Source organism: Cannabis sativa, chromosome 8, assembly GCF_029168945.1.
Source record: "Cannabis sativa cultivar Pink pepper isolate KNU-18-1 chromosome 8, ASM2916894v1, whole genome shotgun sequence".
NCBI lineage: Eukaryota > Viridiplantae > Streptophyta > Magnoliopsida > Rosales > Cannabaceae > Cannabis > Cannabis sativa.
Genome location: NC_083608.1, coordinates 50,779,780 through 50,845,082, shown reverse-complemented (window position 1 = coordinate 50,845,082; position 65,303 = coordinate 50,779,780). Strand labels below are relative to the sequence as shown.

The following is a 65,303-nucleotide window of genomic DNA, read 5'->3' as shown; positions in this document are numbered from 1 at the left end:
TTTTTAAATTAAATAAGTATATTTTTATATATATATATATATAAGAATAAGAGAATTACTCTATATACTATTTTTTATTTTTTTTTTCAAATTTACGGTTTGAGTTACTCAAATAATTTCTATGTGGATTGCTATAAGAATTTTAGTTACGATTTAGAATTTTTGTGTGGAATTTTGTAAAAATGTAAAAAACAAAATGTTTTAAAATGTAAAGAAACCTCATAAGAATATTTATATATATTAATAATATATATAATTTATAAATTTTATTATGATATAATATTAAGAATATTTTTAATTATCATTGTTGTTCTATTGATATTTTTTTAATGGTGTAACTTTATTTAGTTATAACATTTCATGAATTACAATATAATTTATTTTATCTCAGTATAGAGTTTTTACTGTATATATATAGGGACACGATTTTGTCTCATGATGTACTTTCACAGAATGTATTCCGTGATGTACGACAGCCGTTAGATGAGGGAGTTATTTGATCTGAGGGCTGGGGTTGATCTAGGGATAATTAGGGTTAAAAAAAGGTAACGTATCCTGAGACCCATCTAATGTACCACGGAATACATTCCGTAAAAGTACAACACGGGACAAAATCGTGTCCCTATATATATTATTTTTTTAATATAACTAACTTATCTATACATAATTATTCCTTAAATTAATTTATAGCTTGAAAGTTTGGTCATAGATCTAGTTATTATTATTATGTATTTTAATATATGTAAAAATAAGCTTAGAGTATAATCAGGTCCAACCTGGTGATAAGTATGTTAAGTTTATGCTTAGGGCTCACTTAACTTAAAGATTCATAATTTTTTTTTAAAAAAATTTTAATTTTTTTTTACTAATTTTAAAAAATACTATATTTTTTTTAAACAAGATCTTATTTAAAAAATACTATATTTAGGGTTGGCTTTGAGATATATCATTTTAAAAAATATAAAATTTAAATTATCATTTAACAAAATCAATGATCTATATCGAGATCTAATATATATATTATGACACTAATAAATATATATTATTGATGATTTTTTAGTAAATTAATTATTTTCATGAGTTGTTTTTATATTTTAATTTAATAATTGTAATATATATTAACGTTAAACATTATAAGTTAGAGAAAAAAACATCGAGAGACAAAGTGAAGAGATTCTTTCTATTTAAAAAAACTTATTGTAATCTATGGGTCGCAACTAGGGATGCTCACGAGGCAAGAAATTTGCGGGGAGTCCTACTCCTGTCTCCATCCCCTTTAATAATTTTAATTCCCATCCCTGCCCCACCCCACTTATTTCACATTGGGGATGGGGAGGGAAATCCCTGAATGTAAAAATAAAATTTATTAATTTTAAATATTTAAATATATAAAATTATTAAACTACCTAAAAATTAAAATATTACACATTATTTATTATTTAATATAACACAACTTAAAAAAATATAAAAATAACACTATTAATTATATACTGAAAAAATACAAACACATATTATAAAACATAAAATATTAATAAAAAGATAGTTAATAAATTAAACGGATCCTCATTGAGGTGGGGGAGTGTCATTTCCGTCCCAATCCCGTTCTCTATTTAGATGAGAATTATCTTTATGGGAAAAGTATACATTCTTAATTACAATATATTAACGTTAGGATTAACATGAAAAATAAATGTGCTCGGAAAGCTAAATAATAAAATTTTAATATAAAAAAGATTAAAAAAAAATTATATTTGTGTGACCAACAAATTGGACGTAATGAAATTAATGTTGGAAAGTGTTTTATGTATTATTAGTTAGTAGTTGTAGTATTCCTCGGACAAACTGTAAAGTAAAGTGAAGTAGTGAACTGGAAGTGGACCCATATTCCCATAATTTATTATTCCTATTCATCACACTTTTTATTTTAATTATTTGTTTATTAATATTACTTTTTTCTCAAATCGCAAAAAATAAAATCTCACAGAATGAAGTTAATTTTGGCAAGTGTTACGTAGGTACGTACTCATCAAAATTATATAAAATTAATTTCCAACAAATTTTACTATTCATTTCACTAATTTATAATATGCGTAACACGTATATGTGTATATATAGATATATTCCATTTTCCATTAAATAGTATATATATCTAGCTAAACAACCCATGCAACAATAATTTATATGCTTCCATAAATATAAATATAATGGTCTTACGTACATACATACATAAAATGTACGCGTGAATATATATGTGTGATTATTTTATAAATAATACAAAAGTGGTAGTTTTTTTTTTTTAACATTTTTACCAATTTAATCTTTTTTTTATATATATATAAAACTATGGAACGTTCTACTTTTATGTTTGTTTTTAAAGAATCGTAACCGTAAAAGCAATATGATTTTAGAGTAATTAGAAATTTTTTACATGTATCAAATCATGCTTTTTGAATTTTTAAAGTTGTTAAAAATTCTCCTTGAATTATTGAAATTGTTGGATTTAAGAATTTTCGTCCAATTTTAGTAAGGAAAGTCTAACACGAGTTGAAGTCTAGATGCATGATTTACTACATGTCAAAGTTTGAGGGCCATAATTTAGTAAATATCAAAGTATGGGAAGCATAATATAGTACATGGACAATCATCAAATTAGTAAAATTGAATGAAATTAGACAAAAATCCTTATAAATCAAACAATCAATTCAAGGAGAATTTTTAACGACTAGAAAAAGTCAAAGGGTATCATTTGGAATAAATCAAAGTTCAGAGCTTAAAAATTCTAATTAGCCATAATTTTATTTTAACTGTTGTTTCATAACAATGCTATTTTGATGTTATTATTACGGGAAAGTAATTTTTTTTTAAAAAAAATAAGTAAAATATTTATAATTAAAAATTAAAATTGTAAGAGTTTATTTTTTTATGGCATATATAAATAAATAATACCATGGGGTTATGGGTTTTTTCTTTTATTTTTTTATGTCATATTTTTGTAAAAAAAAGTAGAAATCTCATATTTGTAAAACAATAATAAGTTTCGCCGGAAAAGTCGTCGGTGTTAAAAATGTCACTGGAAAAGTTATTGTCACCAAAAAAGTTGTTGGAAAATTCGTCGGAAAAGTCATCATTGCCGGAAAAATTACTGTTATCGGAAAAGTCACTGAAAAAGTCACCAGAAATTTATATAGGAAATTTATAATAAATACATATATATATTAGATATATATAAATATTCTATTTTATTAAGAATAAAGAATAAAGCTAAAAAAAGAGGGATATATGCCTTTCTTTATTATAATTTTATTTTTTAAAATTTAATTTGGAGCCAGTTTGGTATTGTGAGAAAAAGTAGTTGTACTTGTGGTGTGAGAAAAAGTAGCTACAACAGAATTATAGAAAAAAACTAAGCTGAGTGTTTGATAAATTATAAATTTCAAAGTACTTTATTGAGTTGTTAAGATCTATTATAATGATATTAATAATGTTATAATCTAATTTATTATAATTTGTAAAAATTTATTTTATATAATATTTTATTTTTTTATATATTTTTAATTTTTCGCAAGTATAAATTTATATGCATTTGATAAAAATAATTTATAGTATTTCTATATTATATTTTATCAAATAAAAAAAAAAATTAGAAACTCAAGTATATAAGAAAAATTCTAGATTGATATTGTTTGTTAATATTAAAATAAAATATAAATTATTATTTTTTTAAGAAAATAATAGATTTAATAATTATTTATTTTAAATATTTTTTATTTTTTTAATATATAATAAATTAGTAAATATAGTTTTAGTAAAAAAAATTATTATAGTCTTTTAATCAAAATAATTTTTTCTAAAGGTTAGGTTGGAGCAACTTTAATTTTTAGATGTAGCTTCTCCAAAAATTCTTTAAAAATTATTTTTTAACTACTTACCAAACACATTTTTATTACAGTTTTTTCAGGAAGTAGCTTTTAACTTTTTAAAAGCGGTGCCATTTTAATCTTTAAAAACTATATGTATATTATTTATATATATATATTAGTATGAATAAATAAATAACATATTTATTACCTGGAATTATATATTATACTTAATGATCTTGTCTCATGAACTTTTCATATTTTTTTAAAATTAATCTTTTTAAATTATTAATGTTATTATTAAATTGTGTCTCTTTGTTTGACGTGACATGCTTAGAAATAATTGACATAATTATTTCAAATTTTCAATATATCATCGCTATTGCATGCTTTCAAAAAAAAAAAAAAAAAAAAATTATCGCTACAAATTTTGTACTCAAATATTTTGGACTTCTCAAGTTTTACATCTAAACTATTAAATTGTGTTTTTCAAACTATTATAATTATTACCTTTAAATTTTGAACATACAATTTGTACTGAGCTGTAATATTTCAAAAAATTTCAAAACAACCTGAAAATTGAAAACACACAACCAAGTAGTAATTAATAATTATAAGTCGAGGACAAAAATATTAATATATATTGAGATTGGTAGATTGTATATATATATTAAACATATGTTGTATTACTAGCTAGGGTTTAGCAATTCTCAAGATATTTACACAAAGTTGTTGACCATTTGCTAAGTAGTGCCAACTTAGATATAATAAACTAGTTTCTAAATAATCTCATATTTTATGTATAAGAATATCCAAGCACTAATAATTAAATAAGTGAGAGTTTTTTCTTAAAAAAAAAGATTAAAATATAGATTTATCAAGACACTTTTTTTTTTATTATTTTATTTTTAAAATAGCTTCTTAAAAGTTCAAAATATATTTTTTTAATTTTTTATTCAAATAGAAAGATTTTTGTAATTTAAAAAACTTAAGAAAAAGAAAGAATTTATAGAAGGTGGAAATTATATATTTATTAATTGTTGGAAAAAGGTTGAAATTATTATGTTAGGAAAGATATTTGAAAGGAAATTAAAGTTGTCATATGGATATAAATATGCGTACCACTTTATAGGAAGAGATAGATATGTTTGAGAGGTTTGTGGTTTTCATTGAAATAAAGTGTGGAGTTTTATTGGGTGATAAAAAGGTCACTCAGGGCTCGTTTGGAATGACGTATTAAGTCGTATTGTATTGTATTGTATTGTATTAAATTGTATTTTATGCAATATTTTTATGTAAAACTATATGTGGTATTAATTTTTATGGACACCTAAATATATAATATTCTAGTATAAATTAAAGTTTAACATACTATTATATAAAAATATGATATATAATCCAATTCAAATATAATACAATACAATACAATACGACCTAATACGGCGTTCCAAACGACCCCTCAGTGGCATATATAATATAAATGAGAATCCTTAAAAGATGTTATTGAAGCTTAGTATTTTTTGTTGGGTATCATATCACTAAATGTTTTTAGTGTAATTAAATATTAAACTTTATATAACTAAAGAAAATAGTTTTTAAAAAATATTACTAACTAATCATGAGACATTAGGTATAAAAAATATTGGCACCAATTAATAGTGTTCAGTAATACTCATTATTCAAGAAGAGTTTAAGATTAATGAGGTGGCATCTCATATTTTATTTAATGTAATTTTATAATTTTTTGATGAGAGCTTTAGTAAAATGTCCTACTGTTTGCTCATAAAGTCTATATATAAATAAAATTCTTATTTTTTTTTTACTTTGATGTAATCTAATATTAATTTGAATTATTCAATTAGTTATAACAGTTTTGAACTAACTGAACATTGATGGTGTTTAACATTATCTATAAGTGGCGCACTACGATTATAATAATTGATATTTTTTAAAAATTATTTTATTAAATTATATGAGAGTGGATAAGTAATTATGTTAATAAAATAATAATAAGTAGCAGTAAAGTAGGTGGCTGTCCAATATCATCTCATGCATGTTAAGGATTAATTGGTGGGATTGGCCCACCTCTAATCTAATCTAATATATGTCATTCCCACAAAATATTGGTGGCTGACACTCACGACAACAACATCATAAATATTATATATAAATAAATATATATTCTGGCGAATGTGTGGTGTGGTGATGATCATAATTAAGTACTGCCTCACTCACTTTGGTTAAGTTATCTTTAATTTCTATTGTAACATTAAATATTTTGCATATATGCAAGTGGCCTTAATTCCTTGGAGAATGGAGATAGAGGAGAGGCACTATAGATCGATCTGATCAACACATGACTACTCTTCATTCCTCTTAATTAAGCCTATAACAACATATATAGGAATTATATGATGATTCCCTTTATTTATTTATATACACACATAATATTACTTTCAAAATATATATCTATTAATATATACACATTGGATATTTGGATTTGGCTCAAAAGTGAAACTATTGAAATGGTTTGAAGTTAATACATGGTTGAATGATGATTAAGAGATTTCAAATTTATTATTTGCTTTATTAATCAATGAAGTTACGCAATAGTTATTAATTTATGCTCCCTCGTTAATTATATATGGTTGGAAATGAATTTTTTCCATGAAGCTCTTTGAAGAGCATAATGTATCAGTTCAAGGTAGTGGATAAATTTTAGAGAGCAGCCAAACTTTTGGTTGGAAAAATAGTAAGTGAATATGTGAGTATTTTTATTCAGTTTGTAGAAAAACTTTGAGAAAAATACTCGAGAGATATAATTTGTGTGCAAATTTACATTGTAATTTGTATATTTTCTACTCAGTTTAATAATATCAGTTGCCTCCCGTGGAGTAGGCGAATTGTCGAACCATGTAATTTTGTATGTTTTATTTTTTTTTTGCTTTGATATATCATATCATGCTATTTATTGCTTTCGCGCACAATAAATAAGTATTAGAGTTAAACATAAAGGTATTACATATCAAGTCAAAGCTTTCAACAAGACAAATCTAACACCACTAGAATCACTTAAATCAGAAGTCCGACACACATCCAGTATAGATGTCAGAATGTTGCTTCCGAAAATTGAGTCCACTCATCCAAACAATGATTTTTGGATCGAGTCGGCCCATTTTTCACCCATTGTCCACTGAGTCAGACCTATTCCTAGCTAATTGGACTGTTCTAAAGAAGGTATTGAAATTCAAGAAAACATTATTTTAAGTCGTAAGCTCTAAAGTTCTGTTATTTGTTTGCACTTATAACTGACAATAGAGAAATCGAGAAAGATGTACAAGTTGACATAAAGTTCTGGTGAGTCAAGAGGTTCTATGAGAAGAACCATGTTATCAAATGCAAAGTTTGAGGTAGAGAAATTTAATGGTACCAAAGTTCAGAATGCATGATTTAGTACATGTCAAAGTTCGAGGGGTATGATTAATTTGGTAGATATCAAAGTCTGAGGAGCATGGTTTAGTACATAAACAATCACTGAAATAGTAAAATTGAATGAAATTAGGTAATAATCCTTAAATTTAACAATCTCAATAATTCAGGGGTAATTTTGAACAGCCAAAAAAGTTCAAGGAGCATGATTTGGTACATGTTACAGTTTAGGGGGCAAAAATTCTAATTAGTGCACCAGTGTGTGTATCTATTCTATATAAAGTGTGGCTATGTAACAGAATTATTGGTTTAACAATACTTTTAGGTTTCTACGTTAACTTTAACAGAATATCCTATTAATTAACAGAATATTCTTTATTAAATATTTTATATAAAGAAATTTTAATTTTAATTTAAAATACTTAAAATATTATAGTTTAAATTGAAATGATTGTAATAAGAAATTGATTGCTTTTCATTTTGGTTATGGTAAATCGATTCACACACCATATTTTTCGTAAAATTTGGGAATAAAAAACTTTTATATCAAATTTACGAATCCAGCCTATATATAGACACACGTGAGTTTTGGTTAAGAATATAGTATACGTTACCTAATTAAAAAAAGTTTAAAAATTTAAAAAATACGTATATATAATCATATCCAAATGACACAACAATGTAGCAATAGCTAATTTTTTTTTTCTTAAACATCAAAATCTCAAATTCCATTTAAAAATTAAAAAAAAAAATACATTACCTAATGAAAAAAAATTAAACACATGTATTGTACTTAATATTACTTAATTGAACTTAATTAAAAAAGGTTAATTATACGTGTATTGCATGTAATATTAACCTAGTATATATATAGTGACGGACTCAGAATTTTTACTTTGTGGGAGTTTATTTATCATTAAAAATATTTATACCTATATTATAATCACTGTTACTAGATTTATTTAATTTTATGAGGACTTTTCTATTATTTTGGTCTATAATTATCAAATTAAAAAAAATTATATTTAATTTTTTGAAAAGTAATATTTTTGTTAGTGGGAGCTATAGCCCCCACATCAACACTACTAGGTCTATCACTGTATATATATTGGTTTCGTACAAGTATTACCTTTGGTGAGAAAAAATATATAAAAGTAAATAATAAAATAATTAAGTCTCCAAATTAATATATATAAGCACTACTACTACCACTACTTCTACTTGTATTGTATAAACTCTTCCAATTCATGCTGTATGTATCAATTGTTTATAATAATATTATATTTGTTATCCAATTAATTATATAAAAATAAATGAACAAATTATATTTATTTATATATATAAATTTAATTATTTAGAGGAAGAACAAAATTAAATAATTAGTGAAAGTGGCTTCCCATTACATCCCACGATCGATCGTTTACGTCATGTATTTAAAGTTATATATAATCAAAACGCGCACATATGTTATATATATATATAACTAGCATTAATAATCTTTAGATTTGGACTAATATACTAATATATATATAATGAAAGAAGTGTCTTAATATTTAGGGTATAATAATTTCTGAAGCTGAAATTGATCATAAAAGTGATCAATATGAATAATAATAATAATAGTGTTGTTGTAGTGATTATGTATTATGGTTTATTGGCGTTATTATGCTTAATGATGATGATTAGTACTAATACTACTACAACAGCTACAACCACCGCGGATTGTATCTATCGTAATTCACCACCGTCTCTGCCGCCATCTGAAGCCGGAGTAGTACTTCTACTAAGGCGGCTGATGAGTACTAGTACAAGTACTGTACCAATGGCTCCTCATGACTTGTATCAATCATCTTTATACTACTACAAGTCTCCTCCACCTCCCAAATATCCTCATAATAATTACTAACTAATTCATTATTATATTTATTCTCTTCATCACATTCATTTACTTCCACTAATTATATATACATATATACTTGTACGTGTATTTATAGATGATTTTCTTCTTCTTCTTCTTCTTATATTATGTATATATATATATATACATATTGAATTATCTATAATAAAATGGTATTGGATGAAGAACATGAATTAATTAACCAGTTCAAGATCAATCCATGCATTTACGATAATTACTCAATTTTGTATATAAATCTACACTAGCTAATCTATGTAACTTTAGTATTCGATACTTCATCCCTAATAATAATTTATATACAGTTTTTAATCGATGAGTGTTAATATTATTATCATTACAATACTTCATCATCTTATTCATCATGGAGTTTGTAAATACAGATTAATTTGCGGTAAAATCCTTCAATTATCAATTTACTTGCAAAAAAAACATCCAACTTCATCTTTTGGTAGAAAAATTCTCTAAAGTACTGTTGCATTTATATTTTTAAGGTGTCGTCTGTCTAGCCTCATTAAGTTCTAATTTTGCCCACGTGACAATGACAAGTCACTAAAAAATTATCCTACGTGGCCATATTTTACAAAATAAAAATTAAAATGAGTAATTAAAATAAAAATAAAAATTATCCAAAAAAACCTTAAGATTTGATAGTTTTTTGTAAGTAAATTAATAATTGAGGAGGTTTACCGCAAAATACTCTTAAAGTTTTTATTTTTATTTTAATTACTCATTTTAATTTTTATCTTGTAAAATATGGCCACGCTAAATAATATTTTAATGACATGTCATTGTCACGTGAACAAAATTAAGACTTAACGAGACTGAAAACGAAACAGTACTTTGAAAGATTTTCCCACTAAAATATAAAGTTGAATGGTTTTTTGCAAGTAAATTGATAGTTTGAGAGTTTTGCCGCAAATTGATCTACAAGTTTTATAGACCAAAAATATTGATCTTGAATATGATACATAAGAAATGTTGTGAGAGAATTGACATATTCAACAGCCCTGATCCAAATATGAAAATGAATTAAGATAAAGGAGAGACAAAAAAGATTGAATTGTGAAGAAATACTCCACAATTTTTCAAGTTCTTTCTACTTACAAGAGATGTCCAACAAACACATTCTTGGTAAAGTATTACATTCATGATCAATTTGGAACCCTCAAATATTTTTGATTTCTGAGTTTGAACAAAAAGTAGAGAATTGTAAGTTAGAAGATTTGGAGTCCTCACCATTCTTGCTTTCCAACCTAAACAGCAAGTGATCATTTGTAAACCCCTTTTAATCGTAAACGTTTTGAAGCTTTATCTTGATCGAAGTCATGTCAATTGCACTGCCTGGTTGGTATGGAGTAGACTTGAGGCTACAGTTCCCGCTTCTGATTAAGAGTAGTGTCAGCAAATCACCGAAAACCCAATCTATTCTTCCATGTTGGTTGTGTGAGAATCACTTTCAGGATTATTATTATCCATCACCCCCCTGTTCAAATGACTCTCGGGACCATTTGATTTTGAGTCTTCTTTCATGTTGCTTTCATCTGGTACATTTTCGGGTGCCCCATTCTCGGAGCTTAGTACTTCAGCTGCTACATCAGACATGCTTTCATCTGCTGCACTGTGTTCCGAGTTTGGTACTTCAGCTGCTAAGGACATTGTTTCATCTGGTGCACCATTTTCAGAGTTTGGTACTTCAGCTGCTACAACGGACATGATTTCATCTGGTGCACTGTATTCCGAGTTTGGTACTTCAGCTGCTACGGACATGGTTTCATCTGGTGCACCATTTTCAGAATTTGGTGCTCCAGCTTCCATGCCATTGGGCAATGATATAGGATTTTGATGATCATTCTGCTCCTCCAACACCTCTGTCATTAGAGCAGCTTTTCCTGGATAAGGTGCAAACTTTGCCTGAAATGAGAAGAAAATGGATAAATACACCAGAAATACAGAGACACATATACATATTACATACACACACAGTTGCTTATACTTTGACATAATAAAGCATTAAAAGTAACAAGAGAAGCGATTCATCAAAATATAAAGTAGCAAAAAAGGCCATGAAGAAAGCAACATACCTGATAAAGCTGCTGGTAGATGGTGACCATCTCATCTACACTACTGACCAAATGTGTGGGACCAGTGTCTTCTACATGGCGTTCTGTGTACGATGAAATCTCGGTTAAATTAAGCCCAAGGCGGTCAGGCCTCTGAAGTAGAAGTTGAAAGGTGGGTTGAAGTTCATAGCACTGCTCAAACAGAGAACGACGACAAAACACATACAGGCCAAGTCGAGCACGAGACATGGCGACAACCAATCTTCTAACATCCCTAAGGTGACCAACAAACCGAGTACGCACAAGTGACAGCAATATAAAATCATTCTGCTGACCTTGAAACTTATCAACTGTTGTAACCTGAAAGACATTAAGAAGAGCAGCATTATAGAGATGGAATCTGCAAGTGAAAGTTACAACTAGAATAAAATAATTTCAAAGTCCTGTCTTCAATGGTTAATCAATAGGATTTCATACAGCCAAACTCTCCTCATACCAATATATCATTTCTAGTACTGTCAAAGAAAGCACATAATCCATACCTTGTTAGGAGGACCGATGAAGTCATATGGAACACAACGTCGATTTATAACATCACGAAGCAAGAGCTTCTGCCCATTGTATGTTGTCAAAATAGAAATTTTATTTGCAGGATACCCTAGTAAGCGCATGTATATATAAACGCTGACAATATACTCGGCTTCTCCTTCATTTTGGTAGAACCAAGGTGAAGGGGCACTCTCCCCCTTACCGTGATAATCCGGGACATCTATCAATTGATACTCGTATGAAAACCCGGCATTTGCTCTATGAAATATTGCACCCTCTTTAACATATGAAAGGTCTCCCAAATCTCTGTACCTCCAATTGTAAAGTTGTGCAATACTCGGCCGAGCTCTACCTTGGGCATTAAGTTCAATATAAGGAATGCCAAGACGAACAAATCTTGTAAAGAGACTCTGATCCATGTGGCTATACTTCTGGAAAGCCATGTTCTTAACAACAGGAGGCAATTGATGATGGTCACCAATCAGAATACATCGTTTAAGCCGGGCATAACCATCTTCCTGCCTCTGAAGCAACATAGGAATGAACGTTTCAATCTCCAAAATCTGGGCACTTTCTTCCATCAGCAAATTGTCATACTTGAAACCCAACTGAAGAAAGTCCTTCCTCTTTAAAGCTGCATGAGTGCAAGTCATAGCAACAATCTTGGCTTGCTTTGTCATTAAATAATTTGCCCGATCAGCGGTTGATTTGAGTAATTCAAATGCCCTACACTCTTCAAGTTCTTGGAACATAGTCTTGAGATGACTAAAGCATCCTTTAGCGGCCCACATGTCTTTATCAAATGACTCCCCCGTGAAGACTGGATGAGCTGTGTTGGAAAAGAACTCCTTGAATGGAAACCGGTCCTTAACAAATGATGGTTTATTTTCACTCTCAGCACAAGCAGCCAGAAATAGCTCCCATCGGGAGTACACATGAAGCAGCCAAAAGTACCCAGCTGTTTCACAGGTATAGCCTACATCCTCGGGGAGTTGGAGAGATCTTGCCAACCTCTCCACTTCACTGAGTAATTCTAACCGCCTTACAAGCATCGCATTCACACGACCTTGCCGGCTGAAGTCAAGATCAGTTGCAAGCTCTTGTTCACCTTGACCAAGTCGAAGAAGATAGCGAGCAGGCACATCCCTCTGAAATATCAAATGATTAATTAAAAAGTTACACACACACATATACACAAAACAATGCACTACCACCGTTTTCCCCATAGTAACTAAATTCGAGCAGATACCTGCATTATCTTCTCAAAAAGGTCATTAAGGGCCTGATTGGAATGAGTGATTATCAATGTTCTCTGAGAAGGACAATTATGATAAAGAACATTCAGGATCTGCACAGCAGTATCAGTCTTTCCTGTACCAGGTGGACCCACAACCATAGTTAGTCCTGGCTGAACTCCCGAGATGATTGCTCCAATCTGTACAGTGTGATAAAATACAAGTAATCAGTGAAAAATGGAACACATAACACAAACAAAAGTTTCTGTGAAGTCCATTTTAGTTGACAATTAAACTAGAAAAAATTTAGATGAACCAATGGTAGGGGGGACAATGAGAAAGGAAAAAGAAAAAAGAAAAAGGATTCCTTGGACCAAACAATTTACCAAAAGCAATTTTTTTGTTCAAATTCCCGAAGTTGGTACCACATAATTTGTTTCTAGATGCCAAACATACAAGTAGTACAATATACACCAACAAATTTTATAAAATTTAACCTCAAGAAAACTTCCCACTTATCTAAAGAAAAGTAATATCTTGAAAAAAGAAGATTCATAGAACCTGTATGGGTGTAAATCTAACTGAGTTCAGTCTCGGTTGATCTTGGGGATACGGACCGGGGTCAGGAGGGGTGTATGCCTCAACAAAAAGTTTCTCTTTCTCGCTATCGGCATCAGCCATAGAGACATCATTCTTTGAATCAGCTGCAGACTTCTTATTCCCAGGAAGAGCATGAGTGCTGCTTTTCAGCATCTTGGGAAGAGTAATTCTGAAAGGAGGTCTAGGGTCCAAATTTTCTGTACCATCGGAATTTGTAAAACAAACCTGCAGGTTGGTAAATGGAAATGAAAAATGGTTCATCGGCAACAGCATTACCATACAAATAGATACAAAAAACAAAAAAGAGGGAAGAATTTTCAGCTACCTGATAATCTGGAAAACTTTCTTTTAAATGGTCTGCATCAAGAAAAGTATCTTTGAAATCCACTGTTTTCAAGAGATCAGGCATATTAGTCCATTGTGCTGCAGAAGGATTCCCGTAACCCAAAAATATATTGTGCAACCAGTCAGGAACAATGCAATACTCATTCATAAGATCCCTTATAGATTCTAAAATAGCTTTAAAGTTGTTCTCCTTAGGCTTCCTCCTCATCAATATATTAAAAGTCCCGTAAACATCTTCTTCACCTTTCTCAGCAATATTGCTTACATCCATGTGGTACTGTGCTGTATCTAATGCAACAGTTACAGTTCTCAGTTCCCCTTTCGGTGGTTTCCATTCATCCCGTTTAATTTTTCCAGTAAAATCATTCATTAAAGTTCCCTCCTCATCACGCATCTCAATAACTTCACATCCCCGTACAAATTGAAGTCCAAGTCTTTGTGGGACACTAGCCTTGGCAGCTTCTTCTGCACTTAGCGGCTCAAATGAAGGACGGATAGAAAGTAGAAACAGAACATCGTGCTCTTTAAGAGAATTCCATTCTGATCTTATCTGTGCTTTATAGCTAGAAATGCTAAAAGTGACTTCTGCTGTTACAGAAGATGGTTTAACTTCTCCAATGTTTGGCTGCTTTACCTGAGCAATTTTAAATTCTCTAATTGGAACAGCCATCCTCGACCAGCCACGAAAACCAGCTTCTCCTTCATTATTAATATGGGCCAGAAGATGTGGGACAGCTTCTTGAATATCCTCACGAATTTCATATGTTGATTCAAGACGGAAGAGATTGAAATTTCTCAAAAGATAATCATGAAGTGTTAGAAATTGTAAATTAAGTTTTGGAAGTGCCAGACAACCCTCCCCCGAGTAATTAATGCTAGGTACAACGCTTTCATCCCACATAATCTGTTCATTAGGGTACAGTGGAAGAGCATTTATGGCTTCTTTTTGAGATTGTTGCTTCTCAAAAAAGGAAACCATGACTTCAATGAGAAAATCATCCCTATTGGACCAAGGATCATCTGTTGACACCAATTTAAGCTGCAATAAGGTAAGAGTATAAGCAACACTACCACAGCTAGATACATGAACTCAAATTAAATGTTCCTCTAACAACAAATTACATGAATGAAAAAAATCCACATTATCTGAGGCCACCGAAAGCACGTAGGCTAACGACCAGTTCCAACCAGCATCAGATGCCCATAAAGTAGTATACATTATACAAAATACTTGCATGTTACTTACAGAGGAATATAGAATAGAAAAATCTTAAATAATGCAGAAGAAATGGGTCTGGCCTAAGAAAATAGAGCTTGTAAGAACCACCAAATCATAAACAACAAACCATATTATCGCTATCTACAAAACCAATAAGCAATCCACATTTCACGCAAGAGGAAAATTAAGAGAGAGAGAAAGAGAGAGAAACACAAACAGAGACCAAACAATCTTCACACATTCTTCTTAAGGGGTTTTATTAAATTATGAAGACATAAAGCAGGTACTTATCACACTAAAAGCATACATAAAACCTGGCTATCAATGTGTCATGAAAAATACCTTGTGACAAACCAAATCCTTCAATTCTTCAGAAGAAAGAACAGACAATTTCTTGGAGAGATCATTGCGCTTGTTAATTGCACCAATGTTAGCCAACGCAAGGTCCCTCAACTACAAGAAGATAAAAAGAAAAGGAATTCATTAATAAGTACCTTCCTCCAAATTTTATCTATTATCCAAGGGAGGATGCTTTATAGTTTACATTATTAATCACATCTCCTATACTGACCTTGGAAACCTTTTTAAAAGCAAATAGTTGGAAAGATTGCAGGCGATCATAGTGAGACTGAAGCACCTCATCATCGGTCAGTTGTGTCCCAACATGATCATTAATCTCAAAGCCTTCATAAAACTGTAGTAAATCAACAAGTTGTGCAAAAAGTTTTCCCTTTTCATGTCTATAAAGAGCACTTAAGTGGCATTTGGCAACAACAGCAACATCAGCAACAAGAGGTCTCAAGTACCTGTGACCAAATATTGGAAGGGAGAAGTATTATGGTAAGAAAAGTCAAAATAGTGTATAATAGAAAAAACATCAACTTTTTAATAAAATCAGATTAAAGTGGGTATGCAAAAGTCTCATCTTCTACAGAGAGAAACTAATGCATGACAAACAAGATAACGTGTTTGTACACTTATTTAATAAAAAGTAGAAACTTAGGATTGGTAGAAAGTAAAATTCATGAGTTATTAACTAAAAAAAAAAAGAAATAGCTGATGGGAGAAACAAGAGAACACTCCCAAATAATATCTCTTTCCTTTTTGCTAAGTAATATCTTTCCACACACACACACACAAGTATATTACCTGCACTAGAAGACAACATTTAAGTATTGAAGTATCGAAAAAGAAATCTCATTTTAATAAGGAAAAAAGATGTGATAATACCTCCTTGTAGGCAATTGGCTCAAAAGGTCAATCAGAAATTCCATAAATCTCTCGCAGTACAAGATACATGCGTCACCAACATGACCGATTTTATTAGTATCTCCATTGATACCCTGCTCTGAGGGAAAAACTTTGGAATCAAGTATCTGTAAGGACATGAAAAGTAGCCATTAGTTCCCACATATATACAATGATTTACCAAAACATATCACCAAAAAGTAAGTGTGAAAAACAACCTCAAGAAATTCCTCGATGAGACTTCTCAAAAACTTCACTTCAGGCATGTTTACGGGATCAAAAGTCTCACCGCGTTTTGCAACTTCCTTCGCCTCCCTTTTTAGCATTCTCTTCCATTTCTTGATCAAGTCTGTGTTCAAAGAAAGCTCCATCTACCGATGGGGAAAAAACAAACAAATCACAAACATATAAGTTTTTCATTCATGTATAATTCCAATCAGAAGAAAAAAATCCTAAATGAATATTGAAATTGAAGCTTACCTGAAATCTACCATAGGACAAACTGTGCCAAGTTGGCAAACTTGCCAATCTAAGGATTGTCTCACTGACCACCTCATCTTCCAAACTCTGCGAAACAATACCATTGTTAAAAAAACTATCACAAATGTCCAAATTTTTACGGTGCTAAAATGTAAGATATCATATACTCAAAAATCCAGGTAAATCAGAAAAGACAGAAATTGCCATTAAATATTCAGCATGCCATTAAATATCTGATATGTGGGCCAACGGCCCACACGATATTAAATTAATTTTTTAAAGGGAAAGGCCCATTCAGTAGCTTGCTACTCGGGCCTTTACGTGTCGCCTATGTGTTGCACTACAACATGGGCCTGGCGCACCCTCCAAAAAAAAAAATGTAAAACAGAGTAAGAAAAAATGAATAAGTGTACCAAAATTGTGCAATGTTAAGCAAGTAGTGACATCAAATATCAACATTATGCTACCTACTTCAAAATTAGCCATCCTAGAAGAAACTGAAATCTAAAGTAATCTAGGGTCTAGTCAGTTTTTAAAAGGAAAACAGTAACACGATTATAAAATATAACTCTGACAACATGAAAAACAAATAATTGGCCTAAATATCAATGAAGTTAAAATAGTTAATTGTTTATAAGGAAAACTGTATTGCAAAAGAAATGATACCTGAAATGCATTAATCATGAAGACCAAATAATTTGTTTTCTCTGCGATACTTAGTTCCCTTCCCTGCAACCACGATTGGAAATAACAACTTAATCATTAATCTCAAACACCAACATCAATCATTTGCAATCTTATATCTGACTTGTGGCTCCTTCAACTAAAGGTTATAACTTGATAAATTTACTAAATGTCAAAATAAAGTCAACTTCAAATCAAACTACATTAAGTGACCAAGTAATTATACATCCTTTACAAAGGAGGGAAAAAAACCGACTTTCAAAAATATGGAACAAACCTCCTTAAGACGAAGAACCCTCTGAAGAAAACCCTGAAACACATCTTTCCGATCATAAAAACAAACCCAAGCTGCCACATTTTCTCGAAACTGCAAGTTGAAAAGACAAATAAGTAATCTGACCAAAATCTTTACGTATTCCCTTATGAAAACCTCAATACAAAGGAAAAGAAGTATTAAGAACAATTATACCAATGCATCAGTTTAATTTTCGGTGAAAAATAAAATCAATATAAATATGTGCAAACCAGTCAACTGATAATGTGAAGAGGAGTGGGGCAATAAACTTGGAGTGTGTATGGTAAGAGGTAGATGTATAAGGAGGATGAAAGGCATAGACCTTACTTGATGATTAGAATAGAGTGATTGATAGGTAGGAAGAATTTTCTTAGGGCAGACATTAGGAAATGAATTTCATAAATTTTTTTAAATTTCTATCCTCCCAACATTTCACATTTGAGAGATTTTAGGTGTGAGCTGTTCAATACAGCTAAAATATCCTCATTTCTTCCACTTCACCTTTCCAACAAACAAATTTGGCATTATCTTCCATTCATACCAAACATTACAAGAACAATATACTTCCTTACTTCCTCTCCTCTCTTCCTATTACCAAATAGACTAACTCATAACACTCCTACTAGTTAGAGTCTATATGACCTCATAAGAACAAAATTCTACAACACAAACTCACATAAAAGTACTTCAATTAGCAAATGTGAGCTTACCATTCATAACTCACCAACCCCATAGCCCCAAAAAAATTGAATTATAAGCCTATGACTTCTACTGAAAAAGTTCTCAAAGCCAAAATATAAGTGAAGTTCTCCAAGATACAATCTTAGCTTGTAATTGTCGAAATGTAATACAATACTAAAACATTCAAAGATTAAAAAAAAAAAAAAACTCCAAACCTTTTCATTAATCATGATTATCATCGACATCACATGCTCAAAAGTCGCGGTCTCGGGATCGAAATTGGGCCAAAGATAGTTCTCCAAATACTGACTGACCTCCAAAATCATAACTCTCTGCAAAGGAACAGGCTTTCTCTGACCCTCTTTAACCAATAACTCCGTCTCATAAATCTCCTTAACCAGCTCCGGCTTGAACGGCTTCTTCGACTTGGCTGCTTCACCAGCTTTGGACCAATTCTCCATAGCAAGTTGAGTGAGCCGGTCCTGCTGAATCTCCGACAACGTGATTGAGCTGGGAAGCGTTGTGGAACCGGGTTTGGACTCCACCGGCTTATCGGAAAGCTGGTGCTGTGACCCCACCGGGTACTCAGCAACATGGTGACGCTTGAAATCGTACGCCCCAGTGCCGTACACCTTCGTCATTGTCGTAATTTGATTCAGAACTCAGTAGTGATTGGAGGAAGCAAAAGCTAGGGCTTGTTCTGGTTTAAGCCATACAAAGAGTGAAAGAGTTCATTGGAAGGGTTTTGAGTTTTAGGGTTTTTGAATCTTTGGCTCTGAATCACAGAGCTTAGTGAAAGGGAGGGACGACAGAGGTACTGATTGGAAGTACAAAACGACACCGTATTTTAAACGATAGTACAGCAAAGCTTGGAAGAAACGACAACAATGTGTCGCTTAGGTTAAACGACGTGTCGTTTCAAAAGAGCTTTGTGAAAGAGACGATTAGAATTAGGGGTGTTCATCCGATCCAACCCGCATGGTCAAACAACATCCAATCCGCACTAACTGCAGATTTCATATTTTGGATCCAATCCGATCCGCATAAGAGTTTAAATCTAATCCAATCCGATTCGCAATAGTGTGGATTGGATCGGTTATTTTAGATCGGTTATTTTTTTAATAATAAATTATTTAATATTTCATAGAAAAAAAATTAAAAAAAGACTATTGTATCTTAAACTCCAATAATAATTTATTTCCATCTCTATTTATATACAAATCAAACCAATATACATATATATATATCAATATATATGTACTTATCTTTAGATTTATACTAAAATATATATATATGTATCTATTACTAAAATAAATAAGTTAGTATATCTATTCTATATAAAGTGTGCCTATATAATTTTCTATTCAAAAATAATAATTTTTTTTTATTAAGATGTATTTTAATATTAATTTTTAAATAAATTAATATTACTTTTAAATTTTAATCGGGTTTATGAGAAATTTATGGGTAATTTTTTTTTTTAAATAATTTTCTATTCAAAAATAATAAATTTTTTTATGAAGATGTATTTTAATATTAATTTTTAAATAAATTAATATTACTTTTAAATTTTAATCGTATAAACCTAACCGGAAACACAATCTCTGAAAATTCTCAATAAAATAACTAACCCCAAGAGGATGAGCAACCAATCGTGATTATTTAGGATAATCATTTATAATTTCTTTTTCTAAATCTCAAACCCTCAAACCCTATATTGCTATTGAATTATTGCTTCATCTATTCTCTTTGATCTTTCAGCTTCTATGCTGTGATTCATGGCCTCTCTGTTGCGATTCCTCACCTTTTGTTGATTTGGGTGTAATATTCAGTGTTCTATTAGCGAGTTATCCTTTGTTGCTCAAGTAATTATTTATTTGAGTAAGTCTTCTATTCCCTTGCTATATTGCTTTACTTTTAAACAGCTTTGGGATATGCGAAATATAATGTCATCCGTTAGAGAGTTTGTTGGGCACACCAAAAGTAACAAGATATCATTTTCAATTTATAATCCTTGAATTTTTTATGATGCTCATTTTGAAAGGCTAGGTGTAATTGTAATGTCGGAGTAGCTAGATTTTTCCCAGAAGATAAAACTCACATCAGCACCGCCATTGTTGGCACCCATTCTAACGAATACTATTCTTCTAAGCTCATATCTAACACACAATCCTATGGGAACAACATAAAGTTGGATTGAACCAAGATGAGATAAACATTTTTAAGTGTATTACCTTTTAATATAATAGAAAATATGGAAGAGGTTTCAATGGTTACATTTTTATTGTAACCATCATGGTTACATTTTTTTAAGTCATTGGATTACTATTAAATAGTTGTGATTATTTTGGAAATTAAATAAAAATAAATAATAAATAACTTGTAACCTGAAAGTAACCTAATCATTTATTTCCTTATAAAACTTTAATTAAGATTAATTATATTTTAAAATTAAATTAATTATAATTATTAATTAATCTTTTGCAATTCGTTACTATATAAGGATCTTTTAGCAATTTATTTTTTTATACTTAAATTATTTAAAATTTTATAGCAAAACTTTTTATAATTTAAAATTATACACATATAATTTCATAATTTAAATTTTATTATACTTGTAATCTTAATTTTAAATTATTACACTTAATTATTTAATTTTTTTATTTAAATATTTAAAAAGTAAAAAATGAAATAAGTTGAAAGATTTTTTAGAAAAAAAATGGCTGCACTTGTTATCGATTGATTAGCTTGAGGCCTCATACTTAGTTCATATAATTGTAATAAAATAATTAAATATCATTTAAAAATAATTAATTATTTGAAAATTTATTATAAGAAGAGAATTTTAATTTGTGTCAAAAGAAGTTTAATTTTTGTAAAAAAAAAATAAATTTTATTGTAAATATTATAATTAAATATTAAAATAAGTTAAGTAAGGATTTAAATATAAATATTAATTGCTAAAAGAGGTCTTGTTAAACATTTAATTAATTATTTTAAGAAAATAGTTAATTATAATTAAATAATTCTAAAAAAGGAATGTTTATTTAATTAATTATTTTAAGAAAATAATTAATTATAATTAATTAAATCTAAAAAAGGAAAGTTTACCTATTAGTAACCTGCTATTACAGGTTAAAAAAAATGTAACCATATGGTTACAATAAAAATGTAACCATTGAATAGTCACCCAGAAAATATATATCTAGCATAAAATTTAGTATACGTGCCTCGCACGTAACTTTTTACTAGTATATTTAAATGTGTCTATGTGAATAAGAATTATTTTTCTTGAGTTTTTTATTATGAAATAAATAAAATGCACCAACTCAATATATTACTAAAAAAGATTAAGAAATTAGAATATATTACTAAAAAAAGATTAAGAAATTAAAAATTACAACGCATAAGAGTTTAATTAATATATATTATATATTATAATTTTTTAAAAATATAGATAATTAAGTGAAGATTGGATTGGATCGGTTACTTTTTGAGGTCAAACAACATCCAATTCGCACAAGTGCGGATTCTAGTTTTTTCAATCCAATCCAATCCGCACAAGTGTGTATATCCGCATTTTGCGGATTGGATCGTGCCGATTGGATCCGATAATTTGTGAACACCCCTAATTAGAATAGAAAGACGAGGGAGTTAAAACACTACTGATTTGGAAGTAGAAAGACGACGCCGTTTTTTAAAGAAAGTTTTTTTTTTCTTTTTAAACAACATGTCGTTTTTACAAAGAACGACAATTAATACTGAACCCGATATACAAGTACAAGTCATTTTTTCGGCTAAACGACAGCTAAGCTTGGAATAAACCACATGGTTTTTTTAAAGAAACTTCTTTTTCATTTCCAACATACTTTTTCTTAAATAGCAAAAGAAATAAAAAACATATTTTTTCTTAAAGAAATATATACTAATAATTAATTGATGATTAATAAAGACTACAAAGGAGTTACTTCTTGTATTGTAAATTTGTGTGTGTCGTGTGCTGGTTCGATACATATTATATTGTACTTTTTAAAATATGTATCGTATCGTATTATGCCATAAAAAATATGAATCCTATCGTATTTGTGTTAATATTTTTAAAGAATAAACCCACCATAACCTATAAAGTATAAACTCAATATTTTCATACCGTACTTTAGCTGTACCAATCTATTTTTGTATTCGGTCTTGAATTTATTCATTATTTTTCACATTTATTTATAATGAATGAGCCAAATATTGCTACAAAAAATTAAAAATATATATTTTTACATATAATTTCAAACATAAAAAGGAACTAAAAATACTCATATTTATAAAAATTGAAAAAGACTAATTAATTACTTCTACTACACTTGTACATTTTCTACTATTATTTATTATTTTATTTATGTTCTCAAACACACACACACACTTTTACATGGATTCTCTCCCATTAAATATACCTTTTTGCCCATCTACTCAGACACACTAGAGAGAGATAAGAGAAGAGAGAGTCACTCTGAAGTGAGACTAGAGACTCTGCAAACCACAAAAATGTCCACTAAAGAAGAAACTCAAGCTTCACTTCCCACCCAAAGGTAACAACTTTCCTATCTTTCTCTTTTCCTTAACTTAGATTACTTTTGTTTGTTTGTTTGACTATAATTTGTTTCAAACATCAATCCCACCCTTAGATAATATATAGCATATGATTTGTTTATTGTTTTGAGATCCACTTGGATTGTTCTGATCCCAATTCTGGGTTTTCCAAAGTTTTGTCTTATATGTATTCCAAAAACAAAATTTCCAATTGGGTTTGATTAGCTCAGTGTCAAAAGGTCTAATTCTGACCCAAAATATATTTATTAATATCTGTTCTTAATTTGATTGCAAAACAAAACAGTGTTGATCTGTTGTTCAAGTTTCATTTTTGTTTTATAAAGCTCCAATGTCTAATGTTTTGTTTAATTTTGCTTTATGTTAGTTATTACAGTGGTATTAAGCTTGGATTTCTGAGTTTTTATAATGTATAACTTATAATATGTATTTAGGGAATTTTTCCAAAAAAGTTCTTAACTTTACAAATTCTGGTATTATTGATATTTTAAGTCATAAAACTTATCCTGAAAATCTGTTTTGGAATCCAATTGAGTTGGGAATTGATGGTTATGAAAAGCCAAGAAAAATGCTTACAAGATATTGATATCGATATTGACTTGAGCACAAGTTAGAACCATTCATTAAGATCAAAAATTATGCAGGTGGAGTTTTGAGTAGGGGTAGTGGATCCCACTCACAATTCAATGGATTGTACTTAATTTGCTAAAAATGACAAAAACCAAATGGATACCAAATTTGTTTGCTGTGAAAATTTTATATGACAGGACGAAAAAAGCCAAACGAAAACAGTCCAATTAGTTTTGAAATGAAACCCCATACTGCTTAACAGCTCGGATGGATTAGACTTGTTGTTTGTTATTACAAGATTCGAATACAGATTTGTTTAACTCAATTTTTCTCAGGTTGTTGGGGAAAGTGGCATTGGTCACAGGTGGAGCCACCGGTATTGGAGAGAACATTGTTCGTCTATTTCACAAACACGGTGCAAAAGTTTGTTTGGTTGATATCCAAGACAACCTCGGCCAACAAGTTTGTGAAAAGCTCGGGGGTGATCCCAACGTGTGTTATTTTCACTGTGATGTTACCAAAGAAGATGATGTTAGCCGGGCTGTTGATTTCGCCGTTGAAAAGTTTGGAACTCTTGACATCATGATCAACAATGCTGGCATCTCAGGCTCACCCTGCAAGGACATACGCAATGCTGACTTAGCAGAGTTTGACAAGGTGTTCGATATTAATGTAAAGGGAGTTTTTCTAGGAATGAAACACGCCTCTCGGGTAATGATCCCTAAAAAGAAAGGCAGCATAGTTTCTTTGTGTAGTGTAGCCAGTGCACTCGGGGGAATCGGTCCTCATCCTTATACAAGCTCTAAGTATGCTGTTTTGGGGCTAACAAAGAATGTTGCAGCTGAGTTGGGACTTCATGGCATACGAGTCAACTGTGTTTCGCCTTATGCCACTCCAACAAACTTGGCTTTGGGTCATTTGCCCGAGGAAGAGAGAACCGAGGATGCGTGGACAGGGTTTCGTGAGTTTGTTGGACGAAATGCGAATCTACAGGGCGTGGAATTGACAGCTGAGGATGTGGCAAACTCTGTGCTTTTCTTGGCAAGTGATGAAGCAAAGTACATAAGTGGTGATAATCTCATGGTTGATGGGGGATTCACTAGTGTTACTCACTCATTAAGAGTCTTTAGATGAAGAAAAACATTCATATTGTTTCAAGTTATCATATGAATTTTTACAGTTCAATTTAATTGGATTGGATTACCTTCTTAGATTTGAATCAAGTTATGTTTTAATGTTTGCACTTTGCATTAAATCTGAAATTAATTTTCCCAAAAAAAAAAAGAAAATTAAAGTGAATTAAATGATGGATTACCTTTACCTCCTTAAATGATTACTTTTCATAAAATAAATTATTTCACATACATCTTTATATATTTTCAATAATTTAACAATTTATTATTTACTAATGAATTTTAATAAACATAAAAAAATTATATTTATTTAATAACAAAATATTTTCTATTTTTTTTGACGTAAGATTTCTATTTGTTTTATTAAATATGCATTTTTTTTTAAATATTTTAATTTTTATTGTAAAAAAAAAATTGTACACGCTGCAAAATATTAGATATTTTATTTTTTGATAACAAAATATTAAATATTTTCACTATAATGTATTGAAGATTCTCTTCATTAATAAAATTGCCTCCACCGTTGGATTAGTTGAGAAAACTGATCTCAATATTATAAGTGTAGTCTCTGTTGTGGCCAATATTTAAACGGTTCACATTGTGGAGTTTTATAGGAACGTTTGGTACACTCCATTGTATTTTATTATGAGATTTTTAAAAATATCCTTTTTTATGATTTATTTATAATTTTACGGTTTTAAATTTTTAATTACAAAAATACATCTATAAAATTTTAAATTTACAAAAATACATGCTGCACAACAAACAATAAAAATACAACAAAAAAATCACGATAAATTAATCTCTCGACAACTAAAAATCAACTATAAAACAATAAAAAAAAACCAGAAAAACAAATTCATGATAACTATAATACAACTATAAGTAAACTATAAAACAACAAAAAAGATAGTTTATTATTTTTATTGAAGATGTATTTTTATAAATAAAAAAGTTTTAATAGTTAAAATACTTTTTTTTTCATGATGTATTTTTGTAATTTTTTTTTAAATTTTTAGTCTATTATGTAAAATTTTCTTTTGTTATGTTAATACAATACTAATACTATGTTTGATTTTAACATGTATTAATAGATTGTGTTAATACAATATAATACAATACAATACTAATACTATGTTTAGTTTTGACCTATATGTAATTCTAATTCTGATCCCGACTTCGATCCTGACCCCAAATCTCGAACCGCGGAGCCAAACCTCAACCTCGACTCTGAAATCTAACCCCTACTTTAAACCTTGAACCCCAGCCTCAGTGTCGGCCACGAACCCTAAACCCAGGCTTGGGCCCGAGCTCGAACCCTGACCTTGACTTGGGCTCTGATCCTGGGCCTTATCTCTGACCTTAGCCCTGAGTCCGAACTCCAACCCCACCCTCAGATGGACCCTGGACCTCAATCATAGGCTTAAGCCCCGCACCCAGGCCCCGAACACGACCCCAAACCCAAGTTACCTTATTATAAATTGATTTTCTCATATTTTTTTAACCTTTTTTTTTTAAAAAAAAAAATTTCCCAATAAAATAAAATTTTTGTAAACTTTTGTCAAAAAAATCATAAAAATAAAAATTCCCTTTTAATGGAAATTACACATTTTATTTATTAAATTGGTAATTAGTGCAAATCGTCCGCATTGTATTCTTGTAGTGTGGTTTTGAAGTTTACGTGGTGGTGTGGGTACCGTTTTAAAAAATTATCATAATATACAGTACGATCTAATAAATTAATCAAAAACTACACCCCATCACAAACACTCCCAAACAAAAATATTTGAGAGAATACAAAATAGAAGAAAGAACTTCCCCAAAGAAAATAAATTATACACCGACATATATAGTTAGAGTTATATATGAAGGTTGAATAGTTAAACATTTTATTTATTTATTTTTTTATAATATGTTTTATCATTGTTGTTGTTGTTATTATTATTAGACTTTGTCTCTCTTAATGATAACATAAAATAAACACAATATTGTTATTATTGGATAGTCAAGTACATCATTGTTGAAAATGAACTCTTTCGTTTATATATTTTATTCGAAATTAGTTGTATCATCACAATTGTTAAAAATAACATAAAAATATTCTAAATTTAAGAAATAGTCAATTATTCTTTATTTTTTTAATAATCTCACCAAACAATACAATATATACATCATCTTTTGTGATTTGATTTTATTTAGCAATTCTACCAAAACAAAAAGATTTGATTTAACGAATTTATCCTTATTTTTATTAATATTATTTATTTTTAATAATATCCTTATGTTTATCATAAGAAGTATGAATATATGAAATGAAATAATACAAGTTCAAGTTACTTAGTTATAAAGAAAAAGAAAAAGAAAATGCAGAAAATAATAATTAATTGATGTGATTTTCTTTTTTATCTTTATCTATTTTGAATAATTAATGGTTGACATATATATACACAAAAAATACTAGAAATGTAAATTTTCTTAATTATTATTCATTTAAATTAAAATGTATATTGTGTGTGCATATATTATTACTCAAAAATAAATATTCAAAAATCAAAATGTATGTCCAAATGAGATAAATATATTATATATAATTATGTACATGTTAGACTAAGTTTTCTCCCACGATTTTCTTAGTATAGAAATTAACAACTACTAAATAAGAATCATTCATGATATTAGGAATCCATTGATATTTATATATTATGGTCTATTTTCTCCAATATTAATACAATTAGACTCTTTCAACATGCATATGTAAAAATGCATGATCAATAAGAATCATAATAGACCAAGTGGCCTCCCATTACATAAATAATTTCCTCTCAAGTGGGAAAGCTTAATTGAAAGGTTCAATAATAATAGGTGAGAGAGTTGGAGGTTTGTGGAAACTTCCATAATATTAATAAACAAAACATTTCACTCGTTTTAAGAATACCTATATAAACATCCAATACCGTCTCTTCAATACTCAATACTCACAACAAACAAACATCCCTTTTCAAACCTTTTGAGGAGGTCTCAAATATCTCTCAAAAATTAAGTGTTTTGGTGTTCCTTTTTAAGTACTGAAAAATGGTCAATTTTTGGCCTCATTTAGCATGTGCTTTGGCACTATGCTTTGTAATAGCCACTACCAATGTGGCTGCAAGTGATGACTATAAGCCTTACACTTATACTACATCTCCTCCTCCATCACACTACAACTATCCACAACATCCTAAATATCACTTTAAGTTACCATATGTCTACAAGTCACCACCGCCACCTTATGTTTACAACTCTCCACCGCCACCATCACCATCGCCACCTCCTCCTTATGTGTACAAGTCTCCTCCCCCACCTTCACCATCCCCGCCACCACCTTATGTATATAAATCTCCCCCTCCACCTTCTCCATCCCCACCACCTCCTTATATGTACAAATCTCCACCCCCACCTTCTCCATCACCACCACCGCCTTACATTTATAAGTCTCCACCACCGCCATCACCATCCCCACCACCACCATATGTTTACAAGTCTCCACCCCCACCTTCACCTTCCCCACCACCACCATATGTTTACAAGTCACCACCTCCACCTTCTCCATCACCATCACCACCACCACCTTATGTCTACAAGTCTCCACCCCCTCCTTCACCATCACCTCCACCGCCATATGTTTACAAGTCCCCACCACCGCCATCACCTTCACCACCACCACCATATGTTTACAAATCCCCACCTCCACCTTCTCCATCACCACCACCTCCTTACATTTACAAGTCTCCTCCACCACCTTCACCGTCCCCACCACCACCATATGTCTACAAATCTCCACCACCACCCTCACCGTCCCCACCACCACCATATGTTTACAAATCACCACCACCACCTTCTCCTTCACCACCGCCTCCTTACATTTACCAGTCTCCTCCCCCACCTTCTCCATCACCACCACCACCATATGTTTATAAGTCTCCTCCACCACCCTCACCGTCACCACCACCACCATACATCTACAAGTCTCCTCCCCCACCTTCCCCGTCTCCTCCACCACCATATGTCTACAAGTCTCCTCCACCACCCTCACCATCACCACCACCTCCTTACATCTATAAGTCTCCTCCACCACCTTCACCCTCACCACCACCACCATACATCTATAAGTCTCCTCCACCACCCTCACCGTCACCTCCACCACCGTATGTCTACAAGTCACCACCACCACCCTCACCGTCACCTCCACCACCCTCACCGTCACCTCCACCACCGTATGTCTACAAGTCACCACCACCACCCTCACCGTCACCTCCACCACCATATGTCTACAAGTCTCCACCACCACCCTCACCGTCACCTCCACCACCATATGTTTACAAGTCACCACCACCACCCTCACCCTCACCTCCACCACCATATGTTTACAAGTCACCACCACCACCCTCACCCTCACCTCCACCACCATATGTCTACAAGTCACCACCACCACCCTCACCCTCACCTCCACCACCATATGTCTACAAGTCACCACCACCACCCTCACCCTCACCTCCACCACCATATGTCTACAAGTCACCACCACCACCCTCACCTTCACCTCCACCACCATATGTTTATAAATCTCCACCACCACCCTCACCGTCACCTCCACCTCCGTACATCTACAAGTCTCCCCCACCACCTTCTCCATCCCCACCACCGCCCTATGTCTACAAGTCTCCTCCACCTCCTTCACCGTCACCACCACCACCATACGTCTACAAGTCTCCTCCACCTCCTTCTCCATCCCCGCCACCACCATATGTGTACAAGTCACCTCCTCCTCCACACTCTCCTCCACCTTACTACTATAGGTCTCCACCACCACCATCAGGCTACTAATCAAACCATTACGAGAGAATATCGAACTACTCCAAGTACTACTACAATAAGAGGATGCACAAGTACTCATACTCAATACATTCAAATTACATCAATTGATTTGTATTAATTTTTCTTTTTTTTTTTAATAATCAATTAATTGAATTAATGTGCCAGATTCATGACGTCTAATATATAAACGACATAATATTATGTAATAAATTATAATATTACTTTATCAATAAACTCAATTTTACACAAGAAATTAGGATTCTTCCATCTCTATCTTTGTATTTTTTAATTAGTTATACGGACTATATTTTACATTGAATGCAAATTCTTTTACATACCATTTTTAAACAATTAATTTCATAATTGCATAAGAAGAATCAAATACATGTAACTTATATATATACACTACTTTCACTACAAGAAAAAAAATATGCTATTTACACGATTAAATTAGTGCCAAAAAATTTAATTTTTAGTGTCCATCAATATGTTGGCACGACTTGTCGCACTCTTTTAGTCATGCCAAAAGACAAATAGTGCATTTTAGTAATTCTCTATGTCATATTATAATTTGAAGAAAATTACACTATTGATGTCTAGCATCTTTCTCGATATCATACTACTATTAGTATAATTAATTATCAAATCGTATATAGCTTAAGAAAATAATTTTTAAAGAATATCGCTAATTAATCAGACGTCACCTATAGAAAGTATTAGAGACTACTAGTATTCAATAGCCATGCTCTAATTTATATTACATTAATTAAGTTTGTAATTAATTAAGTCTCTACATGGTCCAAGAAGAAGACTTAATCCTACTTTTTTTTTACCAACAGCCGGCCGTTAAAATTAATAAGAGGGCAAATGAAAATTAATTGAATTAATAATAAATTAAATACACAAAATAATTTGTTGCATATTGTTTAGTAAACTATTTAGTGAGATAAAACTAAGAAAATGTGATTTGTTCTAATAAATGGAAAATGGTTCATACAAGAGATATATAGCCTTACAAGTGGAGGACATGTGTCTTAAGGAAAAGGTCTACAAATAGCTAATCTAATAATAACAAAGCACAATACTAATTAGAGCATTCATATTTTTTTTGTTATGATCGTAGTTATTTAAGATTATATATTTTTTTAAATAATTTATAATATTGAAAATAAAATTTAAACAATTATTTACCACATATTTAAGAAAAATTATCAAGCGTCCAACATAATATATAAATCTTAATTTTAACATTATACACTATTCGAAATTTTTTAAAAATTTACACAGACCTTGTTGGGCCCCGCTCTTCTACCTTGTCGGGCTGCTACATCACCTTGACTCCTGTTAGTATGATATTGTTCGCTTTGGGCCTAAGCCCTCGTGGTTTTATTTTTGGGCACCTTCCCAAAAGACCTCATACTAATGGAGAAGGTGGAACACTTATATCCAAGATAACTCTTGTCTATTCTTCCAATGTGAGATTTGAGTTAATACCCCAACAATCTTTCCCTCAAACTAAGAACCACATACTTGTGGCCTCCCTTTCAGCGAAACTACCTTATGTCGTCGTTATCACCAAGGGAACTCGCCGCCTGACCATCACCTTTACCAAGAAGACTTTCGACACAGGTTCTAACACCGATCTCCATCTTGTACCGCCGTAATTATCAACGGGACACGTCATCTGACTACCTCAATATCAGATAGACTTTCGATACAAGGCACCATATAGATCTTCAATCGCAAGGTCATCACATTGAAGGTTATTTCCACACATTGCAAATACAGCCCATTATCCCAGCGCTCTTAAACCTTTAGCCCTGATACCACTTGTTGGGCCCTGCTCTTTCACCTTGTTGAGCCGCCACCTCACATTGACTCCCACATTAGTATGATATTGTCCGCTTTGAACCTAAGCCCTCACAGTTTTATTTTTGGGCACCTTCCCAAAAGGCCTCATACTAATGGAGAAGGTGGAACACTTATATCCAAGACAACATCTTGAATAACTTCCAATGTGGGACTTGGGTTGGTACCCAGCCTGACAAGGTAGAAGAGCGTGGCCCAACAAGTGGTATCAGAGCCAAAGGTTTAAGAGCGTTGGGATAGTGGGCTGCATTTACGATGTGTGAAAGAATCATTCAATGTGATGACCTCGCGATTAAAGATCTATATGGTGCTTTGTATCGAAAGTCTATCTGATATTAAGGTAGTCAGGTGGCGTGTCCCGTTTATATTTACGGCGGTACAAGATGGAGATCGATGTTAGGAGCCGTGTCGAAAGTCAGCCTGACAAAGGTGATGGTGAGGCGGCGAGTTCCCTTGGTGATAGCGGCGGCATAAGGTAGTTTTGTTGGAGGGGAGGCCACAAGTATGTGATCCTTGGTTTGAGGAGAGAATTGTTGGGGTATCAACCCAAGTCCCACATTGGAAGCATATACAAGAGTTGTCTTGAATATAAGTGTTCCACTTTCTCCATTAGTATGAGGCCTTTTGGAAAGGTGCCCAAAAACAAAACCATAATGACTTAGACTCGAAGCGAATAATATCATACTAATGTGAGAGTCAAGGTGAGGTAGCGGCCCATCAAAGTGAAAGAGCTGGGCCCAACAGTCCTAAATAACTATAACGATCATAAAAAAAATTAAAATGCTCTCCTAAATACTAAGCAAGATAGGAAATTTACAAAAATACTAGTTTAAGGGGGTAGACTTACCCTATACTATATAAATATATATGTAACATTTGGTAACACTTTTGTAATTAATTTTCTATTTTTAAAATTAGAAAAGTAAAAATATTTTTTAAACATATGTTCTATAAAATAGTTTTCATTTTTCAATATTAAAAATCAAAATTATAAAACAAGAAAAAATCACTTTTAATATTTTTTTAAATAATTTTTTTTTCTTAATTAATATATTAGAATCTGACCAAACTAGGACTCAAATCCCCCCAGGCCATAGTGCAGAACGTAACCTCTGACTTGAACTTGAAACCGATCTCGGATCTAGACCCAACTTAAATCAGTCAAAATAAAAATAAAAATGAACTTCACAGAATACATTTCTATTTTTTATTTTTAAAATTAAAAAACAAAAATAGTTACAGAACACATTTTTGTATTTCAAAAATAAAATTTTTGAAAACAAAATTTTACTTTTATTTTGTAATTAAAAATTAAAAAACAAAAGTATTTGTGAACGATGATCATAATATATTATTATAGAAAAAGTCTAAAACATACAAAAAGAGACTCTGGTCTTGTACTGAAAAAACTTCACTCCATTCAAAAATGTACCAACCAAATTAACATTTCTTTTAACTACCAAATATCCCCATTCTCCTCCAAACTCCACATCAAACCAAAAAACATAGTTAATAACATCTACCAATTAACTAAATAAAACATATTTACCCCCCAAAAAAAACAGCTAAGAATATTCTTAGACATAGAACATCACATCTTTAAGGTTCCCATTGATCACCTGAAGGGGTTGATAAGTTCTTGGGCCAACATCAGTTTCTTCTTCATCAACTGCTACTCCAATGTAGCAACGAGCACGAATCGCAGCCAAATGTGCATAATATGCAGGAGGAACTGCACACAACAAGTCATGAAATCAAGCTAATCAAAAACAAGATCAAATCAAACATTAAACATCGTATAGCTCGTACCGATAGACACTGATTTCGTGCACCTTGCATACCTGAAAAGAAAAGAATAAATCAAATGAACAACAAAAGATGAAACCGAAGAGCGAAAAAAAATGAAAATGTCGTACGTGTAGCATAGATTGTTTGTGAGAACTTGTAAGGCATCAGCTGTGAAGTTGTTCTCGTCGAACAAGACATGGTAGTGAGCAGGACGACTTGTTCCCTGCGAAAAAAGTTTAAAAGAAACCATATTCATTACATATTTTAAGCTAACATTAACAATGACATACATTGATGAATCATAGGTGACATTTTGGACCTGAATTCCAGCATGACTTTTGAGGTAAAAATCGAATTGAGTTGGGTGGCAGATATGAGTATCAACAACAGTGCCTTCAAAATGCAAAATAGTAAAACCAATCAAATCAAATCTTATGTTAAACATATTTGGTACATACAATATTCACACACTAAAACCTGGTAGAATGTTGCCACTCTTGTCCATTGAATTGCGATCGTTGTAATCAGCAGGGAAAAGGCGAGTATGACACCTTTTCTGAATAGCAACAAATGTCACTCGAGGAAGATATTCTTCCTCGAGCGATGAACAAGCCTGTAATTATAAACAGATTAGATATTGCCATGGTTAAATACCTCAAATCATTTATGTTTGGTAAAAATGGAGAAAAGTGAGAAGAAAAATATGGTGTGGAACTCACCAATTTTTTTCTCTTCCAATTTGGAAAGAAAAATGAAGAGAAAAGACAAATAATTTTACAAAAAAATATGGTATTAATATTTTTAAAGATAATATAGTAATTTTACTATATACCAAATTTCTATTTTTCTTGTATTCCAAACAAAAAAGAAAGAAATATGTTATCATTTCTTTCTTTTTAATTTTCTATTCCTTGTAAAAAAAATTTCCAAGCTACCAAACATAGTGTAAGTGTAGCGATAATTGTAAGTAAATACCTTTCTTATCGCATCCATTTCGTAAAGCAACACTCGATTGAACTGTCCATCACTAACGCCATCTCTGCACAAAACAGAGTAAATTAAGAGGCAGAGTAATGAAAAAACACTAAAGATTTTACCAAGTGTGCTACACAAATAACCGGTAGAATATAATCCGGTGAGGTTTGGCTCCGGTTGATCGGCTGAAAGCAATTAAATGATCCCTATTTCGACGAAAGAAACAAAGGAAAAATTAGTTAAAGAAAAAACATACATAGAGAAATGTACTATGTACACAATGGTGATTAACTCACCTTATCATTCCTCCATGGACTATGCTCCCTTTATCATCTGTAGTTACTTTATAAAGATCTTGGATGATCTCCTCGGTGTGCTGTTGCGCTGATACCAACGCTCTATATTTGGTCACCTCGGGCCAATCCATCGAGGCAACCACCTAAAATACAAGTAAAAGAAATCGATCCAATAACCTAAACAATGGAAGAGAATCATTATAGTAAAATGTATGTACTTACAGCTGCTATTGAAGGGCTTGAGTAATCTTCGGGCTTTGGATGTGTAAAAGCCGCGCCAAAGATTATCGTCGGGACATCAGACACAAAAGGAATTCTCTTATTAAGAGCATCACTTAACACTGTATTTCGCCCACCAACCTAATAAACCAACATAACAACATTAACTCCTACAACAAATAATTAATTAGAGCATAATTATTGTGATAAAATGAACCTTGGTATTGATTTTCAATGATAGATTCTCCAAGTATTGCTTGTTGTTGAGCTTCGCTGCATGTTTAGGCCGGCAGCATTGTGAAACAATTCCTAGCTCAGTTTCACAAACTCGTTTAATTGTCCCTACAAGAGGCAAAATGTTATAATGGCATTTCAAACTTCATAGTTACAAGTCTTGTAGCTTACCATATGAACCCGAAAAATCAGGCAAGATAATTATTAGCAACTGAAGTTGTTTGTTTCCGAGTATCATGTTGCATTGGTCATGAACATATTTCAAGGCCTCCTCAATTTCGTTAGCTGGCCAAGCGCGCGAAGGAATTACTGGCGCGGTTTGGAAAGCCTTATTCCGAGTATCCAAAATGATAAAAACGTCAGTTATGCAATTTCGCGAAAAAAACATAACGAGACAGAAAGATTGAGTAACCCTACCATTCCTCTACTGATGCACATATTGACTAGTTCATCACAAAAGCGATTGTGAATATTTGGATTTTCATGTGAGAAGTTCACACAAGTCCAAGATTTTACATGGCCACCATTGATCATTTTCTATCATTACCAAAAAAATGAATGAATCATATCCTTAAGAGCATACAAAGACAACAAATTAGCTCAAAACAATTATAACATCATAACTACAAACTTTATTGATCATATTCCATTGTCCGAGTTGAGGATTGGCAGTAGCTTCATTCCCAGTATCATGGTATAAAAGCTTCAATGAAAGAAGAAAAAGAAAAAGATTAGTTCAAATCGAAAGAATAGAACCTACTTTTTTAAACAAAAGAACAATCTCATAACAGAAAATACCAATGGTGGAGGCAAAACTCGAGCATTAATCAATGTCATGTCGTTTGCAACATTAATTCCAAAATCGCGAACAAGATTTTGATCATTGTAATTGTTTTGTCGAAAAATTTGCCTAATGGTTTCCTCCCTTTCGTACGGTCGTTGACAAGTTTCCCTTAATAGATTGGTTACTTGCCTTTGGTTGAGTTTCTTGCAGCATCTTTGCCTCTCAACAATTCTACAAACCTATAACAGCACTAACATTTTAGAAATACAATAACATTAACATAACACTAAAAAATGTGTTATGGAAACAATGATATGGGAACCTCTATGGGCAAGTAAATCGGCTTTGTTGCACTTCCTACTTGCAGAGCAGGCCATGTCACATATTCGAGCTGAATTTCGTACTTGTCTTGAAAGTACGTAACAACCGAAATCGTGTTACCATCAAGATCAAACCTAACAAAGAAACATGTTAGTAAAAACAATTTGAAACAGCATTATGTCACTTTGTACAACATTATGTTACTTACATTAAATTGTTCAATGGCTCTGTCGATACCCCAAAAACTTTGAACAACATTGTATCATCCAAATGTCTACATGTTACTTTAACCCCTCTTAAATTTTTCCTTAGCTGAATCCATTAAAAAGTGTATAAATACACAATCATGTTGAAATATGTAATATATGACAAAAAAAAGGCAAAACAAGTACCTGAACCCGAACATGATCATCCAATGGCGTCGAATTGTATCTCACATTAAAGTTTTTGAAGATAAAATCAGTTACCTCAATAGGTTCATAAAAAGCCTTTGCTGACACATCTACAACGATCATAAAAAAACAATGGTGAAAACAAACAAACCACCTAAGACTAAAAACTAACACACAACAACATATTTTATATACCAATGTTAAGAGAAAGCCCCAATTGAGTTGGCCTCAAACTTTGATAGAAACCTTTCCAATACATTACACCATCTCCAAGCTCACCAGCTCTACTCATTGTGTCATGATAAAAAGACCTTCCCACAACACTATACCTAAACAAAAGTCAACAAAAGTTAAGTTGACCACTTTCAACAACATAACAGAACATAACATATAATCAAAATCATTACATTTCTGATGGAGCTGATCTGAGAGCAACATTAAGTGGTTGAATGGTGTGTAAAAAGCTTTGTGGATTACATAAGTCTATCCTTGAAACGAACCTGATGCTAACCTTAAACTCACATTCACTACATCAAAACACAATCAGAACAGAACAGAACATAGTACATGAAAATCAAAAAATAGTTAATATGATGTTATGTTATTAACCTGGTGGTTGTTGTTGTTTTTGTTGTGGGAAACTTAAGAATAAATTCATTTGAAGAAAATGGTAACTCCCCAACAGAGTAGATAGTATTTCTACCATCATAGGCAACTCTCACATTACCTAAATAGTTCAAAGTTCCCAACTCTTTAACGATATCTCTGTTTAATTTCATGGATGTTACTTGAGGACTTATCCATACCTGTAAAAAAAACCAACATTATTAAAAAGGTATGGAAACATGAAAAGATACAATGAAACAAGAAAAGATGTTATTTTTATGAACTCACATGGTAATGATAGAGACCCTTATAGTTATGGATGGTGGTAACAAGTTGGAGTGTGAAGTGATTAGCTTTGATCAAACACTTTCTACCAACAATACCATAACCGGGTCTTGCCGGAAACATCACACATTTCGATGAATAATCCACCGGAGAAGAAGACATTATAGAAGAATTTTGGAAAGTGAGAGAGAAATGAAAAGACTGAATAAATTGATGATATAATAGTAACAATAAATAAGAATAGAAAGAGATGTATTGTTTTGTAAAATTCCAAATGTGTCCCTACCTAAGTACACCTATTAGTAGCTAGTATAATACTAGTAACATACATAGCTTTGCTTCTTCAGCAAGATTTTGTTTTTGGACATAAATCTTGGAAATCTTGTGATGTCCCTTCTAATTCTGACAAATTATAGGCCTTTTATTGGTCAGTTAGTATTCTTCTTATTTATTATATTTTTCTTTTTCAAAACAAAAATGCTAAAAAGAATAGCTAAAAAATATTATTGGATGTATACTGCTGCTGCTGTTGGTATAATTAAGTATTGAATTTTATATAATTTAAGAAAATAACTTTTATAAAATATCCATAACTAATTGACATGTTACCATCACAAAGTCTATTAATTGATTAAGATCAAATCTTATAAATTTTAATTTAATTTAATAATTTTAGTAAAATGTGTTTATTTAGAAAAAAAAATCATTATATATGTTTGGTAGTGAAAGATAATGGAGGGAGAGGATTTTTTAACTATACAAAATACAAAAAAAAAAAAAAAAACAAATAAATATATTATAGTAATATTTATACTCAATAATATTTTGGTTTTATATTCTGTAAAATTACTAATTTATTTTGTTTATTTTTAAAAATTATACAAAATAATATTTTAAATTGATTTTATGTAAAAATAAAATATTACTAGTTTGTATAATGTGACAGAAACTAGAAGAGAAATGTTAAAAGACATTACTAGTGCCTAGTACTATTCTCGGTGTTATACTACTATTAAAATAATTAGTATGAGTCTCATATAACTTCAAAAATAACTTTTAAGGAATATCGTTAACCAATCATTAGACACCACCTACATATTAGAAGGTGCTGTATTAGTGCTTAATACCAATGCTTAAACTAAAAATACATCTATTTAATGGTTTTTAATTGAGAATTGCTAAAAAATATTACTGGTGTCTAAAACTCTCTACGGTATAATACTTTTATTGGTGTAATTAAATATCAAATTCCATATAACTTAAAATAATAAATTTTAACTTATTAAAAGTACAAAAGTACTAAGTGTCTAATAACAAAACTACTTTTAATTGTTTGTATCGTAGAGAAAAAAAACGACTCGACCCAAGATTTATTGGATGAACTATCACCGCATTACTTAATATAAATGGTGCTTACAAATTTGGGCAAGGATATTAGTCTTTTATTTTTTTTTTTGTGCATGATTTTGTTTTAATTAATTTGATTTAGAAAATTAAAATATTAAACTAATTAAAACAAAAACTTTATTAAAATTTGTGTAATAATATGTCTACAATGCATAATGTGCACCTTGTTATATATCATTTCTATAATTTTGTTCCATAAACTCAGCCCACTTCATCAAAACTTTCATCTTTTTACCATACCATTCATTACCTTAAAAAAAAATACTATTTAGGTTCATATCCGAGTGCAAGAAACGGGGTATTGTTCCAAAGTTGAAACACCCATATATACATATATTTATATTATAGATGGTTTATGTGTGAAGAAGGGAGTATAATATGCAGAGGTGAGGGCCTGAGGCAATCAAGCAAATCTCCTTCCTTTCTTTCCCTCACAACCTAAACAAATAGGCAGCCCAGTTAGAATACAAATTTCATTATGGCAATATGCCACATTAAGCTCATCAAAACACGATACCTTCCAACTGCATTTCAATATCATCATCATCATCACTCTTCACTTCAAGTTTTCAATAGGGAAACTCCTTTTAAGGTCCGATTCTGTTTAACTCAGCTGAGAGTTTACCCGCCATTCTCATAAATGTGCTAACTCCTCTTCTAGCACTTCCATAACAGAGTTCCTGAAAAGAAAAGACACTCAACGCTCGTTTGGTAACTACTTAGTATATGATGAGAAAACACAATTAATCTCAATGACAACAGAATAGTAGCCAACATTCATAATGATTATATGATAAAATCCAATTACGAACAATGGGAGCCCTTAGGCCCTTGTGATGCAAAGAGTTACTCAACCTTACTCTCTTATATATAGTAATTTCTCACTCAAAACTACCTTCCCAAACAAACTCATACAACGCTTTTTTCTTTTTTTTTTAACATAGTGATTAAAATTACTAAAGAATTTACAATGCTGACATCCACCACCGAACTAAGATAGCTTGTTATCTAACCGAAAGGCATGCTTTGCCAAACTATGAGCTGCAGAAGTATGAAAGCCACATGGAACAAAACTGGCTTCGAGAATTTAGACAATAAAACTATAACGTCCTCAAAAAACATACCAGAAGAACTAAAGCTTTTTTATTTACTGTATGATACCACATCCTACTATTCCTGGTGCCTAATATACTAAGAGCCAGGGAAATAATCACCAATCATGCCCATTTTTTAAAAAAAAACTAATCTAAAAAAGTTAACAGGGAAAAAGAAAACAAAGTCAATAAAATTTAATAAACAGATTAGAAACTCACCTGTACTGTATTGACAAAGGAATTGTCAAACCAAAGAGCAGTTGACACTGCATTGGGAGGGGTACATCATAATGCCAGACAAATTCTAAAGATCAGTGAGAAATTAGGTATGAGAACCATAATGACCAGCGCTGTCTCTTTTGGAAACAATTTGCAATGCAGTCCCTTTAGTAATCCAAGCAGTTGCTTCTGGTTGACGCTCAAAGTACTTAAGAGAATGCAAACTTCCATCCTCCAACTTCACACCGTAAACAAATGGTAGTCTTAGGGTAAGGAAACTCTCGGGTGGTAAAAGCACTTCACATCCAAGACCGAATTGTAATTTTTGCTCACGCTCTGATACTGATGGAGGTAGAGAAGACACCTACAGATTCAAAAACTAAACTTTAAAGAGTCCAACAACAGTCTAACCGATATCATTAGAATGGACACCAACAAGCTATATTTATAAATAACTTTTGACTGATAGAAATGGAAATGTGCATGTAAAAGTACTATAGAGTTTGGATTGGACTCGACTAAACAAACTGGAGGTTTGACATGCTGAGGCAAAAATAAAAATGGGAAAAACTAGGAAACCGATAATTCAAGGTTAGTTTATTATTCTAGACTTTCAAGTAGGAAGAATGATCTCGGAAGAAGAAACAAAAGATAATGCATCCTTATTATACATTTGTAAGGAAGTGTAAGACATACCTCAAATTGTATTAGTGGATGAGTTGCTAATACGACCGGAAAGGAAGGTGTGACCTACAAGAAAAACCAAAATTCAGATATTTGATAATTAAGAGCAATAGAATGCAAACTTGCAAGACAGCTAATTTCAAAATCTGCAATACCCTTCAATATTTATATATAAGCTTAAGCTCACACAATGTCATACCACAAAAATCCTTTGAAGCTGTGATATTGTGCCAGCAAATTTAACTTTGGATTGTTCCTCACTACTTTTGGAAAGTCTGCAGTATGGGCAGTTCATGAAGATTGGTAAGTTTCTATTCAACATTGAGAAAGCATGGCCATCCTTATCGATATTAATAGAATCAAGGCTCCCTCGAAGGTCTTTAACAACACCATTAACTGTCGATACACCAAACAACATATGACTCTGCTTCTGCTCCTTTTCTGATACTGTTGATTGAGCATGCTTGTCTGGATTTGGATAACCATTATTAGTTGCTAGCTCCTTTGATCTATCCATATTTCTTCCCTTTCTTGTAGAAGTAGCATTATTCCTATTTGAAGCAGGATGAACTTTACCGCGAAGACCATTATTACTCAGTTTTGAAAGATTTCTAGGATTCTGATATGAAGTTTCAGCAGAAGGAACTTGAGATTCTTCCGGTTGATACAACGTTCCAAGGTCATTGAGATGCTCTGGATTCAGTAAGAAACGATGGCCATGAGGGCATTCATGTTCAAAACCCACATATGCTGCTACATGTTTAACCGAAATGTTCTTTTTTATTTTTTCAACAGAATTCCTGTTAACTGGGACCACGTAACTGCCTATGCGTAAATAGGGATCTCCCACTGTAGAACCATTATTATTAATCTCGTTTGAGACATCCAGAGTAGAAGAAGAAGCAACTTTAGATATTTGAGGTCCTTGATTATCAGCAATGTGTTCGACACTCAAGCCTCCAGTCCTACTCTGCTTGACAGTCCTATCTAAACGTGAAGATTGTTGCTTTCTCTGTTCTAGAGGAGGAAATCCAGAATCTCCAGCTGCTGATCCAGCAACAACTTCAGAAAAAGCTTTCTTCATTGTAAAATTGGGTAGACCTTTACCAAAACTGATTTTCTTTTCGTCAAGTATTATACTCTCTGAGGGTTTTCTTTGATTTTCAACTACAGACTGTATCTCCCCCGAGTACAATTTCACAGCAGCAGCACTATTTGTTTCTGTACTCACAATAGGTTCAAACTTGGGGCTTGTATTTGACTTTGTTACAGAACCTTGGTGTACAGCAGTGGCCGTTGAACCATAATCACCTTTCTTATTCTCTAAAATTATTTCCCATTTCAACAGGAACCTCTGAGTGGCAGAAAACCCACTCTGAAGTAAGCCTTTCGAAGGTTCATAGTACCTTGCGCCCCCAACACGAATCAAACTCCATGAGGACGGATGAACTGGTCCTTCATTAAATATTTTCGGTAATTGAAGCGCAGGAAGAAGTTTGTCACAGTCAGGAAAGCAATTAGAAGTAATGTTTGCTGTTTCAAAATCGAATGGATCAAGTCGTAGTCTCCTTGAACGTCCACAGGCACAAGCATGAAGGAAAACAAATCCACTGCAATGCGGCTTCAATCCAGCTCCCGAAACTAATTCACCATTCTCGAGATCATGCCTTTGGTGCATACACGGTCTTCCTGTCAAACTAACCGCATCACACAGCTGCCTGCCAGATTTCCAGATGGATGTGCATTCATCACCCAACTTTTTCGCAAAGTGATGCGTAGCAGATCCCCTGACCATTGAATAAAAAGCCTGCAATGCCTTCTTCAGATGTTCTTCGTGTTGTGAAGTTGGATAACAAGCGGGCAAGTCTTTCAGATAAACCTCCTTTGCAGCTGGTAGAGACCTTTCACACCACAAAGTAGAAAATTTCGCATTCAATCCTTTACCACATTCTAACCAAGAAACTGCTAAATCTAAGGGATCGATGCTTTTTGAAGCGATTCCTTCGAGTGACTGTGGAGTAGCGTTCCTCACCCGAGGTTTTCTTTTGCTAATTTCTATTTCTTCTAAGCACCCACCCTTTGCAGAAAGAACTCCATGAAGAATTAGTTGACTAGACGATAACCAAACCTCAATATTTGGGAGTTCGGGTGTAGTAAATGTCTTTCCAGATGCAGCAGAGGTCGAGGCAGCAGCGGCAGCAGCAGCAGCAGCAACCATGCCAACACCAGCTGCTGAACCACTATTCGAATTAACAACCACTGCTCCCTTTCCCCTCAGAATATCAGTTTGCCTGTAAATAAACTCTTTAAGAGATGTTATATCATCTTTATTAGCATTCTGACCATGGCTTTCAAGCAAAAGAGAATCTGAGGTTGCCTTTCCATTCAAAACATCTTCCACAAGATCAGTTGCATACTCAAGAGATTCGCCTCTTCGATTTCCTGACCTATCTAACAACACAACAGACCGCGTAGCATCAAGCGAGAACAAAGAAGCAGAACTAGAAATTATTCCTCCACTTTTTGATCCAGCATGACTGGTTTCAGTACCTGAAAGAGTTCTACATTTCTTTATAAGAAAACGAATCTGTGCTTCAAGGGACGACTGAAGTTTCTTTCTGGAACCACCTTCAGATTTGCTCGCAGGGCGAGCAAGTACGACTACTGGACTAGAGACCTTAGCAGGCATATTTGACCTTGTTAAACTACTCGAACTAGAAGATTGATTATGTGAGGATGCATCTGTTGACTCTTCAGCATTGGAACTGGGATTCGGCAAGTCATAGAAATCATCGACGAAAACAAACAGCAAAACAGGAGTGCACTGTCCCGGAAACAAAGAGGTGTATGAACCAAAACCTGACATCACTGAAACAGCAGAACCATTGCGATGATTCAAGATATTACGACTCCTACCAGGAGAAGAATTATTAGAGATAGGTGCAGAAGTGGTTGGTCGGAATGATGATGAGTGCGGCCTAGATGAAAATCCCTGAGTAGTTTGTGATCTAACAAATGGTGCCAAAGCATGCTTGGCAGCTTGCAATACTCTAAACTTTTTCAGAAGTTGAATGTCAAATCTTGAACCCTCCTGAACATATATGATTACATGGCAAACCTGCATTTACTATCAGAGTTAATTTCATGGTCTATTAGCAACAACTCATCACAACACCAAAACTAAATAATTCTCATATGAAAACCAAGCATACAAATAATCCCCATTAGCACATCCAATAGCTCAAATGATCGGACTAAGTTATCTGGAAACCTACATAGTAATTACTCTTAAGTTGCATTTGGTAGAGAGAAATGAAAACAAAAGAATAAAAATGCAAATGGGAATATGAATCGAAATGACATTCCAATACTTTAAAATGCAACCAAATAAATGAACGGAATACTAATTTTAAAATTGAATAGCACAATGGTGGGAAAATCATTCCACTAGAATGACATTCCAATACTTTAAAATGCCACTAAATTATGGAACGGATTTCGATTCCATTCAATATCATTACCTCAAACCAAATGCAACCTTAGTTCTATGATCCCAAAAACTCTCTAGTTAAAAATTCTTCCATTAACAAGGAAATGTTAGCATATAATATAAGCTACTCCACTCCAGAACTAGCTTATTACGATATATATAACACTATCCAGCTAATTTTTTCCAGTAATAATTGAGTATATATGTATAAATTCTAACCCTCCATTAGTTTATATGATGTTTAGTATTAAGAAACTATGAACAAATAAGAACAAGATGCCTTTGAGAAAGAAAGAGAAAATGAACTAAACAAAAACGCTTACTGAAAACAAGAACAACATCCCCTGAAGATCTCCAAACTCGTGTTCTTCCATGGCCAAATCGAAACCGGAGCCAGACTCCAAAACCCCATCATCAAACGCAGGGCAAAGATTGGAAGAGAAATGCAAAAACAAAACCCCTCTTCTGCGTTCATGGTAGTAACTGATTCTCCTCCATTTAAACCATTCCCTAAGCTCTTCCTTATCAATGCGAAGATTCTCATCCAGGCTTCCAGAGCCGAAAACATTGGAGTCGACGATCCGGTTGATGAGGTGCGTCGTGATTTCAGGTCTACGGCCAATGAAGCCAACGACCACTACGCCATCAGAAGACGGAGGGTGTGGGGTTTGAATTGAAGAGGAAAGAGGAGCGGTTTGAGAGGTTGAAGACGAAGCGAGTGTGGGTGTGGATGAGAGAGTTGTTGAAGATGGGGGGCGTATTAGGACGCGAACAGAAGAAGAAGAATTTGAAATGGGGTTTGGAGACTCCATTGATTTAGAATTCACAAGCTCTGGTTTTGAACTTCCATTGACGAAGCTTAGAGAGAGAGAGAGAGAGAGAGAGAGCTTTCTCTCTCTATACAAAGAAGACAGGTTCGAATTGTCGTTGAAGGTCTAATCTATTTATTCTATAGCAATATAAGTTGTCGTTTATATCAATAATTGTCGTTTTTTTTAAAATAGTGTCGTTTTCTATTATTTAGTGTAGTTTGTCTACGGTATTATTTGTGTTCTGAAATTTTCTGAGTTATTATAAATCTTGGTCAATTCATTTTCATAACTTACACCGTAATTCATTTTTTAAGTTTCCTCGTTTTCTAAATTTATTGTCGTTTATTCTCAGACTTGTCCTTTTCTTAGTTTATTATCGTTTTCTCAGTTACTTGTAGTTTATTTTGATTATTGTTTTTTTTTTTTGAGATATTATTTTGATTATTGTTGTTCTCTCAGTAATTGTCGTTTATTTAGATAATTTTCGTCCATTGTCGTTTATTCCGATATGTCGTTTTACAGTTTACTGTCGTTTATTTTCGATATTTGTCGTTTTCTGAGTTTATTGTCGTTTTTATCAGTTTACTGCCGTTCATTGTCGCTTTCTCAGTTTATTGTCGTTTATTTTGATAATAGTCGTTTTCTGAATTTATTTTATTAATTGTCGTTTTTATCAGTTACTGTCGTTTATTGTCGTTTCTCACTTTATTGTCGTTTCTTTTGATAATTGTCGTTTTCCGAGTTTATTGTCGTTTATATTCAATTGTCGTTTTTCCTGAGATTATTATTGTCGTTTTTATCAGTTTACTGTCGTTCATTGTCGTTTCTCAAGTTTATTGTCGTTTAATTTTAATTGTCGTTTATTTTCAATAATTTTTGTAAAAATCTGAATTTTATGGTCGTTTTATCAGTTTACTGTCGTTTTTTCAGTTTATTGTCGTTTATTTTATATAATTGTCGTTTACAGAGTTTATTTTAATAATTGTCATTTGCTCAGTTTATGATTGTCGTTTTTATCAGTTTACTGTCGTTCATCGTCGTTTCTCTGTTTATTGTCGTTTATTTCGACAATTGTCGTTTTCTGAGTTAATTTTAATATTGTCGTTTCCTCAGTTTATTATTGTCGTTTTCTTGAAAATTGTCGTTTATTTAGTTAATTGTCGTTTTCTCAACCATAGTCATTTTCACAGCGTTTTTCTCTCTCTACACTCACTCACTCTCTCACTACCAGAAGCTTCTCTCTCATCCAAAGAGAGATAACAGAGAAAAGAACTCACTCAAAAGTTTCAGAATACATTATCATATTCATTCACACACCTTAAATCTCAACCAATCAAACTCTTTCCAATAATCCCAATGCAAGCTGCAGCTATGGCTGCCATGGCGGCCCACTCAATCCTCCTATCATCAGCTTCACCTTCTTCTCCTACCCTTTTCGCCTATCTCCCAAACTCACAAAACCCACCTCTCCTTTCCTCCTTCCATGGTGTCTCACTCAAGCTCGATCGCCCAACTCACTTCCGTTCCTTCAATCTCACCGCCACAGCTGCTCCCAAACCCTTCACTGTCACCGCCGCCAAGAAAGCCGTCGCTGTTCTTAAGGGAAATTCCAATGTAGAAGGAGTCGTTACCTTGACCCAAGACGGCGATGGTACTCTCTTCTTACTGTAAATAAAGATTAAAGAACAGATTTTTATTATGTTTTCTAAAATTGGTCACTTGGGAATTTTCTCAAACAGTTAGTTGACTTAAATTTGAGACTATTTTTGCTTGTAAGTGTTTTTGGGGTCAGTTGCTTTTTGTTTCAAGGTCAAGAGAAAAGCTCACATTTTATTCAGATTTACTTTTTGTGTCGTAATTGTTTAGAGAGAGATTTTAAGTATTTAGATTTATTTCAGTGAAATGTAGTAATCTTTACTTGTTCATTGTCTTGTACTATTGAACTTGTTAATTTGTTTTAATGATTGGTTGATCTTTTCGTTGTTTATCTTAACTATATGCTTATTTTTAAATAAAGAATACATTTTTATCATACTTTTCTAAAATTGGTCACTTGGGAATTTTCTCAAACAGGTAATTGACTAAAATATGAGGCCTTCATTTTTGCTTGAAGTGTTTTTGGGTCAGTTGCTTTTTGTTTCATGGTCTTTGTGTTTACATTTTGATGATACAGATTTACTTTTGTGTCGTAATTTGAGGGGCCTCAGCTCAATCTGGTAGTTTAGTTAGAGATTTTAACTACTAGCTTAGATTTTTTGGAAATGATGCTTAGCTTGAACTTGAGTATGGAGTAACAGGAAAGAGAGAGCTTAATGATTGGTTGATCTTTTGATTGTTTAACTTAACTATGCTTATTGATTGAAATTTTCTTACATTTTTATTTAAAGTTTTCTTCTTTTGGACTTTAGTAGTTTCTTACATTGTTCATTGAAGTTTTATTAATGTGCAATAGTATTCTAAAAGGACAATTGCTCAATCCAATAGAGCTGATAATATAGAGAATTTAAGTACCAACCTTACCTTTGACAGGTCCCACTACTGTAAATGTTCGTATTACTGGACTTACACCAGGGCCTCATGGGTTCCATTTGGTGAGTATTCATTCTTTATCTTCAATAAGTGTCTTTGGATTTGTATAAATGAAAGTTGGTAACTTTGGAAGCTCAAATCACTTGTTCTTTTTCTTGTGCAGCATGAATTTGGTGACACAACCAATGGTTGCATTTCCACAGGTCAGGATTGATTGATTTCGAAATATCCATCTCCATTGAAATCTTTTTAATTGCTCGTCGTGTTATTTCGTTTCTTGTAATTGTTGTAGGTTTGTTTTTGTTTTCAGGACCACATTTCAATCCTAACAACCTCACACATGGTGCTCCTGAAGATGAAGTCCGACATGCGGGTGACCTGGGAAACATAATTGCCAACGCTGAAGGTAATATCATTTCAATCACCACATTGGATTTATGAAATCCTTATCCGAATATCAGTACTTATTATTTACAAATTTTATGAATTCAGGCGTGGCAGAAGCAACAATTGTGGATTCACAGGTAAAATACTAAGTTTAGACTTAACTTTGGAGTAGAAAAGTGTTGTGTAATTATTAGTACTAAGTTTTTTTAGCCAAAATTTGCAGATTCCTCTGAATGGTCCTAACTCTGTTGTTGGAAGAGCCTTGGTGGTTCATGAGCTTGAGGATGATCTTGGAAAGGGTATGTATTGATTTGTACTTTTTATCTTAAATATTCAACACCTAATTCGAACCTTAGCCATGGCCCATATAGCTGTTTACATAGTAACTTCACTCATGTTTTGGCAATAATGTGATATGTGAGTATGAAATTTCAATGAAAGATGTAACTCACCAAGTTCCTTTCTTTATAGTAAAGATCACTTTTTTGTTTGTTTTTGGATGATCTCCAAGAGATGTCTTTCCGAACTTTTGACTCTTTTCTAACTCATTCGGTCCTCCATTTGTAGGTGGGCATGAGCTTAGTTTGTCCACAGGCAATGCAGGTGGAAGATTGGCATGTGGTAAGCAAAAAAAAAAAAGATTTTTCATCTCAAAACTCAAATAACACATTTAAAATTGTATCATCTTTTGTGCACAGGTGTAGTTGGTCTGACACCAGTGTGAGGACAAGTAATGTATCGGGTTTCGGGCCTTCGATATTTGCTTTGGAGACAACCCGGCCCGTGTTCGGTTGAATGGGAGGCAATGTAGAACTCTCTGCTAATAAAGTTTTTAAAGCTGTTAAGCTATGCTATGCCTGCTCTATTAAATTTTAATAAGCATTTGAACATGACAATAGAATAATGTTTAGATTTGTATAACAACAAGTTCTTAAATCAGATTTGTAATCAAATTTGAGATTATTTAGTTTTCTCTATTATTATTTTAGTCCTTGAATTGAATGTTATTGTCGTTTTAAAGTTGATGTCGCTTACTGACTATTATTGTCGTTTTTCTCAACTTCTCCTTTTATGAACTTATCTTGTCGTTTTTGAAATTTTTGTCGTTTCACTTTTTTTTTTCGTTTTAATTTGCTAAATAGTCGTTTTCTTATATTACCTTCTTCTATTATTGTCGTTTGCTTCAATTATTCAATAATATGAATATTCATACATAGACATCAACATTTTCATCCTAGAATTAACAATTAGATTTGCATTAATCGTTTATTTTATTTATTGTGTTTTACTTTTAGCAATAACTTTTTATTCCACTCAAAGTAGAAACTCACCACTAAACCCTAATCTACCATACTTACCATTACTAATATTTAGGTTAATTAAAATTTAACATTTACAAAATTATGCTTTTTATAATTTTTAAGCTGTTAAAAATTTTCACTAATTATTGAGATTGTTAGATTTAAAGATTTTTGTCCAATGACATGTATGAAAGTTTTAGTATACGATTTAATACATGTCAAAATTTGGGAGGGGAATAACATAGTAAACATTAAAATTCAAGGGCACAAGTTAGTAGATAGAAAATCCTAAGAGAGAGAGAGAGAGTTTTTGTTATGTGTATATATGAAGTTGCTTCGTTGGAATGTTTCTTAAAGCAAGTATAGATAGTGTATGTACACTATAATAAGATTAATATTTAACATTATATCATATTTAATAAAACAGATCATTCTCTTTACAATCAAAAACAAACATATATAAAAGCATATTTGATAATCTAAATCCTTTTGATTTGTAAAATATTTATATACATATGCTATCTGCTCCCCCCATGTATTTTGGTTCCTTTATTAAGAGAAAATATCTATTATTAATGATTTTAAAACACATCATTATTGAATGATTTTATATTATTAATCTCCTTTTCTTGATTAATTAATTAGTTTAATTCATGAAGCTATAGTTCTTGTTCTTGTTGCATTAATTGCAATCATGTAGCCAAGTGAGGAAGAAATATTCAAAGGTACCAAAGTTTAATTATTTATTTTATCAAAAAAAAATATTTAATAGAATATTTTTTTAATTAGTCACTAAATTAACTGAGGTCTCTACATTTTTGTTCGTAAGTTAGATCACCTAACTTTATTATTATTTATTATTACTATTACTATTATTTCTTCACATATATTTGTGATAATCCTTACAAATGACCTTTTTTTTTTGTGTACTAGTAACTTTGCTTGCTTTAGAGCCCAAAATCACAAAAAGGGGTATTGAAATTATTATTAAAAAACAAAAGAAATTGTTCACTTTTGCAAATATAAGCAATGGAAAAAAGATTGTGTGTACATAATTTATAATGAAATCAACAAAGCCATATATGCATGTATATATATACCTTGAGTAATACTATATGTATAGGTGTCTATTTTTGCAATAATTATTAGTCAAATAATAGAGACACATGATGATGATGAATTCAATTAACTCACTTGTGAAAGATGGTTACTTTAGAGCCAAGCAAATAAGAAAGAATTGACCTAATTAAATATATATATATATAAAAAAAAGATTTAATTAATTAATGAAGTAGTTTTGGTGTTGTAGTGGTGAGTAGTAATTAGCCATTATTAATTATTGGAAAATAACAAGCATTTGCTATTACTAGTTGTAGTTAGTTAATCAGTCCATGCCATGGAATCAAAGGTAGTAAGTAAGTAGGTACAATTTATTCAAACTTGTCTACCCAATTAACACACACACACACACTATATAGCTACACTTACTTAACACTTACCTAAAACTTAAATTTATAATTTTTTCTTTGGAATTAACCAAATCATATTTTTTTTTAAAAAAATATATATATATATTGTAAATTATACACAAAGCAATGATACATATACGTCTCAAGTTAATTGGGGGTCTTACACCAAAAACTCTAATTACGTCTTTTTTATATATAATTTTTTTATATTTTTTGTATATAATGGTAAAAATTTAAAATATAGTATTTTGAAAGTATAATTAGATCTTGCATCTTAATAAAATATTGAATGTAATTTATTTTTAATAATGTATTTTTAAAAATAAATTAAGATTTTTTTGTTAAATTTTTTTTTAAGTTTGGGTGGGACCTTGGGCGTGGGCCCCTATTGCCCTACCCTTAGCTGATCCTAGCCACATTTACACAATAAATACAACGTCAGCCTTGGACAAAAGTAACAGAAGTACCAAAACTCAATAATAAAAATAATTTATGGAGAATTTTTAACAAAATGAAATATTTGAAGAATATGATATAGTAGCGGTAATATAATTCGAATAGTAAAAATCATATTTATTAATCTCTATCACTTGGTATTTTAATTCTTTGATTAGTTCTAGTAGTGTTCGATTCAACATTAGATTCAAACAATAATAATTGATAGAATTTAATAGTAATATGTTGTATTATTATGTGAGTGTCATTAAGATGTCATTTAAGAATACTAATTTTATTAACAATAGTTGGAAATTAAATTGAGAAATGCATATATTTGTATAGAAATTATTAGTATTATTTTTTTATAAGTACCAAACAAGAAGAAGAGGGGGAACACATCCAACTCATATGCATTGGCTTTTATTACTACTCAACTAACCACACATATCACCATATATATGCTATACTATGGTTCTGCCAAATCAAAAGAATCTATACACATATATGTTATAATATAGTAATAATTGAGAAATAAAAAAACAAAAGTAAGAAATTAATTAGGTTTAGTGTAGTGTTTTATATTTTAATTAATAATAAGAAACTTAAAATTTAGTTCTCATAATTAATTAATAATGTTATAGTAAATTATGAGTGCCTAACAAGTCACAAGTGACGTTTCAACAGTTAAAAGTACTAACTATATATACTTATTATCATTATTATTGTAGTCTTATAATAATAGAATAGAGTAGAGTGAGTGTTAAGTAGTACTACCATATAGTACTCTCTACTTCACAAAAAAAAAAAGAAAAATAAATAAATTAATTATCTCCACTTAACTTGTTTTAGAACATCACATCACATCATATATATATACTTTCCTTCTTCCATTTTCTTTGACCACTCAAATTATATATTCACATAAAAAAGAAAAAGTTATATATAGTTGAGTTGGGAATATTCACCATATATTTTTGGCATGTGAAAAAATATATGTATAAATTTTGGTTTTAATTTCGATAGATTCTTTTCCAAGTTTGTTTGGTCACAATCTTTCTCACTATATGAGTATATATATATTACGAAAATATATAATGTATAGGAATATATAACAAAGCTAGTAATAATAATCTCAATTCACAATTACAACATTATTAATTTTAGGCTCTTATATTAGAATTTTTGTCACCCCAATAATTAATATTATCGTGTCTTTAAATTTATCAGTTTATTAAAAATGGTTTCCAAATTATTCAATAATTATCACGTGCGTAATTAACTTAAAAAGTAATTTATTTTCTAAATTTAATTTTACATAAAATTATTTTATTATTATTACAAAGTTTGGCCTGGGGAATAATTTACATTGTTCATCAATAATTATTTTTAATGGACTCAAAAATTCAAAAATACAATAATGCATATGTGGAAAATGTTAAATACTGTAATTTTATTTAATTTCTGTAAATTTTATTTGTAGGTTATTAATTAATTGATTACGTGCCTGTAGGAATTTACTTGGTGAAATTCCAAGTTTAACCTACACCAACTCAAGCTCACAGTTAAAACGACAAGGACAGAATTGTCCTTTAAATCAATTAATATATCAATTCACACGACAACCAAGATTTGGTCGTTTCCACTTGCACGACAAAGGAACTTGTCGTTCCTTACCTGCACGACAGATCGTTTGATCAAAAACGATCTGTCGTTCTTACTCGAATAAAACCAAGAGAGTTCAGAGCAAACCCTAGCTCATTTCTCTCTTCGAACCTTCGAGAGTTTCAAACTCTCTCTCTTTCTCTCTGCCTTCTCTCTGGTTCTCAAACCCTAGAACCAGAGATCTCCCTCGATCTCTTGATCGATCTAACCCAGAAAATCACCCCAGAAACAACACACACACACACACATACAAATATCGAACATAGATCATTAGGTTAGGGTTAGAAAATTAACACCAGAGATTATAGAGGTTCGCCCTAAATCAGGGGTACGTCCTCTTTGAGCTCGCCTTGAAGACGATCTACAGATCTGCACTATTTGATGAAGATTGATACAAAAGGTGAGAAATCCAAGTCACAGAACTTTGACTGGTATTTCAGATTGTCTCTCTTTTTCTTTCTATGTGTTTATCTCTCTGTATTTTCTTATTTCTCACTCACTAACACTTTTTCTTTCTTTGCATGAACTTGGAACACTGAGGTTTGAAGCTGAAGCTTCCAGATCTGGAAATCTGGGTTCGAGTTTTCTGGTATCTCTCAACTGAGAGATCTGGTATGGCTCTAGTACCCTTTAAATACATGTAGATTTAGGGTTGATCATAGATCTGGAAGTTAGTTACAATTTCGGTTGTAACTAACAACCAGATCTTGATCCACTAGAGGCGAAGCCACATAGGATCTGTTTTTTGTCTTTGTATTCTGTTGTGATTTATTTGTATTTTCTCTTCATCTTGTAAAACTGTAATAATAAAAATTACAGTGAGATCTAATTTAACAATTTCCACCTTAGATCTCTTCTGTAATGTTTATTATCATAGTTCTTCGTCCTCAAGGGTCTTAGCTCATAGTGGTAGTGGTCATCCACCACTACCAACCCCTAACAAGTCCAAGCAGTGCTTGAACTTGGTTAAGGGTAGCACTTTAGTACCGATATCAGAAGGATTCTCTTCAGTGGGAACTTTCTCTATCTGTACGACCTTCTGTGTCACTTTATCTCGTATAAAGTGATACTTAATTTCCACATGTTTGGTTCTGTCGTGAAAGACAGGATTCTTACACAAGTGGATACAACTCGTCGTCTGAGTAGATTATAGGTTCTTCATCTAGTAGTTTAAGTTCTTCTAGTAGTCCTTTAAGCCAAATAGCTTCTTTAATAGCCTCTGTAACAGCTACATACTCAGATTCTGTTGTAGATAATGCTACAACAGGCTGTAGTTGTACTTTCCAGCTGATACAATTCCCCCATAGAGTAAAGAAATAGGCAGAGGTAGATTTTCTACTATCTCTGTCACCTGCATAGTCTGCATCACTGTACCCAGTGATCATTCTGCTGTTGTCCCTCCTTTTGTAGTTTAATCCTACTTCAGTAGATCCCAATAAGTATCTTAGTAACCATTTCATAGCCTCCCAGTGTTGTTTACCTGGGTTAGCCATGTACTTACTTAGTACACTAATGGCATAGGCTAAATCAGGTCTGGTGCTAACCATTAGGTACATCACTGATCCCACTGCACTAGAATAAGGCACTTCACTCATAGATTCTTTCTCAGCTGTGGTTTTAGGGCATTGGTCTTTGCTTAGATAGTACTGATTGGTCATAGGTTGTTTAGTTTGCTTTGCATTAGTCATAGAGAAATTCTCTAAGACTTTCTTAATGTAGTTTTTCTGATGTAGCCTTAGTGTTCCATGCTCCCTGTCTCTAGAGATGTTAATGCCTAGGATCTTAGCAGCCTTGCCTAAGTCCTTCATCTCAAATTCTTCCCTTAGCCAACCTTTCATTAGGTCAATCCTGGTCCTTTCCTTGCTCACAATGAGCATGTCATCTACATACAGCAGTAAGTAGATGACTTCATCAATCTTAGTGCCCTTGTAGTATAGACATGTATCATAATAGCTTCTAGAGAACCCTTTCTTGATCATAAACTCATCAAACCTTTTATTCCATTGTCTTGGTGACTGTTTAAGTCCATACAGGGACTTAATCAGTTTGCAAACCAAGTCTTCCTTGCCTTTTTCCTCATATCCTTTAGGTTGTTGCATGTAGATTTCTTCCTCAAGTTCCCCATGTAGAAATGCAGTAGTTACATCCATTTGATCAACTTCTAGGTCAAATTGAGTAGCTATGGTAAGTATAATTCTGATGGTTTTATACTTAGCCACAGGTGAGAATATCTCATTAAAATCTATCCCTTCTTTCTGTGTAAATCCCTTAGCCACTAGTCTTGCCTTAAACTTCTTAGGATCTGTCTCAGTGAGTCCTTCTTTGTGTTTGAAAAGCCATTTGCATGATACTATGCTCTTTCCTTTAGGTTTCTTTACTAGTATCCAGGTTCTGTTCTTTCTCAGAGATTCCATCTCTGTATCCATTGCCTTGGACCATTTCTTGGCATCTTTATCAGTCATAGCTTCTTCATAGGTCTTAGGTTCTGTCATTTCCACTCCCATAGCACGTAAAAATGCATAGGCTAGCACTTCTTCCCAAGCCGTGAAGCCGAATCTCCGTGTAGGTCTAGGAACCACTTCTAGTTCTATCTCCGGTCGGTTGGTAGTCTTGGATTTCCTCATTTTCTTGTCCTTCTTCAGTAATAGGTTCCACCTGAATGTTGTCATCCTGAACTTGGTCATTTCCTACCAAGTTTTCATCTCCCTGAGTATTTTCCACCTGTTCTGGTTCCACCTGAACAGTATTAGGTTGAGTGTTCCTTGTTTGCATGTCCACAGATGTGCCTGCAGGGTTAGTGTCTAGAATAGGACTAGATATTGCATTATTATTAGTAATACAAGGAAATAAATCTTCCTTAAAAACAACATCCCTACTGTTTATAGCTTTAAACCCTTGTTTCTCTCTTACCCATAGTCTGTAGCCTTTAGTGCCTTCAGGATAGCCTAGGAACACACATTTCAGAGCTCTAGGCTCTAACTTACCTACACTCTGATGTGCATAGGCTGCACATCCAAATACTCTTAAGTTTGAGAGATCAGGAGGCTTACCTGACCAGATCTCCTCTGGTGTCTTGAATTCAATGGCACTGGATGGACTTCTGTTCACCGGGTAGTGCCTTTGTTAACACAGCTTCTCCCCAAAATCCTTTAGTGAGTCCAGATTGCAATAATAGGCATCTGACCTTGTTCATCAAGGTCCTATTCATTCTCTCAGCTACCCCATTCTGTTGAGGAGTAATTCTCACAGTTCTGTGCCTTTGAATTCCAACAGAGCCACAATACCTGTTAAATTCATCAACCGCAAAACTCTAAGCCATTGTCAGTTCTTAGGGTTTTAACCCTTTGATTAGTTAAATTTTCCATTAGGGTTTTCCATTGTATGAATTTAGATAAAGCCTCATTTTTATGTTTAAGTAAAAATACCCAAACTTTTCTAGAATGGTCATCAACAATAGACATAAAATACACATTTCCACCATGTGTTGGAGTTTTCTCTGGTCCCCAAAGATCAGAGTGAACATACTCCAATATGTGCTTAGTTTTGTGAATACCAGTTTTAAATTTTAACCTATGGTGTTTACCTAGGACACATGATTCACAGAAATCCACTTTACTTACTCTGTCCTTACCCAGTAGCCTTTGATCACTCATGATCTGTAGGCCTTTCTCACTGATATGCCCCAGCCTTCTGTGCCATAGAACAGCCTTTAGGTCCTCTGGATTGCTAGTGACTGCATTGTTGCAGTGAGTCACTGGTTCTCCATCTAAGTAGTATAATCCTTCATGTTTGTGGCCTTTGATTATTGTCATAGCACCCTTACTTAGCTTCATTGAACCTGCTTCAATTTTGCTAACAATACCCATGTCATCTAGAACACTTATAGAAATCAAATTTCTAGCAAGATTAGGAACATACCTTACACCAGTTAGAGTTCTGACAATTCCATCAAACATTTTAAAACTGACATTACCTGAGCCTTCTATATTGCATGTATTGTTATTTCCCAGAATTACTTTGCCACCATTAGAATTTCTGTAATCAGTTAGGATTTCCCTAGAATTTGTCATGTGAAAGGTACACCCAGAATCCAAAATCCAGTCATCTTTGAAAGATGTAGATGCAACATAGACTTCACCACTATCATAGCCATCTGAGTAGTTTGCTTCTTGTTGCTTGTCATTTTGTTGCCTGTTTTGATCTGATCTCTCTGGAAACCTTCCACCTTTCTTGTTCTTGTATTTGTTGTTGTAGAAATAGCAGTCTTTCTTGTAGTGTCCAGGTTTTCCACAATAGAAACACCCTGTAGAATCACCAGAATCTCTTGATGGTGATCTATTCTTCCCTTTGTTTGAGTTTCTATGATGATGTGCACTATTACTTCTACCCCTGTTATGGTAGGGTTTCTTGTGAGATGGCCTTCCCCTACTTAGGTTCATTTCACCATGTCCAGAATTGGATTTTTCACTCTTCATCTCTAAGTCTTTAGATTTTAGGGCAGAGATGACTTCATCAAGTGTGATTGAAGTCCTTCCATACTTGATTGCTGTCTTTACCTCTCTGTATGAATCAGGCAATGAATTCAAGATGATTATTGCCTGATTTTCATCACTTAGAGCTTCATTCTCTCCTGAATTTGCCAATTCAATGTGCATTCTGAGAAACTCATCAAGATTCTGATCTAGGGTTTTAGTGTGACTCATCTTAAACCCAAAGATCCTTTCTTTTAGGTAGATCTTGTTAGTTAGGGATTTTTGTTGAAACTGCTCTTCAAGTTTCTTCCAAATTTTAGCTGGTGTTTCTTCTTTGTCAACCAATCTGATAATGGCATCAGAAAGGTTGAAAATTATGATTCCAAAGGGTCGTTTCCAACAGTTCTTCTTGTTGAATCTTTGAAGTGTTTTCTGGCCATTCAATAGGGTCTTCAAGAACCCTAAGTAGTTTCTGTTGAGCCAGCAGGGATCTGATCTTTCTCCTCCAGATCCTGTAATCACCAGATCCATCAAAACGATCAATGTCAACTTTGATATTGCTCATGTTAGAAAAATCAAAATTAAATTGAGTTGAGTTTAGAAAGAGTTGTTTATTATCAGTTTGTGGAATTTCCACAGGTTTCCCACTGTCCACAACTTCTTGTTGTGTTTCTTCTTCTTCTCCCAGTCTTGATCACTTTCTTGATTCTTTCTTGAGTTGATTTAAGCTTTGAACCAAAGCTCTGATACCACTGTAGGAATTTACTTGGTGAAATTCCAAGTTTAACCTACACCAACTCAAGCTCACAGTTAAAACGACAAGGACAGAATTGTCCTTTAAATCAATTAATATATCAATTCACACGACAACCAAGATTTGGTCGTTTCCACTTGCACGACAAAGGAACTTGTCGTTCCTTACCTGCACGACAGATCGTTTGATCAAAAACGATCTGTCGTTCTTACTCGAATAAAACCAAGAGAGTTCAGAGCAAACCCTAGCTCATTTCTCTCTTCGAACCTTCGAGAGTTTCAAACTCTCTCTCTTTCTCTCTGCCTTCTCTCTGGTTCTCAAACCCTAGAACCAGAGATCTCCCTCGATCTCTTGATCGATCTAACCCAGAAAATCACCCCAGAAACAACACACACACACACATACAAATATCGAACATAGATCATTAGGTTAGGGTTAGAAAATTAACACCAGAGATTATAGAGGTTCGCCCTAAATCAGGGGTACGTCCTCTTTGAGCTCGCCTTGAAGACGATCTACAGATCTGCACTATTTGATGAAGATTGATACAAAAGGTGAGAAATCCAAGTCACAGAACTTTGACTGGTATTTCAGATTGTCTCTCTTTTTCTTTCTATGTGTTTATCTCTCTGTATTTTCTTATTTCTCACTCACTAACACTTTTTCTTTCTTTGCATGAACTTGGAACACTGAGGTTTGAAGCTGAAGCTTCCAGATCTGGAAATCTGGGTTCGAGTTTTCTGGTATCTCTCAACTGAGAGATCTGGTATGGCTCTAGTACCCTTTAAATACATGTAGATTTAGGGTTGATCATAGATCTGGAAGTTAGTTACAATTTCGGTTGTAACTAACAACCAGATCTTGATCCACTAGAGGCGAAGCCACATAGGATCTGTTTTTTGTCTTTGTATTCTGTTGTGATTTATTTGTATTTTCTCTTCATCTTGTAAAACTGTAATAATAAAAATTACAGTGAGATCTAATTTAACAGTGCCTCACACGATATGACTAATATATCCAAAAAAAAAAAAAAATTATATATGATTGTTTGTATTTCTTACGCCAAAGAAATCTTTATTGGCTTCATGATCATCCATCAATATAATGATACATATTTCTTTGAATATATATCCCTTTACAAATGTTACACATATATATACTATAATTATATATAATATTATTGTTTGCTTATTTCAAAATAATAAGTTTCATTTTAATTACATTATATTATTGTTTGCTTATTTCAAAATAATAAGTTTCATTTTAATTACATTATGTCCTCCACCTCAACCAACTAAACTATAAATATTTGTTGTTTATATTACACTTAAATTTTACTTAAATAAAAACCTAATAATTTTTTTTTATTTTTTTATTTTGGGCCCCCGGAAAGTGTGGGCCCTAGGCACGGGCCTAGCCCGCCTATGCCTAGGGCCGGCCCTGATTGTATGTTTAGTCCACTTCACTCTTAGTTTTAAAATTTTGTCTTAATTTTGTCAACACTATATTTTGGCTTATAAACTATTTAAAAGTGACATTAAGAAAATAATTACTCCAAAATATACTTATAAGTAATGGTGTAGTACATCCCTTATAAGAATCGTTCGGATGCACAAAAGTTTTGTATTTTTTTTTATTCGTATAATGATATATGCTGTAGCTATTTAAGATTTATTGTAAATTTTGAGAAAATTAAGAATAATTTATAGTGTCAATAAAATTCAAACAATTACTTACCACTTATTAAAAAAATAACTACTTATATAATAAAATATTTCATAACTGTAAACATTAGAATGGTACGTGGCCCAATAAAATTAATTAAAATAATATAATTTCTTTAAAAAAAAAATGCTTGGAATGATCTATACATTTCCCTTGTGTTCAAAAATAATTTTACTCTATATGAAGATAATTTAAATAAATTTAAACGCATTGAAATATATTGAACCACATTAAAAATTAAAAGTGACACTTTTAATTAAATTTTAATTTTCTTAAATAAAATATTCAAACAAAAATTTTGATTATAAACACATAAGAATCAAAATATTGTATAAATATTAAATATCTTTATTAAAAAAATACATAAATATATTCGTTTTAACTTTTGTATATATATTAGGTTATTGTTACGTACATCGCACGTATATTTAATTATATTTTTAATTTTTTTTTATTATGTGTATTCTAAAAATTTTATAAATTAAAGGAAAAATTACTTAATAATTTTTCAATTTTTTTAAAAATAATATTTAATGTTTTAAAAATTTAACAATATTAAAATTGAACATGCACAATCTCAATATTAAAAATTACAAATAAAAAACAATATTACAAATAATATATTATATTTATATTTAAATTAATCTAAAATTAGTATAAGTTCAATTAACTTAAAACAAATAATATTAATATTTTATATATTTTTAAATTAATTAAAAATAAATAATATTAACATTTACATATATTTATAAAACTAACTCTACTAACGTTAAATTTAACAGAATATTTTAATATTTTTTAAAATATTCTATTAAACTAACAAAAACTGTTAAATAACTACATTTTATCTATAAAAATACTTTTTAGATACATATATATGTAGTAATTGAAAAGAAAATAGGTATATATATTAATGTAATGGGAATGGAAATTAGAATACTATATTTTAAAATTAAGCATAACTCTTTGGCTGTCTTAATCATAAATGTAGGTAATGAAAACTTATTCTTTGACATAGATTAAGATTAAATATAGTCTTAAATAATGAATAATCACTCTGTCAAATTTCTTAATTAATTATACTTATTTATTCTTACTTCTTCTATGATTATAGGGTTGGACAGCAATAATTAGCTATATACCTTTTATTTTCTTCTCTTCTTCTTCTTTTTTAAATAATAATAATAATACAATTAAAAATTGAACTAACAATTAATATGTGTAGATCGAGCTAGGCTTGCATGAGGCTACTTTTTTTTCTCTTTACTTTTCTTTTTTTAATAAAATTATATAAAAAGTGTCAAAAATATATTGGTCATATTCTTAATACAAGGAAAGAAATAATTCCAATATAGTAACCTCGTAATTTTTTGTGTGATATGTATATCTACTGAAGCAAAATATAATAAAATCAACATATATACACCCAAAAAGACAAATAATAAAATCTAAAATTAAAGCATTAATTTGGTGCTAAATTTAATTCCCATATTGCTGCAAGAATATTAATTAACAAATTCTTACTTAATTTGAAAATCATATGTATAAATATACATACTTTATAATTAATAAGTCCACAACAAAACTAATATAGGAAATTCCTTTAGTAAATTATTTTAAGGGTCGTTTTGGTAAATTTTTTATCTATTTCGACATTGAAGAAAGTTTTATAGTTTATTTTTTTTAAAAAAATCATATACGTTATAACTATTTAAGAAAATTTTTTGTAAATATTTAAATTTTTTTGAATAGTTTATAATAATGTCGAAAATAAGATTTAAACAATTACTTAATTATTGCGTACGCGTTTGGTATTGAAAACTACGTACTCGAATTTTTTTAAAAAATTTATAAGTGGACCTAAATAGAATAACGTATACGATTACAAAAAGAAATTAGACTAAGAAATCTCCCTTTTAAAATGACTGTAAGCTCAATAATATATATATATATATGTATAAATAATAAAAGGTATATTTTAAAAGGTAGGGAATAATAATAATAGTAGTAGTGGTAGTAGTGATGATGAGGATGCTAATAATTGAGTAGCAGTTGGTTATTCAAAGATAAAATTATGTATAGAGAATTTGGTCAGTAATTGCCAATTGAAAGCATATTTTACAGAGAGCCTACTTATGTCGTATTTTGCTATAATATATATTCCAATTGACTTTATATAAATATATATAAATAGCATATCGATTATATGTGCCCCACGATCATATTCATATATATTCATTCAATAATTCATTTGTAAACACAATTAATTGTTTTTTAAAATTATATACTAATTAATTCCACTACGTACCTTATATAAATTTCTATTTATTTAATTATTTAATGTAGTTTGATTAATTTATTTTTGTTGATTCTCTTCGATGACAATATCTCGTGAATTATATCTAATTTACCTATTAATAAAAAAATTATTTTTCTTTATATAAAAAAAATCCACTACCTTAAATTTCTATATAATATTTATAAATATAGCAATAAACTATTATTAAAATTCTTTTATTTTAAGTACTTTAGCTCGTTCTTCTAGTTATATTTCTGTTTTTCGCGAGACTTTTGTCTCTGCTGATTTGAAAGCTATCTTGATAGCTGATTTAGTTTAATAAAAATTAATTTTTTGGCTAAAAAAAAGAAATAATTACATAAGGCACTATTTTTTTTTGTAAAATATTTACATTTTTACGCTCAAAGAATGTTTTTTTTTTTTTACATTTTTACGGTTTTTTAAAAAATAACACGAAAACAACATAAAATCAACAAAAAAACCATATAAAAGTAACATGAAAATAACAACAAAAAATAACATGCAAATAACAAAAAATCAACAAGATTACAACATAAAAAGACCGTATTTTCTGTAAATAAAATCAAAAAAATCGTAAAAATATTTAAAATTCTGTAAAATCGTATTTTTGTAATTTTTTTGTTGTTTTTATATTTTTGGAAAATAATCCAAAAAAAAAAAATAATAGGGTAACACAATGTAATATAATATATAATTTTTAAATGGAGAGATTCAATTAAGATTTTATAACTGTTAATTACCCAATTATTTTCATCAAATGTAAAACTAGCTCATTCCAAAACAAATTACTTATTAATAACCTATAATATTTATTAATAGTATATAATGAATTACTTAAGTATTAGTCAATCTGTAGACTAAGGAAATTAATCATGTAATTCTAATAATATATAATTGAATTAATCATATAGAAGAAGTGACCGTGTTCAATATTCCCAATTAATATAATTAGTAACGTAATTACACTTATAATTAATTTAATAATCACACATTCATATATATACCTATATACCCAATGCATCAATTCAATGCATGTGGTCCAAATATTGGCATATATATAAATACTATATATATATATATATTACAAATTGTAGTCACTCTCATGCATGCCTAGACAATGATCTATCAGTCAAATGTTATCACATGTACAAAAATTAACACTACATATATATATGGTCGCAATTAATTAACTAATTGATAAGTTATATGTAGATATATATATAGTAATTAATTGTTTTATAAATATATATTATGGGGTGGGTTAATACTAATATTATAAAATGATGAGTAGCTTAATTCCAATCGAAATTTGTTCTAGAACCAATTAAGAAAATTATAAAGTTTTGGTACATACATTGTATTGTAGATACGTATACGTATATGCTAAATTAACATCATCATCATAATCATAAGAATATATATAAATTAAGGCAACTTAATTAATTGATGTGTGTGTAATATTTATAGGATTTTGTAAAGCTAATTATATACAAAGTTATAATAAGTCATGAGGTTATATTATAATGTATAGGGCTGGCAAAACAGGTCAGGCACAATAATACGATTCGAAATCTACACTAAAATTAATGGTTTGGATTTATCTTAAATGGTTCAGATTGTATTCGGGTTGATTCGATCAATACGAAACTTACTAGTTAATGATCTATTTAAAATTATTTTAATATTTTATAATAGGTCATAAATAGATCATAAACGCGTTATTAGTTGACATGTTTAAGCAAAATTAATATGTTTATAAATAAATTATACGGATCGTGTTGTGTAAACCCATCTATAAACAGGTTGTATTCGAATTGAGCATATATATAAGTCTCAACACGACACGAATTGGGCCCGTAAACACAAATTGCATGCAACCCCTACATTAATGATCCCAAATACATGTACGTACACTGAAAACAAAAAGTTTATAATTAATTATAGTTAATATTTTATTTTAAAAACTAATTTTATACCATGCATAGATACATAATTTTAGTGGTGGAAAACGAAGATATTTAAAAATTAATTACACATAGACAAAAATAAATTGTAGCGATCGATCGATCACTTTAATCATGTGTGGATAAGTACAGAAAAAAGCCCACCACTATATAATAAGATACTAAAGGAGTAGTACGTATGAGTATCACACACACACAAATATATTATAATATAAACACCACACTCACAATATTACCAAAAGAAATAAAGAAAAGAAAAGAAAAGAAAAGGAGGTATATATACATAGCCACTCAAGTTGGTTGATCATGAATGAAAAGTACTACTAATCTTCTCATATGAATGATCATTTCATCATCATCATCATCATCACAACAACACAATATATGCAACTAGCTAGACAAGTAGAGTAATAGCTACTACTATATACTCTCTCACACTCTCACTCACTCACACTACTCAATATTTATATTATATATATAAAATGAGGTGGTTGCAGTTGAAAGCAGAATAATAATAGAATTATATATATATATAGCTGCTTTTGTTGTAGTATAGAGGAGTAACTAGTAGAGTAGTTGTTGCCTAGTTGGTAGCTAGTAAACCACGTAATACATCATACCCATATAATCTAAGTGTTACCGGTAGTTAATTAATAGTTTTTTATATTATTTATTTAATAAAAAAAATATTTGACATGATATTAAATTACTAATTTGTCACCTTTTTTAGCGCTGGACTGGACCTTATTTCTCAAATATTTATTTTTTATTGCTGTTGTTATTATTATTTGTTTGAAAAATAAGAAAATCACATGGTGATTTTTTTTCAATCATTAATTTCAGTAGTTTAGATAGTTTAGGAAATTATATATATATATCAGATATAAAAGTTTAAGTCTCATCGTTAATTAATTATAGGTCTACTTCGAGAGTTCCTATTTTATTAAGAATGGCATTGCTTCAGCAAGTTAGTCTCTCAAAAAATTAAATATAAATTCTCTTATAAGAGATTATAGTGAGTTTGGAAACTTTAATCCAAATAAAAAAATGT

General features: G+C 31.5%; 6 protein-coding genes and 1 pseudogene across 8 annotated transcripts; 4 read left to right on the top strand and 3 right to left on the bottom strand.

The window, feature by feature from the left end:
• Positions 1 to 10,212: 10,212 nt before the first annotated feature.
• LOC115700975 (uncharacterized) lies at positions 10,213 to 19,503 on the bottom strand. Its single transcript, XM_030628655.2, has 14 exons — positions 18,816 to 19,503; positions 17,902 to 17,991; positions 17,607 to 17,669; positions 16,941 to 17,027; positions 16,679 to 16,831; positions 16,443 to 16,588; positions 15,784 to 16,018; positions 15,555 to 15,665; positions 13,974 to 15,032; positions 13,610 to 13,873; positions 13,063 to 13,248; positions 11,807 to 12,961; positions 11,286 to 11,624; positions 10,213 to 11,115 (listed from the first exon to the last, which is right to left on the bottom strand). The coding sequence occupies exons 1-14, from the start codon at positions 19,239 to 19,241 to the stop codon at positions 10,627 to 10,629; spliced, it is 4,803 nt and encodes a 1,600-aa protein (XP_030484515.1). The 5' UTR covers positions 19,242 to 19,503; the 3' UTR covers positions 10,213 to 10,626.
• Positions 17,140 to 17,307, top strand: LOC115701764 (U2 spliceosomal RNA; annotated as a pseudogene).
• Positions 19,504 to 22,989: 3,486 nt separating the features above from the next.
• On the top strand, positions 22,990 to 25,008 carry LOC115698597 ((+)-borneol dehydrogenase 2). The gene is made up of 2 exons (XM_030625713.2): positions 22,990 to 23,180; positions 24,105 to 25,008. Exons 1-2 carry the CDS (start codon positions 23,137 to 23,139, stop codon positions 24,901 to 24,903), a joined length of 843 nt encoding a protein of 280 aa, XP_030481573.1. The 5' UTR covers positions 22,990 to 23,136; the 3' UTR covers positions 24,904 to 25,008.
• Positions 25,009 to 27,860: 2,852 nt separating this feature from the next.
• On the top strand, positions 27,861 to 30,017 carry LOC115700442 (extensin-2-like). The gene has a single exon (XM_030627980.2). It carries the CDS (start codon positions 27,975 to 27,977, stop codon positions 29,763 to 29,765), a length of 1,791 nt encoding a protein of 596 aa, XP_030483840.2. The 5' UTR covers positions 27,861 to 27,974; the 3' UTR covers positions 29,766 to 30,017.
• Positions 30,018 to 32,486: 2,469 nt separating this feature from the next.
• On the bottom strand, positions 32,487 to 37,985 carry LOC115700443 (protein argonaute 5-like). Its single transcript, XM_061103078.1, has 21 exons — positions 37,529 to 37,985; positions 37,244 to 37,440; positions 37,042 to 37,161; positions 36,830 to 36,963; positions 36,635 to 36,744; positions 36,451 to 36,554; positions 36,244 to 36,376; positions 35,936 to 36,160; positions 35,769 to 35,840; positions 35,555 to 35,674; positions 35,309 to 35,465; positions 35,121 to 35,245; positions 34,907 to 35,044; positions 34,685 to 34,827; positions 34,532 to 34,594; positions 34,389 to 34,452; positions 33,891 to 34,026; positions 33,733 to 33,806; positions 33,542 to 33,636; positions 33,435 to 33,466; positions 32,487 to 33,357 (listed from the first exon to the last, which is right to left on the bottom strand). Exons 1-21 carry the CDS (start codon positions 37,685 to 37,687, stop codon positions 33,203 to 33,205), a joined length of 2,556 nt encoding a protein of 851 aa, XP_060959061.1. The 5' UTR covers positions 37,688 to 37,985; the 3' UTR covers positions 32,487 to 33,202.
• A 1,047-nt stretch (positions 37,986 to 39,032) lies between these two features.
• Positions 39,033 to 45,407, bottom strand: LOC115699463 (uncharacterized). 2 transcript variants are annotated; one of them, XM_030626887.2, is made up of 6 exons: positions 44,743 to 45,401; positions 41,129 to 44,047; positions 40,942 to 40,995; positions 40,246 to 40,609; positions 39,450 to 39,612; positions 39,033 to 39,370 (listed from the first exon to the last, which is right to left on the bottom strand). In XM_030626887.2, exons 1-4 carry the CDS (start codon positions 45,229 to 45,231, stop codon positions 40,349 to 40,351), a joined length of 3,723 nt encoding a protein of 1,240 aa, XP_030482747.1. In that variant the 5' UTR covers positions 45,232 to 45,401; the 3' UTR covers positions 39,033 to 39,370; positions 39,450 to 39,612; positions 40,246 to 40,348. The 2 variants fall into 2 exon arrangements, with proteins under 2 accessions (XP_030482747.1, XP_060959060.1); XM_061103077.1 differs by lacking the exons at positions 39,033 to 39,370; positions 39,450 to 39,612 and having other exon boundaries at positions 40,540 to 40,609; positions 41,085 to 44,047; positions 44,743 to 45,407.
• A 1,003-nt stretch (positions 45,408 to 46,410) lies between these two features.
• On the top strand, positions 46,411 to 49,167 carry LOC115700608 (superoxide dismutase [Cu-Zn], chloroplastic). 2 transcript variants are annotated; one of them, XM_030628214.2, is made up of 8 exons: positions 46,411 to 46,882; positions 47,761 to 47,822; positions 47,924 to 47,963; positions 48,071 to 48,166; positions 48,253 to 48,284; positions 48,371 to 48,446; positions 48,715 to 48,768; positions 48,846 to 49,167. In XM_030628214.2, the coding sequence occupies exons 1-8, from the start codon at positions 46,588 to 46,590 to the stop codon at positions 48,869 to 48,871; spliced, it is 681 nt and encodes a 226-aa protein (XP_030484074.1). In that variant the 5' UTR covers positions 46,411 to 46,587; the 3' UTR covers positions 48,872 to 49,167. The 2 variants fall into 2 exon arrangements, with proteins under 2 accessions (XP_030484074.1, XP_060959062.1); XM_061103079.1 differs by having other exon boundaries at positions 48,715 to 49,167.
• The last annotated feature ends 16,136 nt before the right edge of the window (positions 49,168 to 65,303 follow it).

Bases quoted from the DNA above. Each gene is read 5' to 3' on its own strand.
- LOC115700975 (XM_030628655.2), bottom strand. From the start codon at position 19,241: ATGACGAAGGTGTACGGCACTGGGGCGTACGATTTCAAGCGTCACCAT. The intron at 12,962-13,062 runs GTATCTGCTCGA...TTGATATTTCAG, and splicing joins TTTTTGAGAAGATAATGCAG to AGGGATGTGCCTGCTCGCTA. The intron at 11,116-11,285 runs GTATGTTGCTTT...TTCTCATTTCAG, and splicing joins TCTACCAGCAGCTTTATCAG to GCAAAGTTTGCACCTTATCC.
- LOC115698597 (XM_030625713.2), top strand. From the start codon at position 23,137: ATGTCCACTAAAGAAGAAACTCAAGCTTCACTTCCCACCCAAAG. The intron at 23,181-24,104 runs GTAACAACTTTC...AATTTTTCTCAG, and splicing joins GCTTCACTTCCCACCCAAAG to GTTGTTGGGGAAAGTGGCAT.
- LOC115700442 (XM_030627980.2), top strand. From the start codon at position 27,975: ATGGTCAATTTTTGGCCTCATTTAGCATGTGCTTTGGCACTATGCTTT.
- LOC115700443 (XM_061103078.1), bottom strand. From the start codon at position 37,687: ATGTCTTCTTCTCCGGTGGATTATTCATCGAAATGTGTGATGTTTCCG. The intron at 37,162-37,243 runs GTTAATAACATA...GTTTTGATGTAG, and splicing joins AAAACAACAACAACCACCAG to TGAATGTGAGTTTAAGGTTA. The intron at 35,045-35,120 runs GTTCATTTTATC...TTGGTTTATTAG, and splicing joins CATTGAAAATCAATACCAAG to GTTGGTGGGCGAAATACAGT.
- LOC115699463 (XM_030626887.2), bottom strand. From the start codon at position 45,231: ATGGAGTCTCCAAACCCCATTTCAAATTCTTCTTCTTCTGTTCGCGTC. The intron at 40,996-41,128 runs GTATGACATTGT...TTTTTCTTGTAG, and splicing joins AGCTTCAAAGGATTTTTGTG to GTCACACCTTCCTTTCCGGT. The intron at 40,610-40,941 runs GTATGTCTTACA...TTGAATCTGTAG, and splicing joins ATCCACTAATACAATTTGAG to GTGTCTTCTCTACCTCCATC.
- LOC115700608 (XM_061103079.1), top strand. From the start codon at position 46,588: ATGCAAGCTGCAGCTATGGCTGCCATGGCGGCCCACTCAATCCTCCTA. The intron at 46,883-47,760 runs GTACTCTCTTCT...TACCTTTGACAG, and splicing joins CTTGACCCAAGACGGCGATG to GTCCCACTACTGTAAATGTT. The intron at 47,823-47,923 runs GTGAGTATTCAT...TTTCTTGTGCAG, and splicing joins GGCCTCATGGGTTCCATTTG to CATGAATTTGGTGACACAAC.